General features: G+C 43.1%; 2 protein-coding genes across 2 annotated transcripts in view; one reads left to right on the top strand and one right to left on the bottom strand.

Annotated features, from left to right (window-relative positions):
- Nucleotides 1-40,730: 40,730 nt before the first annotated feature.
- On the top strand, nt 40,731-45,591 carry LOC144478646 (uncharacterized). The gene is made up of 7 exons (XM_078196726.1): nt 40,731-40,784; nt 40,849-41,035; nt 42,035-42,263; nt 42,328-42,484; nt 42,550-42,762; nt 42,912-43,111; nt 44,493-45,591. The coding sequence occupies exons 1-6, from the start codon at nt 40,731-40,733 to the stop codon at nt 43,095-43,097; spliced, it is 1,026 nt and encodes a 341-aa protein (XP_078052852.1). The 3' UTR covers nt 43,098-43,111; nt 44,493-45,591.
- Nucleotides 45,592-68,925: 23,334 nt separating this feature from the next.
- The window catches only part of LOC144467538 (malate dehydrogenase, mitochondrial), a 3,482-nt gene continuing 318 nt past the window's right edge, over nt 68,926-72,089 (bottom strand). Inside the window, exons 2-6 of the mRNA XM_078176389.1 lie at nt 71,884-72,089; nt 70,893-71,150; nt 70,686-70,815; nt 69,841-70,043; nt 68,926-68,964 (exon numbers count right to left, since the gene is read on the bottom strand). The exon at nt 71,884-72,089 is cut by the window's right edge and continues 90 nt beyond it. Of these exons, the coding sequence (XP_078032515.1) occupies nt 68,926-68,964; nt 69,841-70,043; nt 70,686-70,815; nt 70,893-71,150; nt 71,884-72,089 (836 nt within the window). The remainder of the gene's footprint in view (nt 68,965-69,840; nt 70,044-70,685; nt 70,816-70,892; nt 71,151-71,883) is intronic.

The raw sequence follows: 72,089 nt of genomic DNA, 5'->3' as shown, positions 1-72,089 counted from the left end.
AAAACGGCTGTTTTTAGTGCTCCATAAATCTAGTGTTAAATGAGTGTTTAATCTCTTGAAATTAGTAGATTAGTATCGCAGAGGCGCAAGTTACATTCTCTTCACTGTGAGAAACAAGAAGTGTCATTGTTTACCGATCAAACATATTATTAAGATAATTTAGAGTTAAGTTGATTTCTGGTAACTTTATGACAAATTTCACTTCCTTTTTTAATATTTTTGTAACTATAGATTACGTTCTTGGACATGAGATAAAATTAAAAAAAATGTGTCTTATGTCACAATGATCTTAGTCTAGATAAATTGTACTATATTATAGCAAATAGACGTGAGCAGCTAATTTCTCTGCCTAGCTCAGCGAACGGACACTCTTCTAAAAAATATAATTGCAATTAAATCGGCAAGCTTCGACAAGAAAACTTGGTATAATAATGTAGAAGAATTTTAGCATCTATAGCATTTTCTGCATTTTTCCTAAATACATTTTATGAAATTCTAAATGTATTTTTAGCATTTTTGTAAAAGTCATCTTAAAGATAATCGAACGTATAATTTAAGTTCTCGATGAATTCAAAACTAACTACATATACGATAAATAATTAAACCATCTAACAATCAAAATACCTTTTTTTTAAATAATCATTGTCCATACTAACTTTCCTGAGTGTAAGAGTAATTGTTTATTTTTTTCTCCAATTATTTACGTACGAATAAAGACTCTAGATTATGATTAGGTAATAAAAAAGCTAAAAAATCGATTTCTCAATTTTCCTCATAGCTCGAATCACAGCGCGACGCTATGTCACGAATTCGACACCGCTCGTCGTCCGGCGACTCTCGGAGCCGGAACCGTGGAACGACCGTAGGTGATACGATCCTCAACCTTTGTAGGTCGGCCGTAGGGGCAATATCACTTTCGCTGGCACCACGGGAAAGAGGGAGATTCTGTACCGTTGACCCGTGACCCGCCTTTCGCTGCCGCACGATGTGACAACACCGTCATGATAAATATTCAATTCGCGTCGTGACGGCAGAGATCCTTTTGTCTCGGGAACAGTCGACTTTCCTAATTAATTAATTGTTCCCGGTTAGCGCACCGGGCCCGCGCCGTTAGCGCGCCTTCCTCGATCCGCCTTCCTATACCACCGACCAGAATTTCCCACGCGAAACTTTTTCTTTCGGTTGCACGCCGCTTCTCGGCGTCGGCCACTTTTCTCCGTGCATTCACCCGATCGGCGGCGGAGCCTCGTAGAACGGCTCAACGTTGCTGCGCGAGCAACGGGACACCTTCTTTTTTTTTCTGTCGCACAAAAGAATCGGAATCTTTTGTCCCGTGCTTCGGTCAGAAGTTAGCACCTCGCGAGAAACGTCGCGGCGCAGGTGTGTGCGCGCGCGCGCGCGCGGAATCGGTCGAGAATAGGTTTCCGCGTGAACCGATTTCACACATGTCGGTGCACGTGCAGACCCGCGTACACAGCATGTGCATAACTCACTCCGTCATAACTCACGATTGCGTGGGCAATGCCTTATAGGTATTGTGATCGTCGATTGCAAAAGATACACGCGACCTCTTTTCAGACCGACTCTGCCTCTAGAGTCCGGATCTCGTTCGACCGTCACGATTCCCGAGAAACGACAAAGTTCTCTCTCTCTATGTCGCGGAATCGTTTGAAATTGGCCAGCACAGCCGCCGGTTATTATAGTCCGGTGTCGGGAATTTTATCGGTAAATTCTTTGGTCAAAATTTTAGTCGGAAGATAGTTCGAATTAATTCTTTGAATGACATTTTTTCGATTTGTTGTGTGAAGGGGCGTCTCTTTGGTGTAGAAATTGTAATAGTAAGTGATAGTATAGCAACTGCATGTGTGCATTATAATAGTAAGGAGTATTATACAGGTGTATTATAATAGTAAGGAGTATTGTACAGGTGTATTACAACAGTCAGGAATATTATACAGGTGTATTATAACTGTATAAAGTATTGTACAGGTGTATTATAACTGTATGAAGTATTATACAGGTGTTTTATAACAGTAAGGAGTATTATACTTTATTATAACAGTAAGTAGAATAACAATGATGGTAATCACTAAACTGCAGATTTTATTTATTTATGATAAGACTGGCTCCGTAAAATTTCAAGCAATTAAAAGAATTTAAGATTATTCCTACACACTCCACTATTTGTCACATTGAAAGTAGAAATGGATTTTTATTTGAATCTTGATCCTTTTAATAGCTTCGGAAATTTTTATTTTGCATAAAGATCCGCTGTCTAATAATCACAGTAAAGTTAAAGACAATAAGAGAAGAATTAAGGTGCGAAGACACAGTGTTTGAATGAAGTAAAGGAATTACAGAAGTCTATAGAACAGCAACAACAATAGACATTTATGAGTAATCGGTCTAAACAATTAATTCGCTTGTTATCTATCGACTAAGATATATCAAATGTCTTTATTCTTTTATCTTGTTTAATATTGCCGTAAGACAACATCAAATTGCAACGGATTGCAACGAATTGCAAACGCTTGATACAAAACAGAATAGCATTGAATTTAACAGCAACAAACACTATATAAGCAAGTCTTTGAATTTTATATATTAAAGACAAAATTGATTAGTAATTAAAAATGGTAAAAATATTAAAAAATTCTATAAATGACAATATATCGTTTTTAATCTCTTATTAAAAAAAGGAAAGAAAAACATCTGTCATTAATTTGTTCTTCAATACAATCAACGCAAAAAAATTTGTTTCGCATAAAAGTTCACAATCTAGTTGTTAATTAATTCATGCAACGTTTCTGTAACGACTATCCAATGTAGACCAACCGCAATAAACCTAAATGAGGGATCATAAGCCCGAATCGAAAAGTGCACGGTACGTATGGAAAGTCTGCTATAACCGAGGGGTTAAAACGAGCCTCCGTAAACCATTTACCCGATTCGACGATTCCTCGAGTAATGCTTTTGTTTTCCGTAGAAAACGGCCGTTTACCCCCGGCGCGTATAAATAAATTAAAATCCAATGGAAAGGTTCGAGCGGCTCGAGGAGAGAGAGAGGATCTTCCGTAATTGCTGCGGTTCACCGGGATGGCTCGCACGCACGACGACGACGACGACGACGACGATCCTCTCCAGCCCGGCGGCAGGGATGCATACTTTCTCGTGGCAACAGGAAGAAAAGGGTCAACGAAACGCTCGCGGAGGCAGTGTTCGAAAGGGAGAAAGGAATGGAGAAAGACCGAGGGGACGGCCGAAAGAAGAAAAGACGAAGGAGGAAAGAAGAAAAGACGATGGAGGAAAGAAGAAAAGACGATGGAGGAAAGAAGAAAGAGGGGAGCCGTGTTTCCGAGAGGGCCCGCGTGACGAGGGACGGAACCAGAGTTAAAAAAGAACCGCGAGGAAATAGCCGAGCAGGAGAATCAACGGAAAAGGAAGGGGGGGATGGTATTAGAGTCGACCTTGAAAAGAACCTTGCAAGGCCGTCACGCTTACCTCCGGATCGTCTCGAGCTGGTGCCGATGTTGACGCTGCTTGCCTCTACGTGCTGGATCCTATTCGAGATACGATACCGGTGAAAGCCTATGGAGCCGCTCGCCTCTTCCGCGCGTCTAGTATTACCCGTCTCGAAATCGATCGGATTTCGACGGACATTCGGATCTCGAAGAGAATCGCATTCCAGAGGCAGCCGCGTTCCAGTCGAATCGCGAGATTAGAACACGGTTGCAACAGTTTTCTATTGGTTAGGTGATATTTAGTCTGCCAAGCGAAGAAATACCTTTGGATTACAAATGAGCGTTATTGGTAGCGGTGGAAAGGATACTTAACCTCTTCAGGGGTAAATTTTTATAATAGGGAACAATCTATTAATTAATTTTTGCTTTTTTATATATTATCCATTTCATTTTATTCGATGAGGTTATTTCGGTATTGCTGAAAGATTCTGTGGTAAATAGTTTTTTTAATTCTCATTTTCTTTATACTTAGAATAATCATAATTTTAAGAAAACTAAACGTAGACATACGTTCCAGTATCCCTGAAAAAGTTAAGTCGTTTCTTTTATCATTATTTTATTGTTATTCAAAATTCAGATATTTAAGGATTTTGCGTTTTAATCCTCGATGACCATTTTACATTTTTTTGGCATAAGTGACATCGTAGGGTTGCAAGTGACTGAAAATAAAATCTTATTAACCGAAGTATTTTTTATTAATTTGAGAATATAAGATATAAAGTACATCATGAGTTAAGAAGATAAGGAAAATCTCAATGTTTTAATATTTATTTACATGTTTGTAGACGATTTAAGAATGTTGCGGGGTCGCTGGCAACCCTGCAGGGTCTTAGGGTTAACAAATTTAAAAATATTACTAACCAATGACATGATAGTATAAGTCATCGGTATAATGTCATATACATATAATATGAGATATATAAATGAAATTATATATGTGTAATATAGAAATGTAAGTATTAAAATAGTTGCCTCGATATTTTTGAAATATGAACTTAGGTCTCTTTAAAATTAATGGCACATTTAACAAAGCAAGTTTAATATTGGCTTGACAAGAAAATATCTTCGGTTGTCAATCGTGCAAAATGTTGCAATTGTTGTTTTAAAACCGAGATTACCTTCTTGCCAACCCAATAATGTCTGATAGACAGCCAAGGCTAAAGTCAAGAAATGTCAAGACCATTTATTAATACAGAAACCAGTGGTTCTTGTCATAACATGAAAAGTCTGCTGCAGATATTTTTATTATATTATACTTTTTCATGTTGCATTATATTGATTATATTTTATTTGATTATATATTCACTATATCATAAAAAGAATATACCATAAAACTTTTATATTTTTCAAACTCTTCAACATCTGCAAACTTTAATATCCTTGAAACATTTCTTACTTTACTTCTACAGATAAATAACTATTGTCAGTACTATTAATAATCATTAATACTTCGCGCGAACTCTCAGAAACCGTCGATAATGCGAATTATCTACAAATAATAAGGAAGTAATAATTAAAGCAATCTGAAATATCGCTGATAAATAATAAGAATAACAGAGAACTGATCTCCAGCAAACCAGATGACACATTAAAGCGTGTAAAATGGAACAATTAAATTCTAACAACTTGGCGTCTATTCGAAATGTAACAAACCAGCCAAGATAGAGTTCTGTCCACAGGTAACCGGTAGAGAGCGGGATAAGCAATCGCTATCGAATGATTTACAGTGTCGAATTTTCCAAGATCTCTGGCTATATCTCCTGGTTAGCCCCGGCTTTTATCTATCGGCCGCGTGACAAATCAACGATCGCGACAGGTGTCCTTTTAACGCGATGAATAGCTCCCGTTTCTAGAATAACCTGATTCGCGGCCGCGGCAGAGGTATATTCGGCGAATACGTAAATGAATGGCCGGGGGGACAGATAAAGCGTGGCAACGCGAGCCGCGTTAATCATCCGGTGGCCACGATGGAACAGTTTATCGGGTTTCCTTATCGAGCGATGACGTCCGCAAGGCCGAGCAACGTCCTCAAGCAACAGTTTGTAGAACGGTCTGCGCGAAAAGTCTGTTTCCACAGGCGCGCACATTCCGATGCCGCGCGTAATCGACGCGGAATAAATACGCGCGCGGCTTCTTTCGTGCCCCTACTGTCGAAAGTACACGATACGATGTCGTAACGCCGCACAGTGGGCCGCGGCATGATTCTAGCAAATAAGAGATAATTCTCCGTACACGCAATCTTTAATGTTAACTATTATATTACTGGAATTGGAAGATATTGATTGTTGTGTTTGCAGAGTTTTCAATCGGAAATTATTTCTTAATTATTTTTACTTTTAATTTTGATAATATTTTTAATTGCAGTGATTGGTTGGCTATATTTATAATTTTTAAATTATGTGTGGAGATAAATAAATGTATATATTGTATACAGTTTTATCTATGTAAACAGGAGGAACTAGTATTGCTGATGTAAACCTAAATCCCTGTTTATGAGTATCTATATGGTGACCCAAAAATAAAAGCTTATTTTCATAACAGTTTGCAAAGTTTTCCACTTCGCCTTTATATTAATTAAAGAATATAATAAAATTAACAAAAGATAAACTTGAATATCGTATAATAGTAGCATAAAGTAGAATATTAGCTATTTTCAAATGCATTCATCTCAAAACATGCAAAAAATTCATTAAATATCGCCTGGACAAAAATAAAGTTTATACTTTTATATACAAAATCCCTGAACGGCAAAATAATACAAACTTTATATTGTTATTTATCAAAGAGAAAAGTGCCATCTTAAACCACCAGTAATTAAAAATGTGTGTACATATATTAAACTATTAAAAAAATAGCTATTTTGTTACATAGAACATCACTTAGAGACACGTGTAAAGATTTAGTAACTCGAGCAAACCACAAGTTAAGCAACAACAAATTATAAATCACTGAATTTTGATTTGCTAGAACCGCGATGCGGGCCACTGTGCGTCTCGAGCGCCGCGCAGGCACCGGTTTAATTAACTTACAAATTGAACGACTGTATATTCGATCGCTACCAAATGAGGAGAGATCCGAGCGCGGTCTCTTCCTCGGGGCGCGTCCCGCCAAGGCGTGGTCTTCGCATAAATATTCGTCAATTTCTAATTAGCGCACCTTTTGATCCGACTGTTCGGTCTCCGCGAGCTCGAGAACTCCGCGCAGACGGTGGCTCGTCTGCAATTAGAAGATGGACGCGCTTAGTCGAGAATGTTGCCGAGGTTAACGATGATACTAATAACCTCGGAATACCGGGAATGCCGCGGATGCGGCAGCTACCTCGGCTGTTGAACAGATTGAAAATTAGACTCGTTTGATTGTTTCTGTCATTTGACGGTCGCAGAAATGTTAATGATTCCGGACATCAATTTTGAGAATTCCGCGAGCGAATTAGCGACAGGGTGTATATTGCAGTCACGTGAGACAAGAATATAGAATGCAAATATTATTGTATTTGCCAGGTCTTGTTAAATTGTTAAGGTTATGTTAGTAATTATTAAATGTTTATGTATATGTACATGTTATTTAGTAAGTAAGAACATATTGTAATTTTTTGAGCGATGCTCAGTTATTTTTAACTTCGAGTTATCTGGCCAAAATACGGCTGTTTCATAATTATTGTAACTTTGAGAAAAGAGAAATTTTTAAGGTTATGTTTTCGAACTAATTTTTTCCTTAGCGAAAATAATTTTTTCTTTAGCGGAATTGTTTATGAGTTATTAATTAAAAGCTGTGACCAATGGGAGGCGATCTCTGCTAACGCAAGGCTGTCGAAGTTCAGTTTCGCCAAATAGCTCTGTCGCCTTGTGTTAGTTGAGTTCGCTTCTTATTGGTCAGCGTTTTCCGTTAATATCTCGTTAACAATATCTCCGAGAAAATATTTATAAAGGGAAACGTTACTTCCAATGATCTGAGGAACTCTTCGTTTCCCAATTGAGTGATTTTTGCGACATCCTGTACAGTAAAAATACAGTAAAACATAACCTGTACAGTAAGCAAGAGAATGTCAATCATTTTTTAGGTGAAGCTTAATTTTTTCCAATTTCAAAGTAACATATCTCAGAAACGACATAAAATATCCTAAGACTGAAAATAATTTTTAATTTGTCGTTTGTTATATTATTAGAATTAAAAAATTTTAGTGTCAAATGGTGACGAAAAGTTTGAAGTAACTATATTTCGAACACGATAATTATATACTAGAAAAAGACGAATAAAACTGTTTTCTGTAATCCGACTAATTTTTTTCTCTGCTTATAACATAAAAAACAATACATTGTAAACTATGCCAATCTCAGAATATTTAATATATAAAAAAAATAAATTGTAAACTATTTCAATCTCAGAATATTTGACATCCTGAGATATATTATATTGGAGTTAAAAATAATTGAGCATCGCTCCAAAAATTATTGACATTCTCTCACTTACTTTATAAAATACACATTTATATAAGCATGTAATAATTTGACAAGATATAATATCATTACATGAGAATATTCGGATTCCACATTTTTATCTCGCGAGTTTCGTCGCACAGCTGCACAGCGATCTGGAGGACATATTTTTGTGACCAAAAATAAAAACACGTATAATCGTTATTTTTCAGAACAATACACAGAGGGTGTCCCCGAGATAGGTGAACAAACTTGGATATCCTAATCTACGCACACTCTATAGGGCTGAGAAAAGGTCATATAGACATAGGTACGGAAACTCTTCGTTTTCGAGATAATAGCGAACTATAGAGAGTTAAGCAGTAGTCTTGACAAATAATACTATCAATATGTTGCAGCGGTAAAAAATTTAATTGTCACGACATGTGACGAGGATTCTAAATAATACATTAAGATTCTTCGAACGTATTTGGTAGACTATAAAACAAAAGGGGTGTAGAATACAAATTTGTTCACCTATTTCGGAGACACTGTATATGTGGTTGTTTGATAAGTTTACCGTTCTTTAACGAGAAAATAAAAGAATATTTTTTAACGTCTATAGTAAAAACGGGAAAGTAAGTTTGATACTTTTCTGGCAATTTTGAGATCTTATATTTGTAGAAATTTTTATGTTAATTGGCACAACATTAACTCAAGCGCTTTTTTAACCCTTTTCACTTAACACTATTTTAACTCTAAAGCTGAAACTATTTTGATATAAAGTCCAACAGAGTATCTCCATTTAACACGACTTATTGTAGCAATTTATGCATACGAAATTGTATCATATAACAGTTTATACTTTTAACAGTTCTTTTAAAAATTAACAGACTTCTAACATTTGATAATATAAAAGTTTTATTAGAAGATTATGCAACGATCTTGAGTGGTACCTTAGAGTCACTACTCGAGTGCAAAGGGTTAACATGATATCAAATGATTAATTAATTCTATTCGCCATTTGCACGTGAGTAGTGACTCAAGATATCGCTAGCAATTGTTACATCACATAGCTAAATCATTTTTACATTATTTAAATTTACAAAACCTGTTACAAGCGTAACTGCTTCATGAGTCACAAGACTCGATTTATATGCACAAAATGCACTTCGATTGCAAAAGATTAAAACATGCATAAAATGGCTTCGAGTGCAAAGGATTAGTAGCATAACATAGTATAACATATATTGTATAATATAATATAAATACACATAACCTAAGAATAGTGATAATTAAAAAATTTCTGTTTCTGATTCCAAGCTATGTACCTAAATCTTCAAGCTTTGTAAAACGATTTCGTCATCTTTATCGAAATCTTCATCTTCAGCTGATTCATCGTTTATTTTCGAAGGTGTCGACGGTTCCCTTCCGACTATGAATGAAGGACACAACGAAGATAATGCCACAGAAGATAACTTTAATTTGTCGGCATATCATTCTTGTCTCCGATCAATTCAGGTAATTTCGATATTAATCGATAATATTATCTAGTTCTTGATATAAAACGTGACTTTATAAACCATCCACTTGACTTACCGATTCCACTGATCATACTCTATGTTTTTGTTGTCGTAAAAATGTTTACCCGTCGATACGAATAAACAAAATAAACAAGTAAATAAACAGTATTTTCTTATTACGAAATACGCAAATTAATTCAAACAGCTTCCTTGATCTATTTCTTCAGACTCGGCATAAAAATCTAAAAACTCAAGAACGCGAACGGGCGGTTTCCATCCGTCCTAGGGAACTTTCCACGACGAAATCGCGGGCTCGTGAAAGCGACTGCCCGAGATGCGGGCACTCTGTCGCCGAACGTTTCCCCGAGTTACCAAATTGCCACTTATCTATACGAGATACGCGTTACCCGTTGTTACACAATGCGTTACTCAATTGCTCGTGTAACGCAAGGTCAACCGGCAGAGCGACGTATAGGCCGCGACCGCTTTTTCTGCAAACCTTCGGGCCGCCGACTCGAATTGGTAGCGAGCAGCCGCCAAGAGTGCTCTTCAGGAGAGGAGCCGCCGCCATTGGACGGTCTTTGGCAAGCAGAGCGCGTTAAGGTGGAAGAATTCGGCTTCGAGCACGCGTTGCTACCAAATTCGCGAGGCGAAGGAGAGTTGAAGAAGGGAGGTCGGAGGACCGACGACCGAGAGGACCAAGAAGACTAAGAGGACCAAGAGGACCGAGAGGCTGAGAGGACCAACAGGACTGGGAGGACGAGGCAGCCGCGTCGTCGATCGAGTGTTACGCAAGAATCGGTTCGCCGAGGTTGGCAGTCGAGTTATTCGCCGTTTGGCAGTTGGTTTATTTGCCGGGCTGGTCGGGTGGGTTAGTTGCCGGGCACGGCAACACGGCAACACGGCGATACAGCAATACAGCAATACGGCGACTGCGAAGACGGTCGCCCAGGCACGAGCAAGAAGTAAAGGAGAACGTCCTTGCAAGGCCGGCCGCCGACGCCCGAGAGTCAAGCCTCTCTCTTTCGCTTTGCTTCGCGTTCCCTCCGCTTCTCTCCAGCCTCTCTCCGTTCCACGTTCGCGTCGCCCTGCTCTCCCGGCTCCCTCGCTCTCTCGCTCTCCCGAGCCCTCTCCCGATCTCCATCTATATACATCCACGTACGCGTATCCGTCGAGAAGCCGAGAGGGAGAGAAAGAGAGAGAGAGAGAGGGAGAGAAAGAGAAAAAGAGAGAGAGAGAGAGCAGCCCCTGCAATCCTTCGACTGCACCTTCGCCGGTTACACGCGGCTGTGTAACATCCATTCTACCATCCTGTTTGCTTACATAGAAAACTGTCGTCTCACCTATCCGGGTGTAGTTACCAACGTGCATCCTGCATACCGATGCACCGAGGCCGGGATAAGAATCGTAGTACGATGAGTTCGCGTGAGAAAACCGGCAGATCGAGTCGGTTCGAGTCAGCTCCCGGCTTCCTAGAAATACCACGGTTTTCCATGTAACGATACGCAACGACTAACCGCCTCGGTTCGCTGGAATGCGGGAGCAAGCGCGGTCCTCGAAAAGTTCGATTAATTTCCCCGATACTCCTCCTCCGTTCGACGCCGGGGCACGACGCGGACCGGACCGCGCGACAGCCCGATGAAAAATTCCCCGTGGGCGGACAATCGAGAGAGAGAGAGAGAGAGAGAGAGAGAGGGAGACCCACCTTCGACGACGGATAACTGTTCGTACACCGGGGCGATGATAATGCTCCTATAAATACCCCGGCGTCTCGGTGGCCGCGACGCCGATCGAATTCGAATCGCCGCGGGCCCTAGGGTCGAAGGGACCCGTGAGAAACCACCCGCGGACGGCTACCGCTTACTCGCGTTCTCGGAACCATGATGGACCTTAATTTACGCGTGTCGGCGCGCCGAAGAATGCCGTTTGTTCTTTTGTTTAGCGCGGACCGTTCGCGACGAGGCGTTAAACAGAGAAGTCGACGCACCTTGACACGGTCGAACCGGCGGACCAAAATCGTCGCCGGTAAAATGGCAAAACGGTGTTCGGGCATGCGAGTCACGTACAGGTACCGTGTGCCGTCTGACGTCGATCGTTCTCGCTGCTCCCCCCACCCTCGTGTTAGCGACAAAGGCAATCGTTAAGGAGATAACGTTATATTGTCCGTGATCGCGGTCGACGCGCCTCGCTCCGTAAACAGGAAAAAATTCCTTTTTTAATCAGCGATCGGCCGCGATTGCGTTGCGGGAGATTAGTCGACCGAGCGAATTCCACGACATCTTACTCGAACCGTGTGCAAGCGTGATTCAGCCGGTGAGAAATTTTACAGAAACCGAGCGACGAGCGCGCGCGCGCGAGCGCCCGCGACGGCCAACGTTACGCGGCCAGGTTTTCGTGGGTGTGCGAGAGAGACCGTTGGCAATAGGGTTCGCCTGGCCGCGACGTAGGCGCGAATCTATGAATGCATACGCCACGCAATATGCACTCGTTCATGCGCGTCCCACTTCGGGCCGCGCCGGCTGGAACGCGCATGTGCACTTGCACACCGATTGGTTGCGCAATGCCCGCTACACTCGAAACTGTGGGCGTCCTGATCCTGATCGATCGCCGATCGGCCCGTACCCCGTTGTCGGTCGCATGAATCGTGCTTTTATAAATAGGCAAACTGCCGCTTAATACGTGGCGGAATAATATTTCACGCGTCACCGAACAACGGCTGCAGGAAACGTACTCTCCCAGATATCCACGCGATCCGGTTCGGGCCATTCCAATTCTTTTTGGATGGCGCGCCTCGCGACACGCTCCGTAGCGGGAAACACCTTAAACCAGTTAAATATCGTTTCTGATATTCTAATATCTAATAGATTAGTCATTTTATGGTAGTTTTATACAGTTGTTCTATCTGATACATTTTGCCACATGGTGTCCTTTTTTTTGAATATTCTATGCTGAAGAAAGTACCTTGGTCTCCTTTATTTATAACGAGATAGATATTAATTGAATAACTGCTATTATACCTTTTTTTAGGATACAAATATACATTGAAATTTTTAGTGTTAGGTTTATTTATATCTGCAGTAGTTTATCCGGTCAATGACTTAAAAATAAGACGGCCATATTAATAACATCATAATGATAATGGTATATTTAGTTTAAGTAAGGTTAAAATAAAAGCACTGTGTAGATATTTTTATAATTTTATCGATTTTTGAATCGCTGCAGGTAATAGGTTAACTCAAGAACGATTCCCTTCTATTTCTAAATAACATTGTGGGGTTTCAAGTGACCAAAACTGTATCTTAATATCATTATGAACCTCCTATGAACTGTATTTTTCTCTTGCTTTTATCTGCAGACAAAATCGCAAGGCATTTACTTTCATATTTTAATTTAATGGTGCTACCAACAGTCATCAATATTGTTACAGATTATCTCAGACACTTTGCATAATTAAGACGTATACGCCGTCTTATCAAAAGACTAAAATTATTTAGTATAACATCAATATACCAGCATGTAACCTGAAAGTCACACAGGCTCCTAGAGAGTTAAAATATTATTTATTACTGTCAACATATAAAAAAACCGAAAAATTGTCTCTTCATAAACTACGGCATGCATTAGAATGTTAACATTGCAGACAAGTTATTTTGCGAAAACACCGACAACCCTACAGGATCGTTTTAGTATTAAATAAATACACGAATCACGTGGTATTATCATTTCCGTCTAACGACAACCAAACTATTAAATCGTTATTTTCTAAGATCTCTCTATCATATAGAAACGCATACCGTGTTCTACGCACAGAACGTTATTAATATTAGATACGCGTAGAACGCATAATGCATCCGTCGGTTTATAAGGTTTATAAGTCTGCTATAATTTTTACTTTTCCGCTTCTGCAGGGCCCGCGAGCCGTGAGCCGCGAAGCGCGACGCTCGATTATTATTTATCGCGTTAATTGGCATCCGAATCGATGGCCGCGAGTTCCCGATCGATTTGTAGGGGCCTCCGTCCGCGTGTTTCAGGCCCCGCTTGTTAAATAGCGCCTCGGAGATGCTAACACCGGCAAGATCCGGGCGCCGATAATCACCGTGCGATTTAGCTCGTGTCGCTGCCGCCGCGGCAGGTATTCGAGCATACACGGCACGGTGTACGGCAGCGAGAGAAGTGCAGGAGACAGTTCGTTCCACGGGCATTACGCATTGCAGTGAGTTTTGCAGCCAGCGATGCATAAAATCGGAACGCGAGCGAGCCGCTCCGTGCTTCGGATACTTTCGAATCTAATTCCGCGGACGCGCGCGCGCGCGCGCGCTCGCTCGCGCGGCCACGACGCAGCGTATCAAGCGCGATCCGAGCCGAGCGAATTATGCAAACGCTCCTTTTTTACCCGAGAACGTGCGCGATACGTTTCGGAAACGGCCGATCGTCCCCGAGGCCTTTTCCCACGGGCAGAAGCGGTGCTAGCCCGTTCGCGGAACAAAGTCCGATATTTGCGCGATCATCCTTCTTTCTCCGGCACCGAGCACACGATACCGTCTAATTTATCAATGCGAGCGCGCGCGCGCGCCCGCGTAGTTGCGTCGATTATTTTTCCATGTTTTACCGGTCGGCGCGGTGCGCGCTGCTGCGCTCAGCAAAAACGAATCGGATTTTTAACGGGGCAAGTGATAAACGAGCCGTGCAACGATGTTACAACTAACGCGAAATTACTCCACACGCGACCGGCGTGATCTATTATTTACGCTTATTAATAATATCGTTCGGGTAGGGAACGTTTGGTTTATCTTTGTATCGGGCGGAATCCCTTCCCGACGAGAGGCGATATTAATGCGCGCTAAAGTTTTCCGGATAGGCATCTTCGCGAGCTGATAAATCTCCGGGCGGCTCGGAGGTTCGATACGCTCTGTAATTACGGCACGTAACGAAAGTGTTACGTGTAGGTGCACCGAAAGCCTTGGGGCCGAGCGTCGGGTATCTAAGGGCGTGCCCGGACCCGGACCGAGACAACTTTTATTGTCGACGATATCATTCACGGTATCTGCGCCGATTTTTTTCCCATCGGCAAATGAATAATCGCGTCCCATTTGTTGCGCGTCGCCCGGCGAGATGCGCGCGCGAGGAATGCGCGAGGGGCCGAAGGGGAGAACCTTCGAAGGGAGAAACGGGCCGAGGGCGTGGAAATTTCATCTAGGGCGGAGGAGTCAATTACTGTGACCTCTTGACAGCCATCGGGTGTTTTCGCTATTGACTATAACTTTAGTAGGTTAACGCTACTTCTATCAAGCAAAAGGTGGCAAAAGATACTTTTCATATTTTCATTTCCAATTATTATACGAGTTTAATTATTTCTTTACGACCGACTTGTTGAGGTTTTGTGTAATAGTCGTTAAATTAATTCAGTGATGTCATTTTGCTTGGGTTTATCGTGGATATAAAAATTTGTATATGGTATACCTATTTTTACCATGAGGTGTATTTTAAAAATTTCAGGATCTCATAATTGCGTGTAATTTTCGACGATTCTATATATAAATAGCGACGTCATTCTATGGTATGATATTTTATAGATATGTATTTATAAAAATTAATGTACAGCAATCAGTGATTTTTAAAAAGTGTGTTATTGATTAAGGAAAGAATTTATTACAATGCTATTTTTATGATTATTGTTAAGTTAATAATGTCACTGTGTTCGGTCATCATCCTAGTAAAAATAAAAAGTGAAGAATATAATATTTTTTTATTGTTCCTATTAACATAAAATATGTTTCATTACATTTATGTGCATTTATATAGATTGATGAATTAAGCTAGGGTATACTAATTATTAGCATAATAATTATGTTAATATATCAATAAATATATTGCTCAAATTATCTATATTTAACTAACAATTTGAAATCTCGATAGTTTTTGCAGTGATTTGCATTTGGAAGCAAAGAGATCTAAACACAAAACACTTAATGGTCGAAATAGATATACATGAAATCGTGGTGGAAATAGTGTTAAATAACATTGCTTAACACATTTTCTTCTGTGCACACTGACTAACACATCGAGCGAAAAATATGTTCAGTTACTGTTAAGGCTAAACATAAAAATTCAAATAAATAATCAGCGTTATGTTATTCTATAATCTTGATACCAATGCAATTAACATTATGATATCTTATCTATAACCGATTTATTCTACTGAATATAGATCTTCATTCTTTCAGCATTTTCGCAAGCTTTTCCATAAGCTTCACAGAAAATTTCGCGATTTATTATCAAAAGCTCCTATCTTTTACATATGTAATTTTAACAAATAAATAATTAACCGGATTTAAATTTGAAAAGGAAACATAACACGCATTATCCGATAATTATGCTATTACGCCAAAAAAATTATGCTTGAAAGTAAACTAAGTAATTGGCTAGCCAAAGTAGCCGACTAAGCTACCCTAAGTGCCCTCTTCTCACGATCATCGCGAATCCAGCGGAGCTGAAAGTGACAAAGTCATGGAAAGTGAAGGCTAATTTAGACGCGTAATAATACGTATCGAGGTTTGCTCGTCGACAGGCACTCACTGAGAGACTCTCTCGCGGAATTTCAGCTCGTAAAGCCAGTCGACCATTAACGTTTTGCCCGCATATCTCGCCTCGATATTTTTCTTGCTGGTTATTCAACGCGTCGACTTTGAGTCCGTCGAGAGAAACAGTAGACGCCCCGGCCTCGACGGACCTCTCCCTCGGCCGATCGGCTTCATCGGATCGAAGACGTATCGCCGAGCGGAAACCGTGCTCGATGATTCCCGTGACGTGCATCGCGCTCGTCGCGGCGTTGCGTAAAGGTCGTTCCGATAGCGCTCATCCCCGATAACCGATTCCAGCAAAAAAAAAAGAAGGTACGAAGCTAGCTTTAATCCGGTCTAGTCGAGTATCCGTAATCTGTTGGTCTACGTGCGCAAATAATCTCCTCTGACATCCTCGATGAGCGCTCGATAAGATAGCGGGTTCTATGAAACCAGCATTTCCTGGTTGTTGTGTTTAACCCTACGGTGAGTCAACGATAAGGATCTTTGAAAACGACACGGCGCGGTCTGTTAAATACGCGTGATTCTAGTCGACGAGATCGTTTCGCCATCTTGGACAGATCTTCCCGAACCGATTCGGCCGTGTCGTCGCGGCACAACTCGCATAAACTCGAATCAATAGGGGCTATCGGTCGGACACGGATTAGATAAATAATGATCGCGAACGAAGGCAAGTGCGGAATGTTTGACAAGCCGAGTCACAATTCCGTCGGCGGCAAATTGATTTATAATGCGCAGATATTAACGCGTTACCATCGGCTACCAATTGACCCGTGTCCATCCGGATTCGCGATTCGTGGCACACTCGTTACTCTTTCGAATTACCCGTGCTTGTATACGATGTATACAGTATACGAGACTGATATTAATTTACATTCTCAATTTTCTATTCAATTCGATACAGTACTATGTATTAATTTACATATTTCACCGAGAGGTTTGAGAAATTTTCAAATTTCCCAATTTTTTATTCAATTCGAGATACTACTATATATTAATTTACATATTTCATCGAGAGGTTTGAGAAATTATCCAATTTTCCAATTTTCTGTTCAATGCGATATATTAATGTATATTTATTTACATATTTCATCGAAAGATTTGAGAAATTTTCCAATTTCACAATTTTCCTTTTAACTCGATATACTCGCTGATTTACCTATGTTATACTAATGTGAACAGAATTTCCTGTCTTGCCAATAACTGTTCACCGAAACTAGAACCTTTTAAAGCTGAAATATCTTGCTTTAATAACCGAGTCTATAATCTATAACTAACTTTAAAGTCCACTTTATCTTGTACGTTGCGTAATTTGTACTTGTATTACATTTCTTTTTTTGCTGTTAATCTTGTGCTCTATTGAAAACAGGTGTCTTCCTGTATTGCATAATAACACGTTCTTTGTCATCTATTGAATAAACCATTATATTTTGTTTATTCAATTGACGAATAAAATTTGTCTATTTTAAGTATGGTTAAGAATAACGTAATCCTGTCCACTTGAAGATCTCCTCCAATTGTGATGTTACAAAAAATATTCTTATATGGAATCTGACTGGCATCAAGAGAGAAATACGAGTAGAATTTTTTAAGGACACTTTTTTGAAGTTTCCAAGGTCAGCCATGTTGATGACTATGCATGATTTATTCTATTAAATTGGCGCATATTAAATGTCGGATTTTTATTACGTGTAAATGTTTCTCTGTTTATGTTACGTTGTTGTGTATTACGTAACTTCTTTTTAAAGTTTTACTGTGTAGCGCCGGCGTCATGTTCCAAATTGTGTATAACCAAAAAGAAAATTTTCACAATTCTGTATTTTGCATTTTGAGTTTTATACGAGTATAAATTCTGCGGATATTCGTATGATTTTTTACAAACAGACCTCGTTCGCTCCAAAAGACTAAAATATCTTTAAAAACAATATTTATACATTAAAAACTAGTTAAAGAAGATATATCCAAGCAGATTAATTAAACAATCATGTCTCGAAAAAAGATATAAAGTTATTACTGAAGTGCGAATGGTACGCATTTATGACAAATGTGATTAAGTACAATTTAAATCAGTGGACAGATTAATACAAATTAAAAACATTGTTCCATTAATTTTAACTGATTAAAATAATTACAGAAAAAGCCTTGTGCTCGTCTCCTATGCCTTGCAACTGGTATAGACAATTTGTATTTTATTTTCCCAATTATTAATTTCAAAAGCTAAGATTTCATACGGAGCAACCCAAGTAAAAGGATATCCTAAACCTGTAAAATCCCCGTGGTATGCCAACTATTATATTGAAATGAATATTATCACTTAAATAATGATGAATAATTAAATTAAATTAAGTCTAATTTAATTAATGATATCACATCGGCGCGTTATCGCCGACTCCGACTTGACCCCCGTGCAGACGCGCGGCACGTGATCTCGTAGCCCCCTCGAATCTTGGCTCCTGCCGAGCAATTAATTATTTCTGCTAGGTTTAACGAGGAGATCGATGAGTCTAGGTGGCTCGGCGATCCGTGACCGTGGCGCAGGAAAGAAGAACGGATCGAGATCGACAACCACTGGATCCCGAGACGATATACACGTGTGGTCTCTGGGTACAGGGGACCGCGCGTATCGCGTTACGCGGCCTTACAACTACGGGCCTCGTCGGATACGGCCGATCGCTCTTCTCCGGGACCGATCGAGTGCGAATCGGGTTCGCGTATAATTCAGCCTGTTATTCGAAAGACAGAAGAATTCGTGAGCGCGCCGCTTATCCGCCGAGGGTGGGCAGTGAAATCGAGCGGTCCACGAACAATCGGATCGAATCGGATCGAATTGAATCGAATCGTTGCACGGCTCTTTCGCATATCTGATAGTCTATTAGGTTTTGCGCAACCCACGTCCCGTGGTATTTATCGAGGTCGAGTCGATCAGCGTTCGGAGCGTGGGTCTTAACCTGTCACAATTCGATCGTAATTTCGCGATAAAACGGCGCGCGCTGTTGTCCAATCGAACGACAGACGAACGCCGCGAGGACCTGTTTTCTTTCGCGCGGTTCGGGCTGCGCTATTTTCGTGCGCCTCGTTAAACCCGCGCGCGAGGAACGTTCCTACGCGCGCGGAACGCGGTACTCGACGACACGATGCTCCTCTTATCTTCGATTGCGTTTATGGAAGTCGCAGCTACTTGAACTTTGAGACCGTCCGGTTGCGAACGGTTCTCCGTCCAGCCACGCGTCCGTGCGCGCGCGCGCTGCTCGCGCGAGCGCAAAAGCTTGCGCGAGACAGGCCTGTTACCTTGCGCAGGCCCGCAGAAAACGAACGAAAAGTTACGTCGTCGTAAATAACAGGCTGCCGCCTCGCCATCGTCTAGATCCTTTGTTCCGAAATGAGGTACAATGTTGCGATAGCTTGATCGACGAGTCGCCGGAGCGGCGGCGGCGCGAGTTATCTGAAAATAAAGGAAACGGATCAAATTGGATCTCGCGTGCCCGGCTACGGGCGAAATTGATGTACGCGATTCAAATTGTCGAAGACGTCGGTTATCCGGTTCTACGTAGAGATACTTGCGAAGAACATAATCGATCAATTATCTTGCAGTTTTCTTTCGCAATTATACGTTCGCCTCCTTTCTTACCTTCCAGCATCCCCTCCCCCCCCCCCCTCCCCCTCCCCCCGTCGACGGAGCGCACAGTCGTACGCCAATCGTGTTCCATGCGTTCGCCGTAAAAACCGTCTAATGAGAGACTCTGAATCGAGCATAAACGATTTGTAATGTCCAGTTATTCGTTGAACGCTTCGCAATTAATGGTTATCGTGTAAAATTGCCCGGCAATTCTACGTGGGGGAGCGCGCGCATCGTGCCGGGAGAGCTCTCCGCCGTGGCCGCGCGGCGTTTACGCCGTTTACCTTCAAACGCGAGGAGATTCCATGCCTCGCGCGGTAAATTTAGTACGAAATCCGCGTTCGACACTTACCCCATACGCTCCCGACAACGGTATGATACCTGTGCGCCATTATTCGCGGATTATCGATCCGAGTTCGGGTCGTTTCGGAGGAACAGTACTTTATCGGTAGAAACTCGTGATCTTTTAAGAATAATAACAGTAATTTATTGACAAGTAGAGACCCTTTGGTGCTCGAAGTAGCTACAATGTAGCATGGGTGATACAATGTTTAACGTGTTCGCGGAGAGTAAACGGTTTAATGGTTTGCAGAAATAGATGGATAATAGAGGGAGATTTAAAATAGATAGATAATAGACAGATATTTAAAATAGACGAATTATGGTAGATATTTAAAATAGACAGATTTGTTCTTAAATTCGTGGTATCTAAATTTTGATTGGTAATATTTTGTCCGAGTGCTCAGAATATTATATTTTCATGTACATAATTCAATTCATGCGCATTTTTTTTCACGCAATTCGGTAAATACAGTTCATTAAATTAATTTAATAAATAGTTAAATTTTAAATAGGAATCTAAAATTCATTGCACTCATTTCTGCCACATTAAAGCTAAATTAAAATAACACATCATTCTATTGTAGTTAAGATTGATTAAATTTAAACACAATCAATTGTTTTGTAATAAAGCTAGCTTTCTAAAATAATTAAAATTAATGAAATTAAAATGCATAATAACTTCAGAAAATCGATGCTACGTAAAGTTGAATGCACGATAATGTGGCTTATAAATTTAAATATTATAGCATCCACATAATCTTGCATCATGACGAAAAATAATGCTACAGCATTCAATATTTAATTGCATTTATAAAAGTTGAAGTGACATTTGAAGTGATATTTTCCTTATCTATGTAAGCAGATCGAAAATATTCAACACCGACTTTTGTGATTATGTGTCTTCCATAAAAGTCGTCCAATTTTATAATTATGACTACCCCAAATTTGAACTAAAATTTCCAAGCAGTAAAAGCAACTGATGTCTCTTTTTTCTTAAGAATAACAAAACTGATTTTTTCTAACTTGGCGATATTTTTAATATAACTTAAAGCTTCGATTAAGTAATTTATTTGATAATTTCTAACGAAGATGACTTCTTAACTGAAATAATTTAAAAAGAAGAACTGTTGAGTTTATTGTTAACGTCATTAATGGGCTCTATTACTGGGCCGTCTTTATTTTATCTCATCTCGAACATCCATCAGACACCGTGTTATTTTTAAACAAGAGAATCGTATCACATTGTAAGCGACAATAATAGTTCGACTCGGTGGGAGACGCACCCCATATTGTAACAGAGCTTCTCGCTACATAGCACACGAAATCTAAAAAACCATGGCATTGAAATATTTCTTTCTAATTGTATCAATTTTGTATTAAGTGTACACTAAAGCATTAATTTTTGTATTAATAATATATAATATGAAAGTTTCATCTTACGATACAGAAAAATGCTACATAATAAATCTTCGAAAAAAATCAGTATTAAACCTCTTTAAAAAATTATGACAAGAACTTAAGCAGTTTCCTTTATCAAATTTGGTTAATGTTGCAATAAATTTCACCCCCTTATCGCTTCCCTCTGAGTTCAGCAGGATTTTTAAAAACGTCAACATCAACTATGAACAATTGTGCTTCATTTCCAGCCCATGCTTCGAGCATCAGGTGCATCGTGTCCTCGACGCCTACCGTTAACAGATAACCCGTAATCTTCGATTTATTATCCAAAGTGATTCCTCCCCCCAGACGAATAACTATGAAGCACGACGAAGTACAGCGCCGGCAACAAGGCGCTCTTCTCCATCAACTTCGTATCGATATCCACGTCGAATCGAGAACTCTTCTAATTGCGAGCACGATCAAACGTAAAATGTAGCCCCGACGATGATCATAAGACTCCGCGGCGAGCCTAAAAGAACCAAGAAAATGAACGTGTACGGCGATTCGCCGCAAGAAGAGATTTATTCTCGTAGCCGGAACAAAATCGTGATTCGCGCTTGGAGGCTCGAACGAGCTCGTGTTGTAGCGCGGTCAAATTAGTCGTGCGGTCGTAAAGAAAGATTTTTCCCGGGGATGATGACTTAAGGGGGTCCAAAGGACGCGCCGGACGAATGATGTATATCAGCCGTGGTGGCTGGCGAAGGACTGCGAGAGCAGGACTACCACGTTTCCTGCTCGCAGCGGAGCCGCGAGTTCTCCGAGCCGCGACTTCGAAGCTCTAAGGGCTCTTCCAACCTCCCCTTTCGAACACGCGGGGGACGCGGAGCGAACGCAGATTGCAAATTACTGCGATAGCTCCAGCTGCCGCGACGATTCCTGCCTGGCTGGCTCGCTGCCTGCCTGCCTACCTACCTACCTACCTATCTACCTACCTACCTACCTACCCATCTACCTACCCCGACCGACCTACAGCTACGCTAGATCTTCGCGTGTGACTGCCGCTCCGCCTTGAGCTAACGCCGCACTTTGATAATACTTTCCCACCTTGCGCAATTACTTTCCACCGACGGTCCTTTCGCCGAATCAGCGGGCAGAAATTCGGAATTTTTCATTATTAACCCTTTGAAGTCAAGGCTATTTCAATTTGAAATTCGAAACTTGTCTCCTGCGGTTTTTTTATTTTATATAATTTATTGCGATTTGTGTATATGGCATTGAGCCTCTCGGGAAGTATGATGGAATTTTAATAGGTTTTTTAAAAATGTAAATTATGATTTATAATGATTTTGAAAATTAGTATAGCAATATTTAGTGGCGCCTCAGAGACGCCACTCGCGTGCAAAGGGATAACGCTTGGATGGCAGACATTTTCAAATAGTCAGACATGGCTGGCTTTATTCGAATTTGTATGGTTAATGTTAATTTGTATGTTTTGAAAGCGTTTTATTGGAACTAAAGCAAATGGTTTTATTTGACTCAAAATTAATAGTTGATAATTATAGATGACTGCCGCAAAATTAGAATTTCGATGGAATCTTTGCAACTCTGGGTCCAAATGGACCCGACGACTGCCAATCAGGGTTAAGGTTATGAATGCAGCTTTATTATAGCTGCATCTGCTGTACTTTGAATAGACATTGTACAAACTATGTGTGTAACAGTTAATAATAATAATATCGTGGTGCATATATTAGTATATTATATACTACCATTACTGTGTTTTAATTCCTTGCACCACGTTCTTTTCCATAGTTACGTTAATTAAAATTTATTTCAATGTTTAAACACTGATACTAGAAGGGTGGAATTTTATTTTAATTTAAAAGACGTAACATCCATATTTTGTAATAATTTAAGATAATCTAAGCTTTTTATGAGTTTGACTCTTTAAGAGTTATAAATAGACTGCGGATTTTATGCGTTTTTGACAAGAATGACTAGATGGAATACAAAATATTAGACATTTAACCCTTTGACCGCGTCGTACTCCTAGATATATCAATATAAACGAAGAAAAATAGACAAATCAGTTGCCGTAATTCGCTATTACAGATCGTCACAAAAATAATCATAAAAAAAAGAATTTCAATATTGATAACGAGTAACAAGTTCCATCTGATAAATACAATATTTAACACAATGTTAAGTCGATGCAACACTTATACCTTTCATAAGGAATTTCATAAGGAATTTTAAAATATTGTATCGACATAAAATTAAAATTGTCCATAAAGAAAGTAAATGACTACGTACTTCCTACATCTTATAATTAATGAAGACAATTTTACCTTTACATAAAGATCTAAAGACCTAATCGTAAATCAATAGCCCACGAGAAAGGGTTTCGAAAACAATGAATAACACCGTCGTACGATTTCCACTTAGAAAAAATTGAGAAACAAAGCTGAAATCGACATTCATATTCCCTTTGAAGCACCATATCTTATATTCAGCAATAATCGACACAAAATTCTCCAATATTACATATTTCTTAACACCTCGGGACGGTGCGCCCCCCCCCCCCCCCCCCCCCCCCCCCCCCCCCCCCCCGGCGCGCCCCCCCCCCCCCCCCCCCCCCCCGACCCTCTCAAAGGCGCGGATTGTTCGCGCGACGGCCGTGCAAAGGGAGCCAAGAGTAAGAGTAATGTTTATTATGCAGGGCCGGGTAGGTAGAGTAGGGAAGAATGAGCAAAAGTACTGTTACTCGCACAAAGGCTGCCCACGTTTTACGGTCAGGATGCTATAAAAGCGTTTGGTTCGCGCACACCCAGTTCTTCCTGCAGTTTATTGCTATTGGAAACGGTTCAGGAAATCTCGTTCCCGCGTAATGCATTTACAGAACGACGCTTCGGTTTTCCTTATCTCCTTTCATTTTACCGGCCCGGCTCGATACGATACGACGTTTCCCGTAGACACCGTTATACCTTACCGTCCCGGCGCGCTCGCGCTTCGTGATCGTGAAATTATTTTCTGCGCTTCTTCGCGGCTAAATATTTCACGCGCCTGCTCGATAGAAGTTTCGAAAGGATCGAACCACCTGTGCCGGCCGGATCGGGTTTCGACTACGGTAGGCGCTTTTGGTGGTCGACCGAGGACCCACAACGTTCCCAACTATCCGCAGCGTGGCCACCGTTGCCATTGTGCCGCGATACAGAAGGAATCTACGACCAGGAAAATAGAGAGAAGAGATATCTGGAAGATGGTAACCCGCGAGTGGATTATGAAACGAAAGAGAAATATAAGAGTGAAGAACGGAAAGAGATTGGATTAATTTATTCTGTGACTCGACGGGGAATTTTTTCAACTAAAATAGCCTAAGGAGAGCTTTATGATAATTATATCAAATAGTTTCTTAACTCTCGCTTTCCAGAATTATCAAGGTTTTTTTATTAGTAAATCTATAGCTTCCTCTTGTTTAAATTCTGAAAAAATCATGCTTGCCAAATTAGTCTCAGCAGCCACTAAAAATGAGAAAAATTGTAAGTCAGCCTATAAAAAACTGAAGACAAACGTAATAACTTTGAAGAAAAAGGGTTGACAGAACATGTACTATAATCACCTCAAAGCTGACCTTAATCCAAGATATTTTAGCTGAAAAAATTTCTACTTAAACTGCTAGCAGTAGAATAAATTAAAATCATCGCATCCCATGGTCCACTCTGTATGGTTCTCTGATCCGTTCCTATTGTTAAAAACGTTCATTGTCGACGTTCGAGAAAACACAAAAGAAGAAGAAGACGCAACAAATACACACGAGAAACGCCAATGTAATAAACTGTATGGTTTCTTTATGAAGAAATACCAGAAACGAAAAAAGGTCTCTAGACTAGAAAGACACCGTAAAAGGAGCACAAGTTTATCTTTGGAATCTGCGGTGGTAGAAGGAAAAGGGCGACAACAACGACCAGTCTGGAAGTAACGATGGAGCAGTAACTTGCCTTCATGGTGGCGTTACAGCATAATACAACACCTACAAATAGAAGTCGCGGAACGAACGATGCCCTTTTACTGGCTACTTTACGACTACCAGGGGTCCGGAGAACCCTTCCCGCGAGCCCTCGGATACCCGCACAATAGGCGTCGTCCGCCTATGCGCCGCGGTCACGATCCCGAGAGAAATTAGTTTCCGCTGGAACCGTGCAGACTCGATTAATAATCGCAACTGCTTTGAATGAATCGTTAGAGCCGATCGGCGCGCGATCGCTTACTCATCGAGTATCCGCGGCTAATTATATCGTTAGAACAAGGCAGCGTACTTCGTCGGGAGGCCTTCCGCTCGAAATTCCTACGATCACTGACGCATAACGCGCTTACCGATTTGCATATTTGAAAGTGAGCGAATGACTTTGCTCCGAAGGGAGCGAGAGTAAATAAAGGGTAACGACGCGGCTACCTTCGGCGTGTTCCTACGGTCGTTCTAAATATTCCGCGGAACTCGGATAGGGCCCGGGCGGCAGTGGACTGACGTTGGAAAAAAGGGAGCCGATCGTTGACCGGATTCACGGTGCAACACGATCCACGGCGCGAGGCGCGCGAGGCGAAGTCGCAGACAAGGCGTTACCGTGGCGGTACGGGAGAGAGCGTAATCCTCGATTTTCAATTTCGCCAGAAGGCTCGGACTAAAGATACCACCAAATAAACCAGTCAACGTCCTGACAGCAACGTAACAGTGCATACCACCGGCTGGCGAGGACCTAACAAGCACAAGTCTTCGGAGCCAAGGTAACACGAGAGGGCCACCAGCGTAGCCAGTCTCCGGTTTCGAATTTGTCTAAAGTAATTAAAACCCTGCGCGAACCTTTGCGCGCACGTTATACCTGCGAATCGACGTATACTTGACGGGGTTCGCTTTAACTTACAAAAAAAAACCGTTTCCCCGCGAATTATTACACCGGCGCGACGCGACGTTCGCGCGGCGATGCGACGCGCGAGAATCTCAGGGGAAACGGCAAGTCATGGTCAGACACGCCGCCGGATATTTTCTATTCTGTCGAGAGAAATCGAGGGGAGGTCCCGGTGCAGGATTTTTAAAGGATCGACTTTTCCTTCTCAGTTCTCGCGTGCTACGATGCTTAGAGAATGTGTGTCTTATTCGAAAAATTACTAAAGTTGTGATGGTAATTTAACACTTAATAGTAGTCTATCAATCGGCTTTTGTCATTACAACCAATAATTTGTTATTGATGTAAAAATGTTAGACTGTACTATTGTAAGTTCCGATGTAATTATATATTTTTTTTTAGATATTAGGTACTTTTTGCGAATAATAAAATAGATAAAATAAATGTTATTTAATGCTGGTGTTATGAAACGGTCAAAATGTTAGTGGATTTAATTATCTTGTAATGACATAAATGTTACGACTGAACGACCGGTTAAGTGACTTTAAACGCGTTTTACTAGGAATTTTAAGTCTTCGAACCGGCGGGACCGATATCTTGAAAACTAATTCGTCACTTTAAGTGAATTAATATTTAACACTAGAACTAAAATGAGTGGTATTTGATTGGTATATGCTTTATTCAAGCATATATTATAATATAAATTGTATGAAATCCAATCTTGCCATTGTTATAAAATAGTTTACCTAAAGTAGTACTATTATAGTGATAGTACTACCACTAGTAAAATAATATTAATGATATTTAAAACAATTCTGAGCTCGAAACAAATTTTGAAAATATTTCTTGCATTCTTATATCTGTTCTTCCTAATGCAACAGCAATTGATTAAATTCAGTTGACGATTATTGTATAATCAAATGAATAATTTTAAAACTACACTATACCAAAATTTTTAAAGAATATGTTTTCGTGATAAATTCGCAAAAAAAGTGACGTGTTCCTATAAAATGCCAGAAAGATATTAATATTACCAATATAATATAAATGATTAGATAATAATAAGTGATTCATAAGTAAAAAAGACAGAGATATAAATACAATAAAATAAAATACAAAATAAAAATATTGGAAACTAAGATTTTCTATTAAAAATCTGTTACAATCTGTAAAAATCTGTTTCAATTTCAATTTAAAATTTCATTAAAAATTCAATATTATTAAGATTTATTATAACCTTTATCACCTCCATTTAGTGTCAAATAATTAACATTTCTATTCGAACCCTAGTATAATTCAAAATCTATTATAATTTCTATCATCTCCATTTAGTATCAATTAATGCAAATTTCTATTACAACCCTATTAAAATTCAAATGTATATTAAAAATCGATTAAAAATAAATTTTCCATAAAAATGCCACGCACTGTAACCTAGTTCATCTACCTAGAATGTACAGTAACGACAATAAATGTAAAATGACGGAAAGATTCCTGACAGCGCTGGAAAAAATCGAGTTTCTTATCTCGCTCGCGAGAGATATCGATCGTGGGTAACAGGGAGAGCGCTCTCTCCGAGAGAAGAAAAACGGGGAACCGACCACCTGTTTAGACCAACCTGTCGCGGTCACCCCGGTTGAATACGCGATGTCACGCGTTCTATCCCACCGTTACATCGAGGATTGTATGCAGAGGAGGAATTCGATTGTCTCCAAATTGAGGAGCACTTATCTCAGCACGTGACTCTCTCTGTGCGCCGGCAAGACAAGCGGCATGTTTTTAGGGTATTGTCCCTTCAAACGTGAGCATTATAAGGCGTTTTCTCGGCACGAGGAATAAAGATGTCCGGAGGCACGGCCAAACAACTCGCGTCTGTCCCCCACGAAATTCATGCGCCTCGTGACACGATCGTGGTGTGCAAGGTCTCGGCGACTTCCATCTCGATTTCAGGCGTTTCACGGTGGGGCATTTACCCTGAAAACACCGTGAAGAAACATTTTTTAACTGATATCATATATTTGTGATATTTTACAATGAGGCATGTAAATGTGTACTTACTTATGTTCTTCGAATAATTTGCTGAAACAATTTTCTCTAACAATATTTCTAAACAAAAATATGGTCTGAAAAAATATATAATTAAAATATATTATTATATAAGTAATTAAAAACTAATTTTTAGATTATATATATGAGGTTTTATTAACACATGGATGAATAAAAGAATTGCATGTTAAATGTTTCTTCTAAGGAAAAAAATTATTTTAATTATTACTTAATAATTTCGAACGGAACAATAATCTACACTGCCGCAAGAGCTCTATAATTATAAATATTCCTCTAATTATTTCAATAACACCTAATAACTACCAATTTTATCTTTAAAAAAGGGAAGACCCTATCCTTTTCTTATATAATTAAAAAAAGCAAAATAAAAAGAGAACATATTTAATAATACACAACTCAAAACTATGGGTAATTAAAAAACTGTGTTCTGGTATAATTTAAGTACATTAAACTCTGGCGCTCCTCGAACTAAAAATAAATAAAACAATTACAAATAATATAAAAAGCATCGAATTATTTGACGACAAACCACTGTAAGCTGTGTAATTATATGCAAGATGAACAAATCAACTATTAGCGCTCCAATTCCTCATTATATTAATATTTGACAAAATATCATCTTCCAAGTTTTCGGAAAAAAGCGCTGCACCGTGTATTGCGTCTAGGTAACTATTTCCTGCTGCGGATGTATCGAGCAGCAGCGAATCGGATATCCTCTATCCTCGGCGACGGGGGGGATCTCCGCGCGTGACGTTCAGCCAGAAAAGGCGTTTAAGATATCCTCCTCGTGACCGTCACGCCCTGAACGATGTCCGGCATAACGCGAACCGCAGCGGCTCGGCTCGCGTCGGCGCGACGTTCCAAGAACGAGAGGCGACGCGAGGCATAGGGACAAAAGCGAGCCGCAATAAGCAACGCCGGCAATACCGTGTCGCGCGGGACCATCGTTCATTGGGTTGCTCGATCACGTACGCGTTTAATTGAATTTCGAAATCGTGAGGAACGCGTCTGGAGATTGAACGGTCACCGCGGACCACGTCGACGGAAACCGAACGGTGACCGGAGAGAAACCGGAGGGAGACTAGTGGGGGACTGGAGGGAGGGAGGGTCGCAGGGAAACGAGGCGGAAAAGCCGCGGAATCGGAAGGTTTCGGGGTGCTGCGTGTGGGCCGTTTGAAAAATGTAAAGTGCGGCGACCGTGGTCGCGGCCCGATGCTCGCCGTGTGTACAGAACGGTTCGCGCGTAATGATGACAAATGGCCGCGCGGTGTAAATCATCCGGCCGACCGGACGGGTCGGATCGTCAAACGTAATCTCCGGGGAGGCCGCCGATGGAACGGTCGGAGGAAAAGTTTGCCGGCGCGGGGAGTCGCGGCGGACTGTTAAGGGGAACGCGTACCCCAAGTTCACCGTGAGAACAGCTCGGCAGGATGGTTTGCGATCGTATTTTAAGACGCGAAAGGGGATACGGCGTCGTCGTGGGCGTGCGTACCGCGATTACCGAAGATACCTGCGGCAGATGAAGACATCAGGATTTGACGGGCCGACAATAGAGTATAAATTACCGATGGTAGGAAGGGATGTTGACGGTGGTGGTAGCCCGGGCTCTCCTATCGTAGAACAGAGAAGCGCGCGCGCGCTAGCGTTTATGCGCGAACGGGAACGTTCGGCGTCGAAGGTCCGAGGCCCGTGGTGGTGGTTCGAGCGTTCGACGCGTCGCTGGATCGTAGGGTTTTATCTGGCATTGGCGGGACACGATTCGCCGTCGAAGGGATATCCGTAGGCTCTCTCGAGCAGCATCGCAGCGAATTCCTCGAACGCCCACGAACCGTTCGGCCTCCGAAGGCGACGAGGCACGATCGAAGAGGTCATCGCGGCACCGAGGCTAGACCTTCGTGCTCGACCTTTCGATCCTTCGAGGACAATGAATTCATCGCCGAGCCGTAGATCCTCGGCGAATGTTCCTACAAAGTTTCGCCGGCGATCTCTCTCTCTCTCTCTCTCTCTCTCTCTCTCTCTCCCTCCGTGCTGAACCCGAAAAACACGCGGGCTCGGCCGACCGTGTTTTTCCCCCGATAGCATGAAACGTCCGAAGCGTACACAGGCTCTGTAGTTTTGCAATAAATCGTAAACGAGCGACCGTTTCACACGACATTGCTGTAAGGAGCGTGGGCAGCGGCTCCGGTGTGGCAATATGGCGCCGTGCCCGGCCGTCCTTCCGTCCCACCTGGATATATAAAACGGGCATTGCGGTTAATTAACGAGCATTACGTTAGGTGCCAATCTGCATAATTAGCGGCCCGCGCGTTACACCGCGGTGCGTTCATCGTGTACACGACTCTGCACGTTGTACGCGGACGCATCGTCGTCGTCGTCGTCGTCGTCGCCGTCGTGCATGTTGGTCCACAGAAATTGCTCGACGACAAAGAGAATTCGACGCGATAAGGTAAAAGTACCTATTATGGAACGCTTTTCAAGAGTACGGTAGAATCTCTGTTATATGAACGCTCGTTATGCGAACCTTTTATTATATAAACGTTCCACTATGTGAACGGTATTCTTACTACATACATAAATGTCGCGTGGCAGCGCAGGAATGAAATTTATAATAATCCATTATACTATACAGAATACGAGGATGAGAAGATTGCGGTAAACTTAGTATAATAATGTGGTATAAATTTCATAAAAATTACGATAGTCGATCTCATTTTTCCGACGTCTTTATTTTACAAAATGTTTGAAATGCAAGCCAAAAAGGTGGATAGCTAAAACGAAATAACAGTGACGAACACCCGTATTTAAATAAAAATTTCTTTACAGCTGATTAAGTGTGAATTCATTTCAAAAATGTTCGAAAATAAGGATAAAATATTTCCATCCACTTTCATATGTTGTATCCGTTTTCCATGTATTGTTTACGCAATGTTTTCAAGAATTGGTTCAACAATTATGCAATCTTCAATAATAGGTACTTTCGCCTTAAAATACTTCAATAAATAATAGTATTTGCTTAACATTTCCCTTTCTCTTCTCCTCGTTAGTCTTCTATTTGATCGCCATCTCTGTATTCTATTAAATAACAAAGGGCTCGTCCCATTAAACGAATAAATAGTATCGATATTATTATCATCATCATTACTATGATTACTATGATTATTATTATTACTATTATTATTTTAAAAAACCTCATCCCGCGGATGCATGTACGCCGTAGATTGGGAATCGCGCGGTTCACCGGGATCACGTATAGAAACGAAGAGGCAAAGAAAAGATGGGAAGAAAGATCGACCCCCTTAAACGAGATTCCTACCGGCTGCTGGCTCGCGTCTACCTGTTATTCTAGCTAAAGGGCTGCATTCCAGCTGAATCTAAATGCCTGTGTCACGGATCGCAATAAACCTAATGGCAGCCACACGACGTTCCTGTTTCTGGGTGAGCGGAGTCGCCCAGCGGTCGCTTCCGACTCGCGGACCGCTCTCTAGAGAGAAGCCTTCCACGGCGTCCAGAAATTTTGATCGAGCAGAGAAGATCGTGTAACGTGCTCGAGTTATCCGAGGGAAGACGCATCGGCATCGGCGATTGCTCCTTCGACATCGGCGAGCCGTGTCGCAGGATATCGTGCCGATCGTAACGTCGAATCAGGGGCTCGACCGTTCCGAGATGTCGATGATAGAAGGGAAGACCGGCCACTGGAACGCGAGCAGCCGCGATTATGCCCCGTTACGGAGTAGCCATAACGCGGTCTAGCTCGTCGATATCGTCGTGAACGAGGCAGATATCGAGTCTGTGTACAAGTCTGCGCAAGGTCCAGGCTTATCCTAGAGGCCGCACAATGCGGCAGAACGAGCCCGCGCATCCGTCCTAAGTGGATCTACCCTGTACTTGTTACGTGATGACGACATTTAGATGGTTGCTGGACGATAAGCGGCGGAAAACTGGAGCTTCGACTATAATAGGGCCGAGCATCGAGACAAAGCTCGCGAACGGCGATCAACGCAGAAACGAAGGGAGCACGCGAGCCGGCCGATCGTATTCTCGGTACGACGACCGCGCTCTCTACTCGGCGATCTCATTCCCGGTATATAATGCTGCTATACATATAGGAGAATGATCCTCTCGATTCGAAATTCCGAGTCGCGCGGCGTCCGCGAGGTGATCGCAATTAAGCTAGATTCGCGCGAGAATCCGATTAACCAGAAATGCTAATTGACTCGGTCCCGGGAGGAAGAATCAACGCGTTGCGCCACGCGAAAATTAGAAAGGCACTCGCGGCTACCAATTGCGATCGCGCCTCCGTTCTCACTCGCGAGAAAACTACGCGTATCCGTCTCGGCGCCAGCGTCTCGGTGCACTCCCCGAGACTTGTGCAACCGAGTCGCTCCCGACTCCTTAATTACGGCAGCGAATCGAATGGGATTGTTGCAGGGCCGCCTCGCCGACCTCCGCGGAAAGATGCTTCTGTCGCTGCAGACGGGGGATCTTAACCAGGCGCTAGCCACGGGATCGAGTTTCATTTAATTTAATTTATCCGCGCGGGCTGCCCCCTAGCATGTTCAATTACCGTGATAAAGAAAGGTTATCCGCCGCTATGTATCGACATTCCTGAAAAATACCTGATCGAGCGAAGCGAATAAAAGTTCGTTAAGAACGTTCGCTCGTAGCCGGAGTATTTTAAGGCTGTCGCTTCGCTTTACAAAAACGAATATTACTTATAAGCAGACTGCGGAACATAAATTAGATAAAAATGTTATTCCTGTTTTAATACCCGTACGAAATTGACACTAATGTAATAATATCCTTAAATTCTCCTAACATTATTACAGGTTTTATAATTGATTTATTCATTTCTGTCATAAACGCATAAAGTCTGCATTCTGCTTGTAAAATATCAGACAGTTAAACGAATATATAAGGCATCTTATTTAATTTAAAATAGATTTTATCCAGATTCAATTACGCAAATAAATGTGACGATCGGATTTTTTATTTTATGCATTTCACGAGCAGTCGAGAGAATCGAGTATTTTTAGCCGTCCGGTCGGTAATGCGTTAAGATATCGGTTCGCAGGCTGAAGAATCGAAATCGAAACCGGAACCGGTTTCAGAAAAACCGATATCCTCGTGACGGACAGACCAACCAGCAATTCCGTCCATCGTAAACATAATAAACGAAACCAAACTATTACGTAACGTTAATTACATTCGCGTCGTAATTACAACCACTCGAATCCGACCGATTAGTTAAGAAACTAGCGGCACGATCTTCATTTCAACGAGACGAGAAATGTATATGCGCGCGCGCGTGTGTGTGTGTGCAGACTTTTGCTCGCCACTGTAAGCCTTACAATTAGAGTCTAAGGTTTTGTGCGCGGCTCGAGTGCCCTCCTCCTTCATAGACTCGCCGCGGACTGTTCGCGCTGCTCGCACTTTCTTCGGCCTCGATCCCCTTGCGGGAACCTCGATACTTAACTTACGTATATCGCTTTCGCAATCATTATTAGAGGTTGTTGCGCAAGCGAGAGCGTTCTGTCCTATATGAAATATCGGCTGCGTTCAATCTCGACCGCGGATACGTTGTAATTAGCGTGCAAGACACCGCGCGGAGGCACCGTATATGCTCCAACGCGGCTCGAATACGCGAGAGGGGGGCATATCGTAGCTCGCGGGACACGCGGGCGTCTGCGAAAAATTCAGATGCCATCTCGGGATACATGGGTGCTAGGAGATTCGCCACGGCTGCGGCGGCGGCGGCGTCGAGGCGACGGCGAACGAGGCGTCATGGCAGAGCGATGCAAGTTTTGCGGCAAGCCCTCGACGTACCAATCTTCGCCTTGGCCTGCCTCCAGTTATTCATCCCGTGGCTCGGCTTTTACATCGTATCAACGCTCCTCCTATAATAAGTCATGGGCGGCCGCTTATCGGTTTCGCGATAGAAACGAAAACAGTGTTAACGATTTTCCTATTCACTGGCTCGCGATCCGATGCGCCGATAAATCTCGCCGCGTATCGCGTAATATACAGCGGGAAGGTAATTGCACGATGGAAAGGTATCGAGGAACGATCTAATCGCTCCCTAAGAGCAGATGCGCTGACAGATGGCCGGCAACGACTGTTCTCAAACACGGGCTACCACTTGGCCCCCGGGGTCGCTCTAATCAACCGGCCGCGAACCTAACTCCGTTAAGCTCCCTCGTTAGCTTTTTTTACCGCTCGATTAACCTGCTACTACGCGGACACGTCTCTCGTAATCCACGCGTCCCATTTTCCGCCTCGCGCCCACGCGCTCCTAGAGAAATAGCCGGCGCGACGATCTTCCTCGACCGTATCGCTCCTGTCGGCCCGGTCGGCTTCGAAACCCATCGGTCCGGGACGCGATGGGAATCGAGGCCGATCGTTGCCACGCGAAACGCTGCCCGGCTCCTTATCCTTCGTCGGCGTGCCGGCGACGACCACGAAGACCACGACCGGTGACGCACGACGCGTTCGTCGAGTGTCAACAGAGTCGTGCGTGCGGTGCCAACTGAATTAACGCGACCGCGACGACGGCTCGTCGCTTTGTCTTCCTCCTCTTTCGTTTGGCACCTCTAAGTTAATTTAACTTTATTTAACTTCATTTCACTCAATTCAATTTAATTCCATTTCATTTCATTTGACTTAATTTCATTTCACTTCATACCATTTCACTTAATTTAATTTCATTTCATTTCACTTAATTTAATTTAATTTCATTTCACTTAATTTAATTTCATTTCATTTCATTTCATTTCATTTCATTTCATTTCACTTAATTTAATTTAATTTAATTTCATTTCACTTTATTTAATTTCATTTAGTATAATTTAATATAATTTAATTGATTGAGTATAAACGGGTCTGATGCCCTTTTCAGTTTATTAACAAAATTCAATATAATAATAATAGTGATAATAATAGGATATAATAAGAAAAATAAAAGTGAATAAAATATGATTAAAATATATAAAGCAAACACAAACTACATATCCTAACTTCTGATTACATTATATACAATTGATTTTCAAAATTAAAATCATGAATGAAAAAGTCTACATCATTAGTATAAATCTTAACCAAATTGAGTATCCTATTCAAAAGATCGGTATAGTAATAAATAGACAGCGAATTTCATGAATTTATTGCAAAATTTGCTAGAAGAAATACAAAATGGCGAAAGCATTGCAAGAATTTAAAAACACTTTTACGTTATTTTCAACTAATTATAATTATAATAAGAAAAGATACATTTTTATCTCTTTCCATACAATCGTTGAACAAAATTTCTATTTTGTATAAAAATCCGCGATCTAGTAACGAAGCACAAAGGATCGTTCTCGTAAAACATCGCGGATTGCTAAAAATGAACCTGGTAATATTAGGGTTAACTTCATGTGGCAGTCGAATGTCGAACGACAATGATCTTGACTAAGCTATACGACATTAAATTTAATTGTAATATTGCCATAATTATGATCCCGCTTGGACATGGCAGATCTGAATTTAAACGCAACATCTGGACGGTCCCTAACTGCCGAATATGCTTATTTAATTGAGGCGATCATATTGCCGACGCGTGTTCTATTAGGGCGAGCCTATTGTTTTATTTAAATTGAACCCTTATCCATTTAGCGAAAGCAAAAACTACCGGTGACTCATGTATTAGTCTGCATCGGAAGTTAATTATGACTTGATGTAATAAATAAGGGTGAAATAAATTGTTTTAAAGGTACATTCGTCGTATTTGCTGACAAATGCGTTGTGAATCGCAAACGCAAGAGGATTTTCTAGGTCCGCGCGTAAACGGAAAGCCGCAATTTTCGGATTCTGTGGTGAACGGTTGACCATCCGAGAAACTTTCTTTCTCTCCCTCTCTCTTTCTCGCTCTTTCTGTCCGACTGTCTCTGGTCACCGCGAGTCGAGTCGAGTCCTTGGAGAGCCAGCGGAATGCTTTTGGAACAATCTGCCCGAGAGCGGGGGCGACAATCGCGCGAACAAAGACGCGCGAGTTTAAATATAGCCGGCGGCCGGCCGGGCTAAGTTTGTCTTTATTGAGGTTCATGCCTGTCCGCTTTCGACCTCGTTGCTTTGAAAACCGCCCACTCGATCGCATCCGTAACGCGCGCGCGCGCGCGTGATTGTCCCCGTCGTTCTTTTTTTTCCCCCCGGAGTCGATTAAAATCGACGAGCAGAATTTTTCTCGCCGGCCGGGCTGTAACTCGCGATCGCCGAGAGGGTCCGCTGCGCGTTTTCGCGCACGTGTATGCAAATAAGGACGAGCCGGTAAACGCTGCATGCGACTGCGCGAAATAAAGGGATGGCATAGGTGCGTCAGTGGCGTGCGGCCGGGGGGACTCGCAACCGCAGATAAAAGAGAATCGCGTGCGCTGGAATACGAGAGCACGTCGAAACGCGGCAAAGTTGTTGCTCGGCCGGCCGGCTAACGACACGCTAAGGACGCGCCGCAAATATAGGCGGCTTGTACATGCAACGATCGCCGAATCTTTCGGTACGGCCGATTTATTTTACGAGCGGATCGGCCGGCCACGGCGGGAGAAAGGGAGTCCCCGTTCCGAGAAGCTGATACGTCTCGAGGGATCACGAACATGGATTGCTTCGTAATTGAAAAACCCTAGATGGCACGATTCCGCGTCGCCGTCTCCCCGGCTTGTGCTCCGCTCCGCTCGGCACGCCGTTTTATTAAATATCGAGGCGGCGCGATGGGGAACGCGGGGATGGAAACTGTTTGACCGTTTCGGATCGCGAGCGACGTTTCCTTGGAACTAGATGCTAAGCGATGCGCCGAGTGACGGTTCATTAACACTTGGAACGGAGACCAGTGCCACGAGGCGAGAGACGCGGGACGAGAGGCTCCTCTCCTTATCTCTCGGTTCGTTTCTGCGCGGAGCGTAGCCTGTTCTTTTCTTTTATATTTTTTATTTTTTTTTTTTTAAATCATAGGCGAGTCAACGACTCGACAGAAGAGAGACGCGTTCCGTTGGATGGTTTCGACGACCAGGATGCGAGCCAATGAACCTATCCAGCAGCCTCATTATCGCCTCGAGTTTCCTACGAATCGTCCAAGCGACCGCCGTGCCCGGTCTTCACCGCTCCTCGACGCTTTGTCGAGCAGACCGAGCCGACGCGGACTCGACTCGACTCGACGCGACTGCGACGGGCAAACACGGCCGGCCGGGCACGGCTCTCTTTATGCTTTTCTATGCGAACTTTGAACAACGGCGTCGTAAAGGCGACCGAATAATCGGAAACGTTTCCCGTCCGATCGTAAAGCAGACTCGATCTCGACGGCTCGATTCAGTCCTTATCAATCGATTCAAAATCGCGGCGGCGTTGACATGGCTCGTCCGCGGGTAAATCATTGGCTCGACTCGGTTGGCCACGAGCGGTGACATGTTCCGTAGCCCTCTATCAGAACGAGTCTATTAAATCTGCAACAGGACGGAATGTCCACCTCGGCCATTACCATTCCGCCAAGTCGTAAGTTATCTTCGCTGACAGTGGGCGCGCATAGAAATGTCTTTGGCCGTGATACCTCTTGACTTCTTCTTCTTCTTCTCTTTCTTCCTCTGGCTCCTCTCGTTGCTCTTCTTTTGCTCGGTGGCTCTCTCTCTCTCTCTCTCTCTCTCTCTCTCTCTTTCTCCCTTCCTCCTTCTTCGTCCCTGTTCTTCTTCTCGTTCAGCTCGAGGCCGTCTTTGGCCGCGCTGTCAGCCGCCGGCACCGGTATCAGTCCTTAGAATCAATGCGCGCGACCCTTTTCGACCACCACCTCGCGCGCATCCCGCCGCCCTGAAATCTGTTAGATCGTTAATAGGTCTCCGTGACTTTTTCGGACAAATCCAACCGCGCCACGGTGCTCCGTATTCCATATACCGTCCCGCGACGTTCGTGGCGCGCGCAAAGGGATTCGCAAGCACGGCTGTTCCGCGGCGAAGGTCGCCATTTGGCATTCAACGATCCTGCCGTGCCTATCGAAGGTTCGGATTCGAAGAGGTACACACTGGTCGGGGTCGTGGTGTAACCGATTCGTATAAAATTTGCATCGCATTCCAGCCAGCCGTTGGCGCAGCGAGTAATAGCGGCCGTCGTGCGTCGTTGCTAGATCTTTGAGGAGATCTCACCTCGGCACCTCCGCGAAACTCGCGGACACGGAGGACGAAGGAAGAAGGGACGCGGAGATGCGGAGATGCCGTGGTGGCGAGACGAGGACGAGACGCGCCGTTGCCTGGGTATCTTCGCTCGGTCGCTGGTGCCGCGGTGCTGGTTGTTTTGCCGGTGGTGCAGCACGAAAAACAGGTAGAAGAAGGTGGAAGAAAACCGGCAGCCCTTCGCTCGTCCCTCTTTTCGAGTGCTTCCAATTCTCTCGCTGGCCATAAAGGTTTTGTTGCGGCCGGATCGCCGTCGAGTTGAACGGTAAATCAAGATGGTTGCTTTACGTAATGGAGTTGCACCGGCCACATCTTAATTAGGAAAAATCTGGAAGCACATCCGTTTCGAGCTCGGCGATCCTAGGTGGAGTTAAGGCGCCCATTGCATTCTCATTAACCGTCCGCTTTTGAACGCAACCCGTGCACCGCACAGCGAATCGCTCGTTACACTATTTATCTTGGAGCCTCTGTTTCGCAGAAAGCGGGCCCCCGTGTGTACGTAATAATACAACCGCGGGCCCCGGTATCTCCGCAAGATCTATCTACGGCTTTTCAATATGCGCGCTTCTAAATACCCCGTTAAACGTTACTCGTCCGTCGCGCTTCTTCTTCCCATCGAACATCGGGGAACGCGGAAACGACGCCGACGTTTTATTAATAATCGGGGCGCCCCGCGCCCCGCGCCGCGCGTCGTCTAATGGACGAAAGTAGAAAAAGTGATTTTATTCTAAGGGAACATCCGCTATTTGATCTTCGCATGGCGGTGGATAAATCGATTTTGACCCAGAGTATTCACCACTGAATGACGGGTCACCAATTTTTTTCATTTACGATTATAGAGTTTGTAAAGATATTATTATTTCTTCTAAATTAAAAGAAATGTCTTATTGTTATTTTTATAACCATTTATTTATTTTTTAATTATTTAATAGTTAATATTATCGTTTCTATTATAAACATATAGAAAAAATAGTTTTATAGATAAATTGACATCTCTCTCTCTCTCTCTCTCTCTCTCTCTCTCTCTCTCTCTCTCTCTCTGAATCTAACATGTTGTTTTTTTTTAACTTACACTAAGTTAATAGAATACTTAAACAGCATTATTCTTTTAATATCACCCTTACCTTAGACGTACTCGTGGTATCGATATTATTGATGAAATTCAGTCAATTCGATACCAAATTACTTAATAGCATGAATCGACATGTATCGAAATTTTAAAACTTCCTGAAACTATTACAAACCAATACTGTTTAAATTAAATCGACGTTTCTTTGGTGCTTTCTGAAAGTATCGATACACGTTTGATGATTTGCGAATGAATGGATGGCCCTTCGATACTTACCGGTAATTGTAAATGCTTGTTTAATAGCACGCGATATTAAATAAGCTCGTTTGATGCTGCAGTAAATTATCTTAATAAACGGAGTTACATTTTCATAAATGAACAAAAATAATTGTAAATATAATTACCATAGAATTCTTATCGATTTTATCGACTCCTATTTTCCTGCTTGTTGTATTAGTATTAATGCTTCCGTTCTATGTAAATGAATACTTTCATAAAAATATATACACACAAGAAAGTATACCGGTACCGGTATCTTATAGCAGCATGAGTCAGGTATCGATACTTTATAGTAGGCATTGAAGAGGTATCGATTCTGTTTTTGACAATTTTATATTTTCGAGTTTACGTTTTTGATGCAATTCAACATTGGATTGAAATTGTCAGCTGGTATCGATAAGTATCGATGCGATATCAATCTGGCCACTACTGCAATACCTAAAGTTTTACAAAACTTCTTATCCGCAAAGCGCTTTGTTAAAGAGAATAGGAGCAGAAATTTCTTTGCTCTGATTAGCTGCAAAATCAATGCTACGATATGGTTTACCGTGGATTGGATACGTAATTAAATAACGAGGATGCTTCAAAAAGTGAAAGGAGGTAGAAAAATCTTGCGAAATCTGATAATTGCTATACCTACACGCTTTTCGCAATCGAAATCGGTTTCGGCGATAGGTTCGCGCGCAAGGGATCGCGATCGTTCGTTGTCGAAATCCCGCCGAGTTTTGTACGCGCAACTCGCACGGCGAGGTCGCTGGTTTAGGTCCCGCGGGGTTACCAAGATGAACTTTGATCCAAATTTACGTGGAATAATCAGTTACGCTCATTAAGCTACCCGTTAACGACACCGCTGCGATGACTTCGGAGACGGATGGCGGGGCCTCGTCTCTCGAGCACCTGCATCGAGAAGTACAGTGCATAATGTCATTACGTTACGGCTAACCTTCGCGGCGCTGACTTTGTTACGACGCAGGCGATCGCTTGTCTGGAAACGTTCCCGGGCAAGATCATCGAACTGAACGACCACGTGAACAAGTACATGCCGGACTCTGTCAGGACCAGCAGATACATCGAGAACGCTTCCGGTCGGAAAGCCAAGTGTCACACGACTCTGTCCAGCATCACGAGGAATTGGGAGTCGAACAGCGTTTTGGATTATGGTAGTGCTATTGGCAACGATTCGACTATTTTTATTTATTTTTTATTTGTTAACCCTGTGTAGTTGGAGCCAATTTAACTCTTTATTCGAAGATAGTTTCTCTGACACTACTTTCACTTAAATATTTGTTAGTGCAGTTTATGCATATAGAATTAGGTCTTGTAATTAATACAAAATAATGATCTCTTAAATGTAAACAAACATGATGAAGTAAAAATTATTTTGTAACGTGATAAAACAATGATGAGTCAGAGTCTCCACTCGAGTACAAAGGGTTAATTACTCGTACTAATTACCTTTTGATTACAGGATACAATTCCAACTAATAATTTAGTTTGAGAAGAAATTAATATCCTGAAACAATTAATGTCGTTGATGGAATAGTTCACATTTTTAATATTTCTATTGATACAATTATATTGAACATCAATGAAGAGACACGAAGTTAAAAATTTAAACTTAGCATATCAGGGTCGGTCATCAACCCCTTTATCAGTTTATGTGCAGAAACAAAACCGTGCTTTCATGAGACATTAAATAAGATAGTTTGAAATATGCGTACAGTCATGATCAGACGAAGATAAGGATAACTGGTGTACAAGGTATCTAGCAAGCGGTGATACAACGCTGATAAGCGTTGATTCTACGTCATAAAATAAGGATATGAAATAAAGAAAATATAGAATAGAGAATATAAAAATGTAGAATAGAAAATACAAAAATATAGAATACATTTTAAAGAAAATATATTATTCGAAGAAAATGTATATGTATACGTTTCCGAGAAAAAGTGGATTGGACAAATAATATCATCGAATAAACCATACAGACTTGACGCATCTTTCAACTCAGCTTCCTCAAAACCTTAAATGAAAAGATTGTTATTCCTTTTTATCATTCTTTTTAATCAACCTCTCTGCGTTTATACTATCAATTATATTAAGCCCTGTATAATATAATAGTAAGTCGCGTTTTGAACTGCACGAATTCGTAACCACAGTATCGAGCTATTGTCCCGTGACGACGTTCGACCGCGGACGTCACGGAGTTTGGAAGAGAAGATGCTACAGAGGCCGAGGGTTCTCCGGGTCGGGCATGCGACGTCGACCTGGCCCGTTGGGCCAGCTTCTGGCCTTCCTGGTCACCAGCCTGGCGACCTGCACCAAGAAAATAGTGATCGGCCCGTCGCAGTACATCGTCGACAACGTAATCGCCGTCTTATTCCGAAGGTAAGACGCCCCGCGGAACTGTTATCTCGGCGGTAGATAAAGCTCGTTCGAAATCGGTGAACAGACGCGAGCTGAGGCACGCTCGATGCGGTCCCTCGCCGAATTGGGACAGCTCTCTCTCGACTTACGTGACCACGGCCAAGAAGGACACCACGATCATTGGAAATCTTATCGATATCATGCGACCGGCCACGGTGAAACTGATCGCCGACACCACCACCGTAAGTGGATTTTCGAGTCTGCATCGGGACCCGAGCTAACGACCATTTTCTTCTCGGCTGATCAGATGAAACGCTGGCTGCAAGCGGTCGCGATGGACAACGCGCCGTCGAAGCCGAGCGCGGAGCCGACGCCGGAATCGGTGTCGACGTTACCGTCGAGCATCGACGATCTGACGAACGCGACCCGCCGAATCGAGACCATCGACTGCTGGGCCTACGAGCTGTTCTTCCATCTCAAGTACCTCCAAGTGAATCGCGCGCCACGCACCGCCGACAAAGTAATCCTTTACGCTAATTGTGGCCGTTACGTTCCCCGTTGCCATGCCGCGCGGTGAACGCGTTCGCTTCCCTTTCGAACCAACGCGACCGTAACGACAATTTTCAATCGCGTTCACGAGCTCGTTAACGTCACTTTCGATTCGTCCAGGTTACGAACCAGGTGGAGGCGGAGGCCAAGCCCTCCGATGTGATCCACGCGAACCTGTGGCACCGTTTGGTCCAGCTACGCGACAATTACATCATTCTTTACGACACTCTGCAGACCTTCGACAGGGAGCAGGATCTCGAGACGGAGAAACCGTTGGAAACGTCGCCAGCCTCGATCAGTACTTAGCAGGGAACGAAAAGGTATCAGGAATTGTCGTTTCAAAGTGTTATACAGGGTGATCCAGTTAAATGTTTCCTTTTAAATATCTGATCCAATAGTGAAGTTACAAAACATTTTTATCATATGAAATTCGACTGATATCAGAGGACGCGCGGAAGCAAGAATGAGCTTTTTTTAAAGGTTTTTAATCATAGTAAAATTTCTTATTTTAAAATTATTAGTACAATTAAGAGATTTTTGATAAATTACATTATTGGAACAACTGCTGTAACAAAAATTGTACGAAATCTAAATAACTTGCATCTTTTTACTGTAGTCAATATGACTGATGAGTTTAGTATTAACATCAACTGCGCGACAATACCAATGATCTTGAAAACTAATAAAACCATGAGCTTGAGAAAAGAGTGATTAGAATTGAAATTATATGAAGCAAACTTTTCTTTAGCAAAAAAGCACTCCGCGGCTTTGTGTACGAATTATTAACGAATAACATTGACCAATGAGAGACGAGCTTGGCTGGCGCAAAGCGGCACTGTTTTTCGTTAATATCTCGTTAACGATGCCTCAGAGAAATTTTTTATAAAGGAAAAAGTTACCCCAAATGACACCAGAAATCCCAAATTTCTTGATTACAAATAATTTTTGGAACAACTTTTATAGATCGAAATATTTAGATGGACCACCCTGTACATCAATTCTAATCGAAACAGTTTCAAAGAACCGAAAAGATCTAGTAACTTATAAAGTGCATCGGTTCTAGCTTATATCAATTTCGCTTCTGGTTCTACAAAACTGATATTACATCAGCTCTATAACTATTATTATTCCGTTCTGAATTTCGACCATAAACTCCCTAGGCAGTTCTATTGTACTCAATAAATGCATCGATACAATACAAATACATTAACCCTTTGCACTATCGGTCCTTTCATGCTGTGACGATTAGCACTTATTCATACTTAATAATTCTCTTAATAAGACCAGACAATTTTTGTTTCCTGTATTGTCTTTATTTACCTTCGTTTCTATACTTTCATGAGAGAAGAATTTATTTTTACTTCGATTTAGAAGAAATTAATAATTTATTTAGTAGAGCTTGCATAAAATCTTTACCACGAGTCCGACTCGAGTGCAAGGGGTTAATACAATAAAAACATTTAAATAAAAAATCATGATAATAGTAACAGTTTATCAACGTCGACTGAAAACTACTTGTTACATAGCATGCAGTAAAAACTTAGATATGAAAACGCGATTATTTGTAATAGCTAGTCACAGATAAGGAACGAAAATAATATCCAACATACTTTACAACAGTTTTGAGACATTTTCGGTTCTCGATAACTGTTTGAAGAACCAAGGCCGATACCATAACTGTTTCCAACCCCTGTTGTTTAGGCTCGATTCGGGTAACGTATTTCCCGGGAACACGAGTGCAAGCTGTAGAACAGGTCTAACTCGCTGGAACCCCTCGGCCGTTTGTTTCGACACGAGCGAGCTGACATGACACGCCATTGTGGCTAACATTTAAACTTCGTGCCGAGGAAGGGAACGCGGACAGGCTGCGAGATATTTTTGCAGAAGGCGAGATTGCGATACACCGACCCCTGCAGTCACCGTTCGCTCCGTCGGCTGTTTTTCCTGGCAACCTACTTCGACGGATCAAACGTCGGCTCCTTTTTGCAACAGTATTATTATCGGCCGATAGTATCTGGGCTCTCTCGAAACGTCGTGAACCCGGCGTGCCAATTTTGATAGTAACACTTTCGTACCGCGTCGTCGATTTCTTTGTCCGTTCAGTGGGAAATAAAACGAAGAAGAACCGCGCAGATCGTCGCGTCGATTGCGTTCGTCGTCGCGAGCCGATCGCTCGTTCGAAGAGATCGCCCGTTGGCGCATCGAGAGCGACACTTGCCGCGACAGGTCGATACCCCGCGAACTTGCAACATTGTGCGACGTCGTATGGACTTTCGAGCGTTTTCCTAGCACAGCTTCAGCTATCCTGGCCCTTCGACCGTAATTGCTCGTTCGCGAGATCGCGCTTGCGGCGAGTCGAGGAGCTTTTATCTCGGGTCGAATGAGTCTTTTGAAATTGCCTGTAATTAGGAGCACGGTCGAGATACCGATCGACGACGGCGCGCGCGCGGTGCACCGGCGCACCAGGGCCGCGCGGTGAACTCGATTGCGACAAGAATGGATGACGAATGGGATCGCTAAATCGACGCGAATGGCTTCGCAACGAGCCGATCGGCTCGCGAGATCGGCACACGCGTAAAACGATTCCGTGACGGTGATAAATGCGGCTCACCGTTCACCGGAAAGCCTGCGGATTCCGCTTGCACCGCGATCGAGAAGGACAAGCGCCGACGACGGCCGCGATCGAATTCTTTGGCGCTCGCGAAAATTTCGGGTACAACAAGTACATACCTCGAATACTTTCGAATATCCGAGATTTAAAAATTGGAAGACATATTTAGACGTTTCATTAGCTTCTTACCTGATTCTGTATCATTTGTCTCAAGCATTGTTTTTAAACCAACTTGTTGAGAAACATATCAAAATTTAACCAGCATTGCTTTAAATTGTTTAGTGGTAGTTGCTATTCCGTCTGTCAGCTTGCATGGTGTAAATAATATTGTATTCCATTTAAAAAAAGATTGAACTTCAAATCTCCGAGAAGGCTCCATCTATAAAAAAAAAATGCACTACATACTATATCCCTTTTGTATTGAAAAATTTGTTAACCAATACATATTTTGGAAGTTGCAGAATATACGCAAGTTGTGCCTTGTATAATTTAATTCATTTATTTGGACCGGTAAATACTATTTTTACAACATAAAACAGAAATCGTATTAAAACTAACAGATGATCAGCTAATCAATGCATTAGGTTAGTAGTTTATGCGAACTTGTTTTGCTTTGTGATATTGGCAGCAAATATGTCTATTTTATCGCTGCTATTATTGACAAGTTGAGATGTTTAGTAAAAAGGGTCAATCGCACTGAATCTCGATGAGTAGAATGAGGTCCTGAGGGGCAGTGCTCATCTGGCAAAACGAGGAGGGTTATTGAAGTTGACAAGTCGAGTGACGCCTAGGGTTGTTGGTCGTACCACATACAACTCGTGCATATAAAACATAGGTCAGTAATGATCCTTCTGAACTCTACAGAGCGTATGTTCAGTGAGGACATTAATGGGCCGTAGTTACGATGACATTGACGATCGTGAGAATATACAGTGGCCCGTGAAAATATTCCTACACCTTTCAAAATGCAATAACTTTTACAAAAATATCGTGAGATACCTTACAGTTTTTAGTTTAATAGTGTCAAAACTGCGACTTTTGTTACAAATATATATAATTTGCTGTAACAGCATCAATCGATTTCGATGAAATTTTCAGCATGCATACAGATTTTTGAAATCTTCGGAGTGCATTTTTTAAATTGTCATTACGAGGTCAGATAAAATAGTTAAAGACGAGAGTTCTTTATTTTGTTTGTTGCTCGTAGTCGAAGCAAAATTATTGATAACGAAATAGTTTAGTAATTGTCTAGTAGACTAATCCATCTATCATCTAATAAAATTCAAGTTATTTAGTGTAATTTTAAACAAAGCTATTGCATTTTAAAATGAGAGTGAACATTTTTATAGACTACTGTACATATGCCTGCCTTTGTCGGTACTTTCTCATGTGTGTCAATATAGCAAAAGAGTTCCCCAATTTACGACCATACCCCAACACGTTTTTAAGATGTCAAGTACCCGAAAATGTTCAGAGGCCGATCTGAAATTCGAGTACCCGACCAGAACCCCGAGAAAATCGCGACCCCATGCAAACTCGAAAAGTCAAGCACCCGTGCATCCCCAGAACTACCGCGGCTTCACCTCCGCGAGAGCCGCGTTCGCGTCTCGGCAGCCACTGGTTTATTTTGGTAGCCGGCGAGGGAAGAAAGTTCGCGGGAAAATACACCGTGGAAATGTGCGGAGACGGTCACGACGTAGAAACGCTTTCCAACGCGGACTGATGGGTTAGGTATCCGTTAACGCATCTAGCCAAGAGGTAAAAGCGTTAAACGAGTATCGACCCCAACTAACCTATGATCTTGGTTAATGGTTGATCGCGAGTTAAGCCTCGCTCCATCCATAACAGCCTCGAACGAAATCCCCCGAGTGGCTCCATCGTGCGAACGAACGGTAGTCACGACTCTGATTACGGACCATAATACCATGTAAAACGCCGGAGAACCGCACGAGGGGAAAAACACTCGCGGAGAAAAAGGGGGCCCGCTGCGCAGCGGCGAAGTCTCCCGACGCGGCGGCAGCGGCGTGATAAGGCCCGTGGAGCAATAGACGTGTCGGGCCCGGTGCCGGGGTCTCGGATAAAACGATTGATTTTCTATTAGGAAACTCGCGCCGGCACACGATCCCATCCGGCTATCGCTAGTGACTCGCTCGGAAGCATCTCGCATCCGCTAGAAACACACAAATTCATTCGGACCGATGAAAATGGTATCGATCCGCGGAGATTGCTGCTCGACGCTCCGCGCACAGGCTCTCGCAGGGTCAAACGGCGGTGAGGCAGAAGCGTTCCTACGGTCGAGAACGAACGGATATCGCGGCCGTAAGATCATAGACGAGACTACCGAGATCCTCGTGAACCGTTAGAGTTAACGACGAGCGCTTTCCTACCTCCTCGCAATCTTTACGCCTCGCAATTCTACCAGTGGATGTGTCCGCGATACCACGGTAGCAAGAGGAGGCGGACGAGCAAGACGAAGATCCGTCCGAAAGACAACGGACTCGCAGGGAGGCGTGATCGTATAATTTGCCTCGAACGGTCATAGACGTGGCTATTCTACAGGCAGGAGCCTCGGCAATCTCCTTTGACAATTAAGGGGGTGTTGTTCTAGCCTAGGACACGTTCTTTTTTATTTTCTTATAAAATAACTAGGCGGCCGGTGGGTTGCAGATTGTAGATGCGAGAAATACATAAAGATAACTTTGCTGTGAGATTTATTAAACTTTATCCTCCAGTCGCAAAATGTTCGAATTTCGAAATATTGCTTTGATATAACTAGATTACGAATTTGAAGCATTTTATGATAAAATTGAGTATTTATAATTCGAAATACTATAGAGATTAAAGGAATTTAAAAGTTTCAATCCATTATTTTTAATCTATTAAATGATACATATAACCTTGCCATACTATTTTCTTTTCGATTACTAACATTTTGTAAAAGAAGAAAATTCGCATTTATTGTATTCTTTCATGTTCTTAAGTATTTAAAAATTGATAAGAAAAGTACAGAATTTCATTGCAACCTAAAGAAGCGGAATAACATTCTCATTTAACAGGTTCTCAGAGAAACCGCCATTACAAGTTAGACCTGATAAAATACGACAAGGGGTTAATGAAAGAATGAACTTGCTATTTCATCTCCATTTCTTGCAACTCATGCAGACAATTTCTATTGCGCATAAAAATCCGCAGTCTAGACACAACATTCTTCACACTTGAAACCTTATGCCTGCATGTGCCCTTTCGGGTCACATGGTAATATCAAATAATTTTAGATTTTTTTTCACGAGATGATGTATATGCCTTAATTATACACAGTGTCCCAAAGGTCATTTGCAATTGAGAAATGAGGTGTTCCTCAAGTCATTTGGAGTAACTTTCTCTTTTACAAAAATTTTCTCCGGGGTGTTAACGAGATATCAAAAATGAAACATTGACTAGCGTCAAACGTGCTCGCTTCTTATTGGTTAATATTCTTCGGTAATTTTTGTAAAGGAAGAAGTTACTTCAATCGACCTCAGGAACCCTTCATTTCCACATTACAAGTGACTTTTGAGATACCCTGTATAAGGTCTCTGAGATAACCGCCAACAAAATTGACGACGGATAACAACGCCATCAACCTGAAATGGCTAGTTGTTTGCACGTAGATATTTCAGGAAAAAAAACCTATAAAGCGTTAAGAAGATAAGGAAAAAATTGATTTTTTGAACCGTTACGGTGGTGGCTCGTCCTTGAAATAGGGACACCGGAGAGAACGCCGAAGCGGACGTCGAAGCGGACGTCGAGTGGACGTCGAATCGATCCGTCGCGGAGGATAAAAGGTAAGCTGACCTCGTTCCTTAGGATTCGTAGCCGCAAATGCACGCCGCGCTCGTACACAGCGGTATACCGTTTCGCGAACGACGGACGTAACTGGAGGCCAACAATGCTCGGTTGCTTGTCGAGAGAGGTTCGTGCAACGGCGCGGTAGAAAGGAAAATGATTTTATAATAATCATCGAGGCCTGCTCGCCGTATCCGTCTTCTACCGTACAGCGAAACGGAGTCGTGGGTGTGTTCCGCGAGCACGCTGCCCGGGAACAATGTGACATTATGGTAAATGACCGAGACCATTGTCGTCGAGGAACGCTCGCTGTGCACTGTTACGTTTCATACGAACACGACCGGTTCGAGAACCGTGTTCGGGGTTTCCTCCGGGCGGGAAGGGAAGGAAGGGTTAGGTCGCGTTCCTCCGGGTCTCGGAAAATTTGCGACTCGAATCACGGAACGTTCGGCGAGCAGTGGACGGAGATCCGGCGACGCGGGCCGATCCGGGCAATCTACATATGCGCTTTCTAAAAGGTGGTGCACGATTACAGAAACCACGCTTCTTTTTCCGCGGACACCGGAATAATTTATAATCCAGGAAAACACGAAGCGCGAATCTCGAGTTTCAGCCGACCGTCTAACCGCACTCGCGTGTCTTCATCTGCCTTGTTACATGTATACGTTAAGAGCGGTCGCCTAGAGCCAGGGATCCGTGTACGTACACACGTTGTTGTCCTCGGCGAACACGCCTCCGATCCAATCCGTGAAACTACGAATCTCGTAGCGAGGCGGTCGGATCGATCGTCGAACCAGCCAACGGGTTTTCTAGCCTTACGTAACGCTTGTTTATCGCGCGATCAATATTTCGCGATTAGAAATATGTATATTGTTATCCCCGTCGACGTAAATCCAACGATCCGATAGCTCGGCGTCGTTTTATCGCCGCGCCGCGACGTAAACTGTAGCAGCACCGTTGTCCGCGAGTTTCCGATTCGCGCCCGGGAGAAGAAGAAAATAAACCGCGCGTTCTGGATCCCGGAAATCGACGTTCTTCTGCCGAGGATCGTCCGCGGATCGTCCGAGGATCGAGACCGCCGCGCCGCGCCGCGGTACTCGGACCCGGCGCGTTTCCACGTTCGATTCATAAACGTTCGCTGCTCCGCGACTTTTGCTCGTTACTCAGCCGTAAAAAGGATCGCTTCTGAAGCTACGTAAAGTCAACGACCGTTTAAAGCCGGCGTAAAAATAACATGTAAATCATGGCGTAACTGTCGGCCGCACACGCGTATACTTAATAACAAACGAGCAGAAAGTTTATTGCCCGAGCAGGCCGCGTCTATTATCGTTATTATTATTATCTCTGTGATTATAGCGGACCCGTGAAGCCATCAAAAAGTTGATGAAGGTAGCCGTGCGGTAAGCCACAGAGTACCGTGCACTCGAACTCATTGACAACCTATATCGGTAGTCGTGATGCAACCCGTCGAAGCGCGCGGTGTTGTAACACGGCGAATTAGTCGGCGATCCAGCCGCCGGGGATTACGAAGATTCGGCGAGGATTTGTTTCGCTTCGGCGCGGCGCGGCGACGCCCACGCGTCTACGACGATCCGATTCGCGCGTCCACGTTACGCCCGAGATAAGATTGCAGCCGGCAGAGACGCGCGCCTCGCTCGCCGCGATATGCGCCGTATTTTACGGACTGCGTTGCCTAACAAATCGGTCGATCGACAGTAATTGTTGTCCTTCGGTAATACAACACCGGCATCGACGCAAGGAATACATACCGTTACAGAGGCCTCATTAGCGCGACTGATCTATAGCCGTGGAAGGATAACGGTGGAAAACGTCCGCGTCGTGAAACGCAACACTTTCCACGTTACCGGGGAACGGATTACGCAACCGCAGGTGTATATTTCGCTAAATGTTTGCAGGGAACCGGGTATCTCGTGGTCACGCGATCACTTTTATTCGTCTCCGGCGAAATCCGCTTCCTGATTCCGACCGGCTAGGAACCCTCCACTGGCCGAGAATCGCGCCCGGTATTTTCGCCCCTCCGCGAAATTACTGGGGCGGTCGTGGGGATCCGCGGAATTATTGGGGCGTCCATGGGGATCGAGAATTAAGGCGATATTGTATGTTATTGCCTCGAAAAGCCAGGGCGATGTCGAGACAAGAAATTAACCCTGGACCAGGGGTGTTAATTGAAATTACATGAAGGTTTGTGTGGGGTCACCCCAAGAGGGGTGAAACCGAAATCACGACACTGTCACTCTTAATTATGAGATAATGCTGTTATTGGCAGGTAGATGACACTGCTCAACATTTTACTAAATGATAAAGAAACGATATTTATAAGACAAATGGCCTGGGTGTCAAACACCCCACGCGACCGCCCCGAGTTCAGTTCGAGATAGGGTATTGATCTTGTCTTCTTTAGAATTTCCAATATGTTTAAAATACTGTACTTGTTTTAATGTATTTAAGTAATTTTCATTAGAAATTGTTATTTGTTAGAAGGGTATAGTTTTATTTTATGAAATAAAACTGTATTCTTGAAATGAATAATTTTTAAAAAGAGGATAAAATGATTTCAGTCTATTAAAATAAATACAGTATTTTAAACATATTAAACATTTTAAAGGCAATTTTTTACAAATTACAAAAGAAAAATGGGAAAATCGACATCGTCAGAGTTTCCCAATTTGTTTCACACCACACTGACTATCTTAAAATTCCTATGAACACAGTTACTCTTTCCAATCATACTAATCGACTGTCACGTTGACTAGATATTTTACAAATACATTGTGCACCAAGTAAAAATAAATTTAGTAGCTTACATATTTTATTCTCAAATATTGTCCATTCTCGTTTCTAAGCTTATGGACAATTTACAAGAATTGTAGAAGGGTTGATCGTGCATATAACGAATTTTCCATCGATACAAATGAAATCAAAATCCGCTTCCTGATACCGAGCCGTCCAGTGACCGGGAATCGCGCGAGCGGTGTTTTCGCCTCTCCGCTAAATTACCGATAAACCTATGCTTTATAGTCTGTTACGCGAGCAGATGAAAGTCCGCGGTCTGGTGGAATTTTGAGGAAAGACGGCCGGGATCTCTAGCCGAGAGGAGAGACCGTCGGCGTTTCATAACGATAATTACCCTTCAGAAGCGTAGTTTGGTCGCGATCGACGCGAGCGGAATAACTGGTTAAACGATCCCCGGTTATACGAAAAGTTACACAACGAATCCTTGGTACCACAATGCGCTTATTATTTTTCATTTTTAGCATCGGATGGCTTGTTTACAATATTAGCATCGCAAATGCCCGGGGACTGCGACGCGACGGCGGCGCCGCTCTCCGCGACGCAGTATGTATACGCGGCTTTAATACGCGGTACCCCATCCGGGCCTCGCGGCCGCGGTCGACTCGCGACTCCGTGTAACGTTTGATTTTCTCGTTCCGCGAGAAATTTATTTCACGCATACGATTACGGAAAGCACGCGAAGTGGCAGGCGATAGATTTAAATTAATCAGGAGGCGACGGCGCGCACTCCGCTTAAAGATTCATGGCATCGGAGATAAACGCGAAACCGATGTACGCGTTCTATCGGACGCCTTGTATTGCCTAAGCGGAGATCGATTATACCTCTTCGGTGAATGATTTAATTAACGTTTATCGTTTTTCCAGCGAGACGCGCGCGCGCGCCCGCGCGCAGACCCAACAAGACCGATAAGAACAGGAACGGGAAGAAGATGAAGACGGAGAGTCTATTTTCACTTAGCCGGCGCCGGATAAAAACGCTCGGTATCCTAATACGACTCGAAAATTATTAACGATAACTCAGCCGGAGTGTCCGGGATGTTTGCATAAGTTTATTGAAAATGTATATCCCGCGCGATATAGTATCGAAGAGCTCTCGCGGGTCTGAATCGTCTAGTCGTTTGAACGTCTAATAGAGTTATATGCAAGCTGGAACAACCGGTCTTGAACGTTGTAACAGAATATCGAAAGCCGAAGACGAAACTGAATATTCCTGAGCGAATCGCGTGCTAAACCGAACAATAAGCTGCCTGCCTCCGCGGCTGCGTCTATCCGATTCCCTTCGGCTTTTTGGTTCTCCAAGAATTCTCTTTAACCCTAGAACTCCCGAGTTTCTTACGCACGAATGAGAGGGTTCCTCGAACTCTAACTCCTTTTATTATCTCGCAAAATGTGATACTTTAGCATTTTGTACTTTGTCATTCTTATAGTGCATGTGCTTTTATTAAATCTATATTGATATTAACCCTTATTCGATAACAAAGTACCCGTTTCTTCATACTTCTTGTCTCAAAATATTTTCTCTTTTAAAAATATTTCTCGTTTCCAGCAAAATATTTTAATATACAAACAGATCGTCTTTATTTCGAGATATTCTCTAGATAAATAATAAAAATGATATTTTATTGCGATAGTAAATATAAACTAAGTAAAAATAAATTTTAAATAATTATATTAGAGTTATATGAAACAGTAAATATTGGTTACGAAACAGAGAAAAATTTTGATTAACCTCGACCCTATTCATTTTAAAAAACGTATGGCTCTATGGAAATTTTGCACTTGCTTTTAGATAAAAAACATAAATCCTCGTTTCTTCTATAGATAAATATAACATCTATGAACGTAATCATGTGCACGGTCTCTTTCAATAATCCTAAAACAATATCGTTGCACTATATTTCCATTGTTATAAAATTTTAGCAAACTATGTAACAGCATTATGAAAATTTCGACTACTGTACACATAACACTGGTAGCTGGTAAGGATGCACTTCGAACGTGAGGATTCTAATTGCAGCCACAATGGCAGAAAGTGCACAGATCGTACGTGTCCGGCGCAGCAGGATGAAGCCGGACGAGAAACACTCTCGCCGTTAGGCTCGCCGCGGCCGAGTGGCCGCCTGATTGGACCAGCCTGGCATCGCTAACGAGTATAAAGGTCGGTCATTTCTCGATAAAAGTTGGGCTAATCAGGGCTGGCGTTCGAGCCGGACCACCAAGACGAGGAGACGTTGTTCGCGGCGTTACGGCATTCCACTAGATTAGCTCCGATAATCAGCCGAGAACTGTTCCGAGGAGCATCCTCGCTGGCCGACCGTGGCGGGAGGTATTCTAGCGGGCGCTAGAGAGGATCGCTATCCTCTCCGCTCGTGGACAGTGAAGACGGTGTTCGGGGGCGACCGGCTGCTCTTGGCAGAGCGCAAAATTCAGTGTCGTGAAAGGAACATATCTATTTACGAATCGGTGTTCCGCGATGATGAACGCCACGAGGCAGACCCGGGACAGAAATATGTATAACTGGATACGAGAGGCTTGAGCGGCACGCATGACTCGCCTCCTCGGCCCTCTCGGGTATCGTCAAGTTCAAGGATGCCTTCGAGGTCTAGGTTCACCAGAGACAGCCGTGCGCTGCGCTCAACACCGATAGGATGAGAGCGACGGAGACAGGGAGAAAGAGAGAGAAGGAGAGAGAGCATGATAGAGAGAGAGAGAGAGAGAACGAGGGAGAGGGAGGCAGAGATTCTTCCGTTTCGATTCCACGCTCGTGTATCTAAGGATTCGCCGTAGCGCTATAGCGATGCCTCGAGCAGATACGTACATTGTTTCAAAAGTGCGTAGTAAATTGCCTTGCTACGCGCGTACTAAACGATGAGACGCGTTTCAGTAAATGCAAGGCCATGGTAGATCCTTCGGCACGATGCCTGGCACAACTTTTCTACGAGCCCCGGTGTTCGGGTATATTATATTGGCAACGCGGGACGCGCTCGTCCTCTCACCCGCGCGGCGGTCGTCAAGTTCAAGGATGTCTCGGGTAGACTGGCGCATCGGCACCGATGCACCCCCTTAAACCTTATACATATATACCGACAATTTCCCTGAAGCGAAAATAAACCATCTATGCGGTGTCGCGTGTGGCCAAGATGTATAAGCCATACACGTATGATATATTTGGATGTACCACTTATACGGTTTCGAAGGAAGAATTTATGCACCGATATTTCAATAAGTAAATCAATTTTAATGGTCTAGTTTAATGCGTTGTTAATTTGTGGGAGCTATAAATGGATGTATAGGTACATAAACCTTCGTGAAGTGTCCAAAATAATAAGTATTATTTACACTATTTTAAACAACACTTGTAACATTTTTATGAAGCTCATGAGCCCAGTGTAATATATTTTGTAGAAGGTAATTTTCAAAAATTTATTTGAGATCCATGTTGAAATATTTATGAGATTTATTTTAGCTTGAGTAAGTAGTAACAATAAAAATAGATCAATGTTTAGAGAGAAATTATCTTTATTTTATTGGTTCAAAAATAAAATAGTTTCTGTCAGCCTACTTCGTATTTTAAAGCTGTTAACTGTGTCATACATGTATTCATTATAATTTCTTAATACCGAACATTATTCAATATTTTTATTCTCAATTCTGCTATAGAATTTTTCTCTTTTCTCCAATATACAAGTCTCGTCAACGAGATATAATCTGCCCGTACCATCCGTTTTGAACAGTCCTTTGCCTGCGTGTGACGTCACGTTTTCTCACGCAATCTTCGCTTCACTGGATCCTGAATTTCCTAGAATACATGGTCCGAGGATGCACGGACGCGTCGGCCATTGAAGAAGAAAATGCTTCTCGACCCCTCGACCGGCCACCGTGCGAAGATAATTATGCCATTGGAATCGTAACGACGTAAAAGAAGATGCCGGGCACCGCGGTATTTTTTGCCGGTAGAATCGCATAATTTTCCCGTAGGTATCGCGGATATTAAGTCGACCGTCCGCGCGTATACCCGAGGTTAGAGGGGCTCGATAACGATATTTATCGCGTCAGTTTCGCGCGGGCCGCCCTCTATCGGTCGCTGACTTACCATTTCAAGAGTATCACCTTTCACGAAGGGAATGCAAATTTATGGTAGCATCAACGCGCCGATACGTACACGTACAATTACGGGCAGACTTCAGCGGGGTTCGACTAGATAGCACGAAATACTTGGGCAAAAACAAGAACTCGTGCATTCCTTGACGTAAAGCGGCTGTAAATTCTTCGGGAATACGAGACTCGAAAGTGGTTGCCAATCCATCGAGGTTGAGAAACTGGCTAACACCTGCCGCGCGCGCGCGCGCACGCGCTCGGTTCGCCTCGTGAAAGATTGCTTTCGAGATTGCCGTAGCTTCGAATTAAAGCCGAGGAATGTGTGCTGCGAGAAATAGAGAGCAGTAGAATCCGTGGGGACACCGGCAAAAATCCGATGAAACTGGAGCGGTGGATCTCGAGGGAAATTTTGATCCGCGAACAATGCTGTCCGCGATGAAAGCGCGCGCGCCGCCGCCGCAATGGGTCCCAATCGAAGAATTACATGTTCACCACGATTTTAGCATTGTCTAAAGACTACTTTCTATAGGTCGTTGAATTGATGGTTTTCATTTTTTATTGAAAGAGAGATTCTTTTTTAATTTCTTTTATCGAAGCTCGTAGAAGAGCTGATTAATGTTCGTTGGGAATATTTTTTGTCGGAGCGTCAGAAATGCTTGGAAAATTGCGATGATGTGCGAATAACAAATGATATTGAATATATTATTTAAATAAACGATGATACTTGAAATTTATCTTCATATGAGTATATTCCTTATAAAAAGAGACACAGCGTCACCGTTCACACCATTTTTCTATTTACATTAATTTCCATTATAGTCGAGGAAAAGTGATTTTATCTTCCACTTTCAAGTATTGATTTTACCCAGTCAGCATTTTAAATAAAAAAATAATCCTCGTTTATTGAAATAATGGTTTTTTTTATAACATTGTAAAAGAATCATATTATTAGGAAGCTCTTAACCCCTTACACTATAATAAGCGAGTCAAACTCGTGATGAATATTTCGTACATAATTTAATCAATACGGCTAAAATTAATAGAAATTATTAACTAAATTAGATTAACTTAAATTAGAAGTTATTAATAGACAATTTAATAAAAAAACATCACTATTAAATCGAAACAAAATTTGAATTTTCTGTCATCAAAATCTAAGAATGAAAGTAAACAAAGACCATCAGCAATCCTCTTATTGCATCAAGGAAATTGTTGAGGACGAAACAGTGCTAAGCAATTCTGAAAGAAATCTAAATGCAAGGGTTCACCGGGATTTTCGAAGCCGAAGGGACTGCGCGCGGTTCGAACGATCGAGGCTCGCGCAAGGTCGGAGACCCATTTGCGAGGAAAGGTGCGCTCACCTTTTCGATCACCGCGGGTCAAAGCGGCCGCGCGAATACGCTCGGCTCCACCCACCGCTGATAATCTCTCGTCTAGGTTTGCGAAAGGTGTGGTTGCGGCCTAACGACGGCCGTCCAACATCGTTCCCTAACGATCTCCGTCGATTACACGCGCAATTAGGACCGGTAAAATGATTACGTAATCGTGCGCAGCCCCGGCCCGGGCCCACGGCTATTCTAAGCATTCGGATCCTGCGGAGGTATCGATGCTCGATCACAATTGCGAGCGTCCGCGGCATCTTCACCGTTAGGGGAAACAGGATGAACGCGACCGCGCGAGAGCGCAACGAGCATCGCTTGGCAGAATATCAAGGAACGCGAAACTCCAAACTTAGACGCATTCCACGTTATTATTAGACGCAAGCTAGAACCGGAATAATATTGAGATATCGGGGGAATCCTGCGAGACGACGCGCCGAACGGGACAGATCTAGGAAATCGCTCGCTCAGCCGGAGTGGCAGCAAGTTCGTTGCACCCGATCCGAAGAATGTCGCAACGGTGACGACGCGATTCGTCGATGGAGGAATGATTACCCGTTGACGCGGCCTGCGAGGATCGCGACCGGCACGCAACGCGCTTACCAACACCCGAGAGGAATAATCAAACCGCACACGATCGCCGCCACGCGACACTAGAATTTTTATCAGCGAGATAAGTACTTATTCTCGCGAGTCGCCGGGACGTACAGTTATACGATCGGCTAACCGCGACGCCCGGATGAGGCCCTCCTCCTAGCGAGGACGCGGTTCAACCTGGATCGTGGATCTCCGGAGTCGAGGGATCCGCGATCTTGATGTTGCCTTTCTCATCCGATCCAAGTATACGGCAAATGAAGCGATTAGGAACAAGAGTGTGCAAGTGACCAAATTGAAAAAATCTAAGTAGATGCTTTTAATGGATAGTTTGAGCAGGAATTTGCCTGATGGTAATAAGATATTAATTAATTCATTGATCTGTTCTGCGAGATATTAGCTTCTGTAAAAACTGCTTAACGAGAACGCGTTATTGTATAAAAGTAAAAGGATGCGAGTGCAGTAATATCTGTTTGCCGTCGAATCGAATTGTTCTGTAATTATTATAAGCGGTGCTAAATGATGATATCGGTTCGGAAATAAATGTGTCGTAAAATGGAAACGAGAAATTGGCTACGAGAAAGAGTTAATTGGCGCAGTCGTAAAAAAAGATTATTGTGCAAGGAGTTAATAAAATAGCTTTAGACAAGCTCTAATAGCAATGTTAATCACAAATTGAGGAAATTATGAGCCGAGATAAGGAAAAGGGAAAGTGAAATAGGGGAAAAGAAAAGCGGGAAGTGAATTTGTCGGTAAAAAATGTCTATGTGGCTGTATTTATTGGAAATGAAGAGAACTACTTCTAGACGAAACATCTTTAACCCTTTACATTCAAAACTATCTTAACTTCGGAACCATGACATTTCTTCCGACCGGTATTTCAATTTTACATGATTTATTTCAAGCGCGTGACGTTGAGCTTATTGATCTATAGAACACTTTCATTTTCAACTATCTTTCAAATATAACAGAATATGGCAGGATGAAAATGATTTTGAAACATGATCTAACTCATCTCCAATGGCGTTGCACAGTCGCTACTCGATTGCAAAGAATTAATATTTTAAAGGACGTAATTAATTTGTAATTAACCATCGCGTACTAAGGGACTTATTTATCCGTAAATAAATAATTGAATAAACGTTTACGGCAGTCGCCGGGGCTAGCCGTGGCGCCAGAACGAGGCCCTCGTGACGAGGACAAGGCTCGACCTGTAGGATCCCTGGCGCCGAGGGATCGGCGAACAGGCGGGCGAATCGGGTGAACGCGTTCGCGGCCTATAAAACTGCGGAGCGTGATTTCCGCGGGGATGGAAACGTCCCAAGGAGCAGCCGGCCGATATTAATCTCTAGGAAAGGATATATCTCGTTACCACGGTGTGCCATAAACAAGCCGACCTCGTTGCGATCCAGACACACGAACTACGCCTTTGCCCTTAAGGGCTCGTGGCAACAATGCTTTCGCTTTGGCCCGTACGAACAGGATCTCCGCGAAGGATCGCACAGGCGCCAATGGCGATGATGTAGGTGGATCTGAATGCGGCATAGGAAGAGCGAGGTAAATAGTGAAAGGAGCAGAAGAGAGAAAACTAGTGGACGATCTGCGAGGTTAGGCGCAGCCACGGTGCAAAGTCACTGCACTCCTGTGCCCCGTTGCGAGCCGCTCGCAACCGCTGCAACTGCAGCAACCGCGGCAACTGCGGCGAGAGAGCTCCTCTCGTTCGCGTTCGAGTTCGAGTTCGAGTTCGAGTTCACGTTGCCCGCCACCGCCGGCGCGAAGCGAGGCTAGGCGAGGCGAGGCGAGGCGAGCGGACAGCCGGTTTGCCGGCTCGAGAGGTATTTTTCATTGACAACGAGAGAAAATAGGATACGCCTGTTCGCCCCTCCCCCGCGCCACGCTAATGCTCGACGAGTGGAAAAACTCAGGCCCCGACTATTATTAGAATCGTACTTAAATAAGATTATGTGGATTGTACGGACAGGTATGCGCGCTGACGGCGCACTATCTTCCACCGGTGTGCGCAGCCCTCTCGGCAGATAACTCTGCGAGTAACGCCGTAACGAATCGACTTAATATCGCCGAGAAACGTACACACACCAATAACCCGGCCGAGATCTATCCAGTTCTCCGGGTCCGCGCCGCGCCGCGCGACGTTTCCCTTCGATTTCGCTCGGTCCGCAGAAGAAACGAGCAGAACAGCCAATGTACAAGTATAATCCGTGCGCGCGACGCCTTTGTCGAGCGTACCCGGGGTCTCCCCGAGTCCCCGTCGCGTCGAGTTGGAAAACTACGTCGCCTCCGTTTCCTATCGTTCCCATCGGAACACCGCAAGCTCTTCTTCTTCGCCGGGTTGTTCGCGCATCCAGGCGTCGAGAGTGCTTCTTCGAACGCGGAAGCTCGTGTTGGTCGCGGGGGAGTGCGCATGCCACATGCCACATGCAGCATCGTATCGCTCGCCCGCTCGGCCGCGGCCGCGGCCGCTCGACCGGCCTCCTCGGAAGGTCGTGCCATTCAGCGGCCGTTCACCCGTCATCCCTTTCTTTTTCTACTCTTCTCCTTCTTCTTTTTCCTACCTAGCTATCTCGAGTATAGCCAATACTCACGGCATTGTTACCGTATAGACACGCCACTATGTTCGCCGCACGATCGACCGCCGCGCGGTATCCTATCGGTCCGGGAAACCGCTCGTCTCGGTCATCTCGACTCTCATCCTCGGGTCGCATCGGCTCCTTCAAGATCACGAGTTCACAAATCCGCGTCTGTTAGGAAAAACGCCGTCTGTCGCATGGTTTCGCTTTCAACATATTCTCAATTAAAGTTCTGAGATCGTTTGTTGCTTCTCCTTAACCCACGGATGTCTAATATTTCTACGCTCGGCGGATACAGGGTCAAATGAGATCCGAAAGTGATATTCTTTTGAAACGTTTGAAGCGCAGCGTTGTTTATTATACGAGGGTTGCCCTTAATATTTCGGGATTAGAGAACAAAAACAAATATTAATCATCGAAAATCACTTTATTGTTTTTCAAAATATTCCCCCATGAAGATCTATACACTTTTGATGAATGTTTTAAGTTACTGTAAACAACACAAATAGCGCTCGTATGTCAAAACGTTCTGAGTACGTATAACCTCAAAAATGTCCAACTTTACGATAGAGCTGTCAGTTGCCAGATTGCAACACTAGGGTTGCCAAATCCCGAAACTTAAAAGGCAACCCTCGTAATACCAATTATTTGTTGACAAAAGTTAAAAAACTGAACGTTTAGTTATTTAATTTTTTATTACGTACAACAATAGGAAGAGAAGCGTGCTTCATTTACGCGTTGTAGTGCAATTAATCCAATATACTTGGAAGCGAGATTCCGTGTTCCAGTAAAGGAAATAATGTTCTAACATGTTCAAATTATATTCACAAAATTTTGGATCTCGATAGCATCGATAGTGTTTTTAATAACAATTATGTAAAAACTGAAACGAAACTGAGAGAGCCAGTATGATATTTATACTCTGCATAAGCGAGTATGACAGTGAAAGGTTGCATAAACTAGAATTTTTAAAAATTGTGACATCCAGCGTTTTTTCTTACAACGACGGAAATAATCCCGTGGGACTCTGCCCTGGTCCTGTCGAAGTTAAAAGCAAATAAATATTTTTTATTACGGTTGCGGAGTTACTTATCTAAGAGACCGCAAATGGTGTTTGGCAACCATCTGTCTGATAGGATAAACGTCGACTCTTAAGTTCTCCAAGGTTCACATCTCCGGCCTTTGCTTCTTCATCTTTTTACAAATGACATCCGGATGGGTTGGGATCATAATGACGTAAGCCGCATTTGCGAAAGTTTTGACTCATCTTGAAATGTAATGTATACATGCCAAAATCTTAAAGAAACAAGTGATAAATTATAGAGTCACTATAAAATTGCTCAACTCTGTAATTTATTTCTCTTGTCTTTTCAAGATTTAAAGATACATATGACATTCCAAGATATAAATCGCTATAAGTCACTATACAAGTTACCATTTTACTTAACTCTAAGCTATTTTAACAACAAATTTGCTTAGTCAGCAATACGCGTGCTAATAAGCAATAACACAGCTTATTTCTGGAAATAAGGAAAATACTTCGAATACTGTTACTTTTTACTTTTTGCTGATGACTTAACGCTGTTTTATTCTATTGTTGACCATAATAGTCACTCACACATGTAAGATGACCTAAATCGACTGCACGATTGGTACAACTATAATAAATTATTTTTAAAGTATAAATGTCCTGCTAATGCGTTTTTCACACACCACGATACCGCCGTGCGTGAGTATTACCTTGGTAACTATCTACTATTACCTGTGGATAATGTACACCATTGCGAGGTTTGCTTCTCGATGAACCTTTCTTTTGAGAAACGCATTATACACGCAGGCGGCGCTGCCTTTAAAACTCTTGGTTTTATTAGCAGGACCGTCAAACATTTTAGAGACACAGGTACAAGACGTTAATTGCATTGTATCTTAGTACGTCCTTGATTAGCTCGCCGTATTACAAAAATCAATCTACTAAGAATACGCTTTGTTGTTAGACATTTAGAATACATTTAAAATACAGTATAAATTTTTATTATCGCTTGAACATCGCCGTATCAAAACGCATCTTATCTTGTTCTACAAGCCCCCTAATGACGCAATTACATCACCAAGGATACTCTCCATGTGTAATTTAACTGTACCAAGATTAAATAAAAGTTATCTGAATTATTCACAAGATACTTGAACTATTTTATCGAGTTGATAATAGTGTTGTAGTGACGGGAAACATTTTGGCATACATTCCGCTCATTATTGGGTTTTCATTTTTTTTGACAATGTTGCAGGCGAGCAAAAAATCTGAGAAAAATTGAGTACACGAGCCGTGATAGTACCTTGTCAGGGAATTAATATAAAAGTTTTACCGCTTTTAGTTTTCGAGAAATCTTCAATTTTTCGATTTTTTGGGGGCTTTTCATTTTTGATAATCACAGCTTACAACTGAAAAATCTGAAAAAATTCTATAACATCCGGCTTGATGTCCAAAATAAGTCATATGTTTTTCAAAATTTTAGAAAGCCGCTAAAGGTGGAAAAATGCCGGAAAACCGCGAAATCTAATTTACCCTGTAACTACCCTCACGGACAAGTTACAGGTTTAAAATTTTACACAGATGAGTTTTTATTGGTCAGCTATCGAACGGTGAATGACTAATTGAAAAACCTCTAAGGGCAGTTTTGTCTATCTTAATCGGCTATGCCCTTTAAGAGACGGTAGCGTCTCCTGCCGAGTTCGAAGATAATTTGTTATTGTCGCGCCATCTCTGAAGATTACACGGGTCCGATTGCAAAAGTATCGCGCTAAGGGGAAATTGCTACATTATCGACTCCATCGGAAGGTACCCAGTCGGAGTTGAGCAGCCCCTTCGTCCAAGGGGCAGGGTTCGAAGGGACGAAAAGCGATAGGAAAGCGAGTAAAACGGAGAACCTACGGCGAGGATAAAGGCTCGGACAAAAGACGCATCGCGATACGGAACTGGCCCAGGGTTGGTTCGAGCCCAGCTGATACGCGGAGGCAAAATAGGCACATTTACAATGGCTGTCGGCCGATACGATTAGCGTCCGGACGCTTTCATAGTCGCCTGCGTATCGGCAAATGGACTTGGCACGGACGTTCACCTCCCGTCCATTTGTCCCGGTGTATCCTCTTATCTTTCTAAACTCGCGTCCTCGTAACCGGTCCTTGGAACGCGTTCATCAGCCGAGCGACTGTAGAGCTGGACGCTTAGGGTGTCGACGAATTCAGGAGGATGAAAAATCGGGTTTCCGTCGATTGCCGACGATATCTTAACCGATCCTAACCGACATAATATAACCGAAGATATTAACCCCAAATGACAAACCGTTTCCACAATTACACTATTAATGATGTTTAGAACGAGTTTCAGCTTTAATAAAATTGCATAAGAAGACTTGCGTAAAAATTCGCATTCTAAGCATTACTCGTTACTGCACTTGTTCCAATTTGTCTTATTTTATCACATAATGGGCAATGAATAAAATTAAAAAATAAACTAAATAAAGTAAATGATGGTGAAACGACTGTCAATTAATATCGTCGACGCAATAAATGTCGGCCGAATGGCGTCGGTTAAGACACGATCGGAGATTCGATGCCACCCCGAAAAGTCGCGTCCGCCCGGTCTAATGAATTCGTGCGACGAATCGTTCGGTCTCCAGCCGCGTGTCCCCGGTTCCCGGGACATTATCTCCGAGAGCCCGGTTCGGTTTCTTCGGGATGAAAAGAAACAAGGACATGGAGATATACGGCTAATGACGGGGAGGCAGTCGCGTGGATAGACTGGAGGTATTCGGTTCGTAGATTTTCTCACGAGCCGCGCTCCGCCGGCAAGACAAGTTCTTCCTCGACGTTCTAGTACGCTCCGAGCGATTTCTCTTGTTAATCGCGACGTATGTCCTCCAGTGTTCGTCCTTGGGCAGAAGAACGCGCACGATCGATACTGCGCAATCCTCGATAACCTCTTTGATTAGAAGAATCCAACGAGAAAGAGAGCCAGACGGCGCCAGCCGGTGCTCGGAAAAAGCGGTCGCGTGAGGCGTTCTAATGCTCGAATACCAACGAGCTTATACGTATTTCCAGATGGTAGAACCGTTTCTCGTTCCTCGATCGATGCTGACAGTTATACGAAGGGATAAGCGTCGGCTCGATCCAAGACGATCCTCGCCTCGGATCATCCTCGGAAAGTCGCGAGCCGCATATTTCGAGCGGATCGGACTGCCGGGGAAGAACTGGTCGTCGTTGGGATCGTTTAACGCCGGTTTCGTCCCATCGTTTCGCGAACGATTAAATTTTCGCGTTTCGAGCGCCGTTAGCGTCGACGTAATTAAAGCAATTATCGATAGACGCCGCGCCGCTGATTTCGATCTCGGACGAACGAAGATCGAGGAGGCAAGTGGAGACGAGCAGGTGGGTACCGCCGCTATTATGTCGTGAGAAACTATGCGATTAATTTCCTGCTCCACGAGTTACCGGCGCTACCGACGTACAAGTTCCAGTGGCAAGAACCATGATACCTGAAGGCTAGTCCGCGCCGGCAGCGAGCGTCCGGCGCACGAACTTCCGCCGAAAAGCTTGCTCGCTGCTAGGGAATCGTGCGGTGGATCGCGAACGATCGGATAATTACGCGAATAAAACCCGCCTGCGGTTTTTTTCTTCTCGCGGCCCGATAACTCGACCACTTTGTCCGCCGCGGCTTTATCGCCTCACGCGGCCCGGCATCGCGATGAAATTCATCGTTAGGATCGAGGCGATCCCCGTCGTTAATATTATCAAGGCCGACCGGTGCGCTCACGGCAAAAAGATGGATCGTCGCTCGAAACTATTTAACCGGTGCATTAGTCACGATCGATGTCTCATTAAGAGCCCCGGGTTCTCGAATCGATGCGCGGACGCGACGAACCCGAACGAACTCGGAACGAACCCGAACGAACCCGCTAATAAGCTGCTGTCGCAGTACATTATTTCTAAACGTGTCTAAATTTCCTTTATGCGTTTCACCCAGGTTCTTGTACCGATCTAGAAAAAACCGGTATAATACCGATAGCATAACTGTATAACACCGGTATTGTAATACCAAAAAATACCGGCATAATATCGAAGTATAACCGTATAGAACCGGTAGTATAATACCGAAAAATAGCAGCACAATGCTGGCATTATACCGGTATTATTTTCAGTTTCCTTATTTCGATTAGGAATATTAGAGTCAGCCAAGAATGGAAATAACGTATTGCTTATAAAGATTTTTGATGTATTGTTTGCAGAAAGGTTACGATACTAAAACCAAAAAAATGCGGGTTTTTCGTAAAACAATACGAGTCTGTCATATCGACATTTCTTTGGTAATCGATTTCGATACGGTTACCTCGTACAATACCTATGTATTCAACTGTAGAAAATGCATTCAATTGTTCTCCTACATATTAAATTATATCATTGCTCATCTACCAACAAAATACGTGATTTAGGATTTATACATTTCCACATAACCTTTTCTTCGTCAGTGCATTCATAATGTGGTCACTTGCCCTACCCAGTACTTGGCTTTCCATGTAAAGTGAGTCACATGAACGATATGTAAATCAATGAATGATTCATATGTGAAAATACAATTTCTACGAAGCAATACAGTTTCGTTACGGGACATTCCGGTATACTAAATGACGTTTCATATCATCGTCACCTGGTGATAGCAACTGCTATCGAAAAGGGTCGTCGATGTGTTTTAAGCAGATTTTATAAGAGTTCTTGATTCGACACATCACTCGATTTTGGTACATACGGGTTCTCTGGTAACTTTTGTCATTGCTGAACAGTTATGTTACTGGCAGGATAATCAATTTTCAAACAACATAAATGTCAAGCCTGTGGAATGCCACAAGACGACGAGCCTTGGACCGATACTGTTTACACTATTTACAAATGACATTGTTGCTAGCTTTTACCAGTGCATCTATCTATTACTTCCGGCCGATCTAAAAATGACGATGAAAACTCCCACTAACAATAGATCAATCCACCGCCGTGTTTCAAATGATTCTGGGAGTGATTAATAAAAAATAATAACTTAAGCAGAGTGCTCCTCGAATGCCTATTAAAAACGCAACAACGTTCTTTCTTATGCAATATTTCCTTTTGATCGCATAAACGTCCGACTTACCATTGCATCCATTACTTACAAGGAAGGGGTTGTAAGTGTTTGCCTCCGATTGCTTCGATTCCCAGACACGTTACGAAGAACCAAAAAATAAGAGAACTTACATTTCCATATATTGCCTCGTTTTCATATTTAAAGGATAAAACCACCCCTCGAAGTTTATACGACGAAATATGTATGAAAGACAGCTTAAAATTAGCTTAAGAATTATGATCAAGCTCGATATAAATTTATCGCACGGTTAACCGATAACTTGCGATCTCTAGTTTGTTCTCGAAAGGGATACCTTCCCGCAAAACGAATAAATCTGAAATATCAAATAATACCAGCGATCGAAAAATAAATCGACGGTTTTGCGTACGCCGCGCGATTGGTAGGACTTGCCGAGTTAGGTGAATAACTCACGAGATAGGGCTGTTACATGGAAGAAACGCGGTGCGGCGCGTTGCGGCGTTTATACAGCTCGTATTATTATACTGCTTGGCCGCCGTGGCTAAAGTTGAATCGCGTCGGAATGTAGAGAGTTTAAGACTCGCTTAGAGAGGATTTGCGATAGGCAACACCCGCGCCGAGCGGAGCCCAGCCGAGCCGTGCCGTCCTCCCTCTTCTTGGCTTCGCAATAATCCCTTCTGCCAAAGAGTTGCCAGCTGCAGTCGTCCGTACCTTGTCTGCAGTCGCGGCGCACACTTGGGAACACCGTGGCGTGTCGGGAATGCGGAAAGGACGAGTTTCTTCTACTTTTGTTGCGCGTATCTACCTGGTAACCTGAGCCGCGGTGATGCGGTGGCTCTTCGAAAACCGCGTCCGCTGCTAGAATCTTTCGAGACCAGATTGTATTCGTGTTCTTATCAGATCCAAACACTTCCCTGGTTAGGCGACTCTAGTTAAGTTGCTCGCTGTTACACGTATAATAAACGAGCAGCCTCGTGCCTTCTGCCTTCTCCTGGCCTGCCTCGCGCGACGGAACCGGTGCGGATTTCTTATAATTAGACCGGCACCGTTAGAACCGGCCCAGAATTTCGATATATCGGACGTTTCGACAGCCGTGGCAGCCTCGCCTCGCCGATTTTCCTCATTTTCCCGACTACCGCCGATCGAGGCGCCGATTTACGCGAAAATAAACGCGTCCGATGGCAGCACGGACGTCCAGCTCGCTCATAAAGCAATGCTCCATAGAACGGATCGCTGCTACCATTACGATCGCCATTAACTATTTTACAGGTTTATCGTGGCTCGATCTCGAGTACGGCGTTTCGCTTCGACACGATGCTTCACGGTCTCCCCTGCTTTACGAGCCATTGTTTCGATTTTTCTCGCGTACCGGCCAGCAGCACCGGCGAACTGCAACTGCAACGGCGACCGCGACAGCAACGGCAGCAGCAACAACAACAGGCGACAGCGGCCGGCAGCGACAATGGTCAGCGGAATTTTCGGCGGATCCCGTTTAATCTCTCTGTCTCGAATAAATTGATTTCTCTCGGCTCGGTACGCGCGCCGGCCAGCTCCGATTTCAACGCGGCCCGGAGAGCCTTAACTCGATAAATAAAGCAGTCGGACTCCGATGGAAGGCTCCTCATTTTTCGAGACCATAATGAAACGAGGTTAATTCCAATAGATGGAACACACTGGATAAGATCGTAAATCATTCGAAGGTTACCTCCCGCGTGCCTCACAATAACTATCGTCAATAATGATCACCATGAATGAAACGGCGGAGGCACAGCGGGTGAAGAGAAAAAGAATTACAGACGGAATTTCAAGATCGGCGAACCGATTCTCTTTTTCGGTCTCTTTTCAGTCTGCGATACGCACACGACGTGCCGACCGCGTACGTTCGGCCCGTGTACCACTTTGATAGTCGTCGATAAAGAAAAAAAAGCCAGCTGGCTAACTGGACTGGCCGACTTTGCTCATTAGAGTACACGTGGGAATTAGCGGCGAGAGACTCTCCGACGACCTATAAAATAAACTCCGCAGCCTTGTTTGTGAAAGTCACTCGAATTCATCGACGCGCTCTATAATTCCCGCGGAAAAACTATGATGCCTTCTATTACTTCCCTTCGATCAGACTGGTTCCCAGTGCGAGACCCTGTGGAACAGCGAACAGTTAAAGCCCGATTTATATCATCGACCCAGGCACGGAACGTTTACGGAGCGGTTCGGTTCAGACATTTGCAGCTAGTACTTACATCATTAGTCCACGTTAGGCAACGACAGCTATAACAATTCTTTCGTTTAATTCTCTGGCTATAAGGGAAAACGCAGCGAGTCACGATTTCAAGAAATTTAAGTTAATCCATTAATTGAATTGCACAGGATTTACACATTTATAAGAAAATACTTTGCGAAAATAAATTGTATAGATAGTTAGAAATTATACAATTTGAAACACTACTGATACAAAGCACTAGAGATCGGAACATTAATTAGATAATACCAGACGACTTACAGTCACAGAGTTATCGGTTAAAAATATTTACACATTTATCTATAAAAGATCCGTGCTACATGGCAATATTATTAGGTGAAAAAGATAGGATAGAGAAAGAGAACGTCATTATGCTGTATACAAAACGTTAAAGAGAAAAGTTGACAGAGAATATTTTACATTACCATTATTGTCTCATCAATCGCAAATCTATAATTTCTTACTAATTCTATTAATTTTTCGTTATTCGTATCAAATTTGATTGCATCACATGTATCATTTTTAACAAGATTTAACTTAATACATATCATACGAACGTGTGTTACTGAGACGAAACATTTCTAATGAAGAATGTCGGAAACGGCAAATGTCTAAAACGTTGCGTGTTGAAATGATCCGCGACGTTACACATAAACAATTGGATCTTTATATCTGCGACAATGTTTATCTGAACGGAACCGTTGCGTAAACGATGAGTGCCCGAACGGATGATATAAATCGGTTCGGGCGCGTAAACGCGGGAAAATCGAAAGTTACCTCTCCGAGTAGAATGGCAGATTTTAAAGCGGGAATGGCTGCTTTCAGGAGGTTGCACTCATAATCGTTCAGAGGCGGAACGCCTAAATGCCTTTGTATGCCATCCGGGCCCAATTCCAAGGGGGAAGCGAAATATTGAATTTCCGGGATCGCGCAGGATCGGACGTAGGCGTGTTCCACGACGCCGCGTTGATGACGCAAAGCTGAACGAAATGACAACGAAACGTAAGGGAGAACTAGCACTAATGGGTCACGTATCGAAATTATCTCTATCTATTATTAGACTGCGAATTTTATAAATTCATGACAGAAATGAGTAGTTTCTATTTGAATTAGCAGAAACATTTAAAGAATTGGAAAATGTCGATATATTAATTTCAAAATGGCCCGTATTCCCTACACTAGATGTAGGAAATACTTATTTTGCAGAAGGATCCGCAGTCCAGTAATTACACTAGTAATTTTATTTAAATAGAACACTATTATTAGTTGGATGTTTCTAACGAGTATACTCGTCACGAAGAAATGGTAACATTTCGTGTTATGGTCATATATAATATTTTTCCTGGACTAATGTTACTTTATGTCGTTACACTGTGCCATTAAATGTAAGCAATTGATAAATTAAATAAAATGCGTTTTTTTAAAACGTTTGAAAATAAAGCAAGTTGACGTAAAAAGTGCTGATGGCCTCTATGCATTCTTATCGCAAAAGAACTATTTCAAGTTAATATTGGATAAGTCGTTTAGATTTTTTGTCATCGAAAACAAGTTGTCCTAAACAAGAGTGTCCCATTCACGGCAGTGCATCACTTTAAGCAACTGTGGGTGGCGTGTTCGCATACCTTTGCAAAGAGACATGCAAAATCTAGCTGCTCCGAAGGCCGTGGCAATGGACGCGGTACCCTTTGCGTCCCGTTTCGATATTTCTTCGTCGATGGATCTCACGGCCCTTGTTAATCTTCTAGCTTCTGCCTAATCGATTAATCGATTAACTACCGAGCCGACGTGCTGGAAGAAATCTAGCGACGAGTTAACAAGACGCAGGTAACCTGGGATATCATGTTGCAAGGTTTCGCCCTCGAAAAAATCGGCACGCACGTCTTTGAACAGCTTCCACCGATCATGGGTATCGACACGCATTCTGGCTCGACACCTACAACCTCCGCCAGCAAACTATTCGCCCTGAGACAGTCGAGGCTAATTACACCAAAAAGTCGATTGTACTCGTGGACCCCGGCTCTTTTGTACATTTCCATGGCCAGCGGTATTAAGCTGTTTATCGGATACATTGCCACCGCGACCATCGCCTGAGAAACGAGAAATCAATGTACCGCCGATAGTTTGCGAGATTCGCGGAGACAAGCCCCGCCGAATTTAGGCAGCAGATAAATTTGCAAAACGCGTAAAGAAAACGCGAACCGGCTACGGCTGCGGGAACGGGCGAGGATCGATGCGAGAAACGTCCGTGTCCTCGTCGAGATTGTCACGAAGAATGTCGAAAACAGCCGGCTTGTAATTAATGAAACTGCGAGGGCGTTAAAAGCCGAGGTCAACTGCTACACATAAGAAGCGGTGGTCGTATTCAGCGCGGCGTTCCGCCATTTTTCGGTCCCATATCGCATACTCATTGTCGTGCGCGTATAAATTTTACATGAGCAGGGTGGTCACTAAAAGTGACTAATAAGGGAGCCGCTAGAACGAATGTTGATTCACCGATCCGATATATCGGTGTAGGAAGCACGGGGGATTAAACAAACAACGCCGCTTAATGCCGGCTAGTTTAACGGTAGAATTAATTGAAGATGAAGCGGTAAAAGGTTTCCCGATATGCAATTTAATAAAAGGAAATCGCGGATTTATATCCTCATTACCCCCAGTTTCTTTCAGGCGATATTACTCGATAACGTTCGTACACATGTCCACCCAGGTAAGTGAAATTACGGGGAGAACGGGTCGTTAAGAAACGGGTAGCAATAATCGTTTGCATATTAATTTCTACCAACATTGTAATGCAGCTTCGAATGAGGAATGCTGGTTTACCTGCGGGCAATATTTAATGACGCTTGGCAGCAAGTCCGACAAAATGTCGGCGTTGCGTCTCAACACTTCATCAAGGCCCGTGTCTTTCCTGATCACTCGATCGGCAACGATCATTACGATTTTCGTTCCTTCGAGCGTTCGCCGTAGACAGGCTTCCGATGAACTGCATGTGCTAACCTTACACTTCGTGTCGATGTAATTCAAAT

The sequence above is a fragment of the Augochlora pura genome, chromosome 3 (genome assembly GCF_028453695.1).
Source record: "Augochlora pura isolate Apur16 chromosome 3, APUR_v2.2.1, whole genome shotgun sequence".
NCBI classification, from domain to species: Eukaryota; Metazoa; Arthropoda; class Insecta; order Hymenoptera; family Halictidae; genus Augochlora; species Augochlora pura.
This window is presented reverse-complemented; position numbering and strand designations above follow the sequence as displayed.

Bases quoted from the DNA above. Each gene is read 5' to 3' on its own strand.
- LOC144478646 (XM_078196726.1), top strand. From the start codon at position 40,731: ATGACTTCGGAGACGGATGGCGGGGCCTCGTCTCTCGAGCACCTGCAT. The intron at 40,785-40,848 runs GTACAGTGCATA...GTTACGACGCAG, and splicing joins TCGAGCACCTGCATCGAGAA to GCGATCGCTTGTCTGGAAAC. The intron at 42,763-42,911 runs GTAATCCTTTAC...CGATTCGTCCAG, and splicing joins CGCCACGCACCGCCGACAAA to GTTACGAACCAGGTGGAGGC.